The sequence below is a fragment of the Mixophyes fleayi genome, chromosome 6 (genome assembly GCF_038048845.1).
Source record: "Mixophyes fleayi isolate aMixFle1 chromosome 6, aMixFle1.hap1, whole genome shotgun sequence".
NCBI lineage: Eukaryota > Metazoa > Chordata > Amphibia > Anura > Limnodynastidae > Mixophyes > Mixophyes fleayi.
In genome coordinates this window covers 57,075,364-57,147,452 of record NC_134407.1, presented here as the reverse complement: position 1 = coordinate 57,147,452, position 72,089 = coordinate 57,075,364, and the positions used below count along the sequence as shown (strand labels likewise).

Genomic DNA, 72,089 nt, shown 5'->3' with positions numbered 1-72,089 from the left:
CTTAACTTGAGAAACTTCTTATTTCAGTCTCCTGGACAAAACCATGTTACAATGCAAGGGGTGCAAATTAGTATTCTGTTTTGCACATAAGTTAAATACTGATGTTTTTTCATGTAGCACACAAATACTTGATAACTTATTTGTACACTGAAATTTAAAGTTCATATTTGTGTGCTACATGAAAAAACAGTCAGTATTTAACTTATGTGCAAAACAAAATACTAATTTGCACCCCTTGCATTGTTACATGGTTTTGTCCAGGAGACTGAAATAAGAAGTTTCTCAAGTTAAGATCCTTAATGAATCAGGGCCATAGTCATTAATAAAAAAAACATTAACAAATACTGTACATAAAATGCATTTTTACAATTGCTCCTGATTGCAAACACATGTTCTAGCATGCATATATACGACCTTCATTACTACCACTTACAAAAGACCTGTAGCCGGTGCTACCTGATAAGACAGAAAATCGCATACATTAGAGATGCCAAAGCTTGCATTGGACGCTGCTGCGTGCGCTCGAGCTTGGCACGCCCTTACTGTACACTGACTATGTGCATACACCCAGTCTCCTCCCCGTTCTACCCATGAAATCGTAGGCTATAGTAAGGGCCCTTTGCGCTCCTAGATGTTTTGGACATTGCTGTATTCTCTGGCATATGTTCCGGGTCTGGGCATGCGCAGGGCAATTTTAAACGCAAACTACGGCACGTATCATTATTTATATTCCTTAATGAATCAGGCCCACCGTGAATACACTGACAACAAGACAAAGTTAGGATTCACCTTACACAACATCAACACTATGCCATGTATAATAAAATCTTTGCCTAATTACTTGTAGTAATAAAATATTGTCCTGTTGTGAACCCAGAGACAACGAACACTTTAATACAAAGGCTGTGCCCCGTGTTGGCATTTTCCACCTGTAGCTCTTTTTGCTACAAAGGGACCTGCAATATATTGTTTTGCTCTGTAACTTCCCTGAGCAGCTCATATGGCCAGACACATGGCTTATTTCATATGCACAGTCACTACGAACACAGCCGCATGTCATCCCAGCTCTAAGCATTTATTCTTCCAAAGCAAGCATCACTGCTTCTCTGAATCACTCCATTAAATTGCTAATATCTGATTGTTCTTTAAGATTTTGAAACTTGCTGGGAAACATTTGCAGATAATTTTTTTCGCCTGCAGTCACTGTGCCTAATGCCCATCCATTGAGTACCATATGTGTTTATCTGCGCTGCAATTTTCCACTTGATTACATCTTACCACACGCACACTTATCCACACAGAGAAGACAACTGCACAATATCTGTAATATCTACTGAGTTCAAGCTGTCCTCTCACAGCTGATCTCATAGAGGTGCCAGACTCATGCCACATGTCACAAAGCGCATCTCACGGCAATGGGCAGATACTTAGGTGCGCTGATCACTTGCACACAGTGCAGTCAACTATTGTGTTAGCTGAACCAATATCATTACTTTACTAGAAACTCTTGTTATCAATGAGGCCCGAGGCACCAATGCCTCATATATTATACCCCAAAAATTGGGAGTAAAGTTTTCTAGGGGCTACATATAGGAATCAATTCACTCAGATTTAGCATAAATTTAGAATTACTGATAACAAATGTGTTTAAATCAAGCTAAAACAAATCCATAGGACTGGGAGTCCTTCAACAATCAATGCACATGCAATATGATTATATAATTATATATATATATATATATATATATATATATATATATATATATATATATATTGATTATACTCATAATCACAGCTGCTCGAAAAGCAAATACACTAGAGGAATATTTGGGTCCTCTGATCTCTGTCTTGGAACCTGTGAGGCCTTCCCAAATTGAGCGGGTGGAGCCCGGGGGTATATTTACTAAACTGCGGGTTTGAAAATGTGAACATGTTGCCTATGGCAACCACTCAGATTCTAGCTATCATTTATTTAGTATATTCTACAAAATTACAGCTAGAATCTGACTGGTTGCTATAGGCAACATCTCCACTTTTTCAAACCCACAGTTTAGTAAATATACCCCCAGGGCTGTTACATTTTCCTAGTCTGTACATTTTAAAAATCACTAATTATTTTGACGAACTCACTAAAATGAATCCCATATTTTGTGCCTCTATCACTTTAATGTTATCATGTTTTTCTTCCCAGTATAGCATTGTTGCCAACATTTAAAAATAGCTTCTTAGGACACATTGCTGTTGGACATGAAACGTATCACGTACAATCCATTCCCCAGTCATGACATGTTTACTATTATATTAGCTGAACATTGCATACTATAATGTTTGTTTGAGATTTGGCATACATATTCCCCGCCAATAAATATTAACATTTATATAGCCCAGAAAATACGTGCACAGTATTTAATGTGAATTGCATTTAATGCACAGAGTTATTTGAATTGTACTGAAAATTGGTGACATACCCATTGGAAAAAGAAAATCCAGGGATAAATCTTTAAAATCTCATCCCGTCCTTGAATCCCTGCGCAATAGGAAGTCATATGGTGTGATTGGCATCTTTTTTTAAACATCATATTGTGATAAGGGGTTAATTTGAGGATAACAGTAAGATCATAGCACTATAACCCATTCATCATGGGTTACAAACCTGTGTCCTACACTTACTCTGGGTCCCATCTGAAAAAAGGTTAAGAGACTGTGCTGAAAAGTATCTATCTTTGTTAGTCTGTTGATAAAAAAGATGATTTAGGTAATGTAATTTCTTATAATGGTAATGTGCTTATAAGTAGTGTCATGCTTAAATGTATGGCTCTTTGTCTGGCAGCCAGGTGCTGGAGGCAAAACTGGATCTCACATTCACTTCTTAAACTTTGCAACGATGATCAGGGACACAAAATCAATATCCTTTTTAAAGGACGTCCAACTGGAACAATGTGCCTATGACCCCAGCCTCTCCAGGGTAATACACCACAGCAATGCAATAAAGCAGGTCAGCTAAAGACTGCACTCAGCTGGGAGGCAGTGGCTTGTTTACACATAGTAAAACACCCAGGAGTTTTCCCTGCATGTGACATACAAGTTCCAGTCTTTAAGCATCATACAGTGCTTGAGCTGTACAACCTTTCTACTGGGCGCATGCAGATGCTAATTAATTGGCTGTATCACTTTAGCACACCAATACATCGGCTGTGGGTTGTCCTTGTTCTACTGACATGCTGATTTATTTACATGTTACCAGTGCATGCGATTCAAGAAGAGATGTGTGTGTTTTATTTCCAGACTAGTATTTATGAATCTATCAAACGCAATTGTGACGTGGGGACTTGCGTGGTAAGATAAAAAACAATTTCTGGTCATATAAAATATTGCATATAAAAGAGCACAGGATCATCCAATTGCCCACATGCAACAGGCTTTTATTTTATTTTTTTAGGTACATATACAGAGACATAAGTTTGATGCTTGTTGGTGGGGTTTTCTTCGGTTGTGTTGTGAGTGGATAAATGTGTCTATTCATAGGGGGATTAACTTATTGACTTGCATCATGTTGGTCATTTGTCACAGATCCTTCCCCCCTCCATTTTTGACCCAGATATCATTAATAGAAAGAACATTCAGGAGCAGCTCAGGAGGATTACCCATCTTTGAATATTTTCAGCTTGCTGGAAGCCTAGTGACTACCCATTTGTATATCCACAAGGTTGGATCATACTTGCCTACATTTTTCGAATGCCCAGGAGCCTCCCAAATTTCAGGGAGTCCTCCCAGACTCCTGGAAGAGCATCCACTCCCAGGCATCCCGGACGGAGCGATTTGGGATCTACTGGAGAATGCAAAAGATAGCAAATGTGAGTTAAAGATATAATTTTAAGGCTACCTGCTGGGTGATGCTCTGCGGTTGTGGAGCTTGGCACTACCAGAGTTTGGGTAATGGGCTGCTGACATCCAAAGTCTCATTTACAGACCACAAGAATAAAGGCTGCACTTATGCCTACTTTTCCACCTAGTGCATTTGAAGTACTTCCTGTTCTTTGGAAACACTGCCATAAAATCAATTGGTGCATCTATTTGTAGGTTAGTTCACACTCTGGAAAATGTGCATGGTGAAAACAGTAAAAGCATGAAATCAAAGTCCAATCTACTTCCACTCTCATGGAGTTTGATTTTTATATTTTTCTAAAATTCTGCTTATTTATGGCTTAAATGAATCCCTTCCGAGGGAACGCCAGAACTATCTTTACTATATGAGTCACTTTTGTGTGTGACGCTTCTTATTACGTTGAAGTCCTGGAAATATTGTTTAACGCAAAAGTATAAATAGGTAAACATATAGGGCCTTATTCATTAAGGAAAGGAAAGCAAAAAAAAAGGAGTAACTTTGCACCTAGGCAAAAATTATGTTGCATTGGAGGAGGAGGTAAATTTAAATTGTGAGGACAGATTTATAGTTGAGGTGAGTCATGTCCTAGGTCAAATTTCAAATGCTGATGGGTTTCGTGTGCAGGGGATTCCAGCATTCCATTCAAGTCCACTTTTACAAGTAGATGTCTGGCCCTATAAGTCAATTAGAGTCCCAGGTGCTGTTTACCAGTTGGGGTAGAGCCAGGAGCTTCATTAACAATTCATAGTTAGCAGCCAACACTCTAACTGGTTAGAAGCACCAAGCTCACCTGTCCAATAATATCAACCAGTAAGAGCACATGATGCTTTCTACTGTTTCCCACTAGTAACTTACACGCAGCGCAGGCCTTTTATCTCCAATTGCCTGTGCTGATTGTTAGTTTACTATCCTTATAAGAAATATGAAGAACAGTGCACTGTTCATATACATTATGCATATTTATGCACTATATCTTTTTATTTTTTTAACATGTTTATTTTTAATTTGTAATGCAAGTTTTTTTAAGAGTTTGTATAAACTGTCGATGGCCACGTGACCATTGTGCGTTCCACCACAGCAGCATTCACAATAGCTTGAATGGCTGTTAAGATATCAATCATTGTCATTATAGTAAACATCGCAACGGTAATTTATGTAAGAGTAAAACATGCAGGAGCGCAAAAATGAAAAGCTGTACACAAATGTGTCTGTCTGCCTTGCACATACATAACGCCTACATTAATGAGAACTGATCTCAGAAAATCACTCTGTGTTCATTTTTGTTGATCTGTGTTTGGCTTTGCAGGTCCAACTTAAAATATTGCTAAGTTTAGCTACATTTATGCCTTAAATAAATCATGAGTGATTTATTATATGTGTCCCATTATATAATGTCAGTTCATGTATTAATGGTTTTAATGGTTCTTAATGTCTCCTTATTGTATCAACTGTTCTAGCCAGGGGCGGAACACTACATAACTGGGACCTATAGCAAAATTGGAAGGGGAGCCCGTTGATGCAATCATTCCTCTCACAGCCCTAGGCAGGAAATATCGCTATTGTACAGAGTTTGGCAGCCGTAGGCCCTGGCACTTCTCCGGGCCTCTTAGTTGCTGCGCCCCTGCAATGGCATTAGTTTCACCGCTGGTTCTAACTATCATGCGTGCAGCTTGGTAGAACATACAGCGGGCACATAGCAAGCCCTCGCGTGTACAAACCCTAGGAGGCAATTACTGTACTTATGAAACATAACTTTTTCACACTCTCTTCAGAAGCACAGACATATTTTTGCAAAATCTTATTACATTTAACAGTACGATGGCAAAATCACTTTGTTCAGTTGTGTTACATCACATATTAAATTATACAAAACATAAACATTTGATCATTTATGAAGGGCAAAAAAGTGGACCAGCCTTACATCTTTATTTGCTCATTTGATTATGTAGCACATCTCGAGGTACACACTCCTCCTGGGTCCTTGTACTGACCCCAGAAAATCAGCCCCTAGCTTTGCAGATACACCTTACAATGCGCATGGTGGAAAGAGTGATCTAACATAGTAACATTTTAGGAGTGCACCCTTTAGTCATTTAAACTCTTCAATTTTTGTCCTAGAACACTGCTCTGTTTAGCCTTATTTATGTCTTAAATTAATCATGAGAGTGAGTTTATTACATCTGTTACTTGTGTTTGACAGCTTTATTACAGAAGTGCAACTAGGAGGTTCGAAATGTGGGTACATTTAATGGGAAGATCACCGTCAGGGATGGTGGAAAAATCAAGTACTATTTTCAGGGAGAAAAGGCACAAAACAGGGAAATATCCCCTAAATATGCTGTCTCACCACTTTATCTCATTTAAATAAATTCTAATTAAATAATCTCATCCCATAAAATAAAATTTCATTCTTGCACGTTGGTGTAAAAGTAGGTGCACTCGTGTGCCTAATTCAACTTCGCCCGCAATATGGCAGAAGTGGGATGTTTTCAGATAACTTTTCTGTTACAAGTGTAATTGTGAAGATACCATTTTTATTCTGTTAAGGTTGGAAGTCTGATAAAATAGAAAATACTGTATTCAATATTTAAATGGTGGCTCTCAATATTCATATATACACGGACTGCCACTTTGCCCTTGTTTAAAGTGCTTTTGCCCCATCACCACTTACGCTGAGCTGATCCAAAGCAGACATGTAATGAATCTCTCACCAGTGCGGAACATGTCTGATCATAAACATACATTACAATAACACGTTGTGTACGACCACTAGAAAACTGAAATCAATTAATAAAACTGAAACCTTCCTGGCAGACACATCTGGGAGAGTAAAAGCTGTCATTTCTGATTAATTAGGTGACTTTACAAAAAAAAAATATTGAAAGAGCGAAAATGTTCCCTCATTTTTACACCTTGCAAAATTATTCATTACCAACAACTCTGAAAATGCTTCACACTCTTTGTTCCCAAAAGGACAACAGGAGATTTCTGTTTCACTATCCATCCAGTCTCCGGGATAAATTTATATTCCAAAATTGGGTGGGAAATCAGTGCTATATTTTTTCGATTACCTTCTATGTCTTCTTTCCTTTTTCTCATGCAAGTATCCATATGGTTTACAAACATCTGTCATTAATCACTTTTGATGGGGAATAATTTTGGTGATAAGGGATGAAAACAAAAGCACTTGCCTTTATTTTAATAAACAGTATAGGAATGATCGTCATTTTGTCAGCCTGCTATTCGAAGCTTGTGAAGCTGTAGTCTCATAAGAGATACTGTGACCCTGGACAAATCTATTGATGTTTCCATTCATTTGAGCTGAGCGTTTCTGACATAAGAAGACTGCTTGTGACAGGATGTTATAGCATCTGTTCAAATGTAAGAAAAGCCTATTTTATTGTTATTGGTATTATTTTGTATGACGTTTTAACCATTTCCGCTAACATCATGACGCAGAGTGAAGCTAAAATGACATCCTGCAAAAAAAATTTACAAGTAAGAGCTAAATTAAAAGGAACACTAATTTAAGCACTTATTTAATTCTATGATACACTTTACATAAATGTGCTGTAACCCACAGCATACAGTCAGCTTTCATTTCCAAAATGTCAATTGAATAAGTCTTATGTGTGTTCCCACTATGGCCCACCAAAAAAGCTTTAAGGGTGTATTTACTAAACTGCGGGTTTGAAAAGTGGAGATGTTGCCTATAGCAACCAATCAGATTCTAGCTGTCATTTTGTAGAATGTACTAAATAGATGATAACTAGAATCTGATTTGTTTCTATAGGCAATATCTCCACTTTTCAAACCCGCAGTTTAGTAAATATACCCCTTAGTGGGAAACGCATAGATTTTACAAATGCTTGGAGGAGTTCTAGGTCATTTGTTTATTATTTAATAGTGGTGGAAAATGCTGTCTCAAGCGTTCAGTACACAGTTGCCCCTAATTGACGGTTTACTGCAGATACCATTTTCTCAGTTGAAATGTATTATTATGCACAAGTAAAGCACTGTATTTTAATTGTAAGGGCTTGTTCAACTAGGATTTTAACTGCACTTTATAAGCAGTGTGTCAGCATGTCTTTGACTTGTAAAAGGCACCATAATCCAGGGATCATTGACCCCTTCACTCTTTCACACTAAAGTACACACCACTGCCACAATTGCTGCGGTAGCAGCTGCTACAGGCAGATACAGAAATGGTAAACCACTTGTAAAGTACAGTCAAAACCAGAGTGGGAATGAGCACTGTGATGGAAACTTTTAACCATGCTTGCCAACTTTGGCAGTATGATCTTCAGGAGGGGGCTCCGTCATGGGGGTGTGGCCACGAGGCCCACATCGTTAGGCCCCAGCCCTGTCAAACTGTATCAATATCGGCCTATCACAACATGGGGCGGGGCCATGATGACGTATTTCACCCCGCCCCCATCCACTCCACCACCAAAGAGGTGCACAATGCGGGAGGTTTCCCTGCTCTCCCGATAGTCTGGGAGGCATCTCCCAGACATTCCGGGGGGGGGGGGGGTAAATTTATCAAGCTGTAGGTTTGAAAAAGTGGAGATGTCGCCTATAGCAAGCAATCAGATTCTAGTTATCATTTATTTAGTACATTCTACAAAATGACAGCTAGAATCTGATTGGTTGCTATAGGCAACAGCTCCACTTTTTCAAACCTGTAGCTTGATTTATTTTTACCCCCGGGAGAGTAGACTACTATGTTTTTAACCATTGACCAAAGACAATCCCAAGTCCCCATACTTCAAGAGTTGTACAATCGCAAATGGTGTATTAAATGAGCAGTAAAGATGTGAATATAATTAATTAACAGAAAAGTCCAAATGCAGTCAGTTACATTTTAACAGCAAATGCGCATTTCAGTCTCAAAAAAAAATCATGAATTTTCAAATATGCACAGATGGACCATGTCACAGGATTTTCAACCCACAGGATGGTTCACGCCTACAGTTAATTTAAATATTGCCTGAGGCTTTATAGGAGGAAGTATAAGTCAGAGATGTCTGACCACGGCTTCACAGTTGATATACTCCAGAATGGTGAGTGTCAACTGTGCATGGCAATTAGGCATTTATTCAAGCTGTACTATTATTATTGCATGATAGGTAACTTCTGCTTTTAGTTTGTCACTTATTTGCTTTAGTTTAGTATAAATTTAGATTACATAATGTGCAGTGCCATAATTACAGCTATGCACTTATTAAATGCAAAAATATATATCCATATCTCTCAATTGTTCCGCTCCTGATGGGACAGTCCTGATTTGAAGGGACTATCCTGCTGTCCCGGATGTTGTCCCGATAGCACGGAACTGTCAGAATGTATTTTCCAGTCACTGCCGGGCCAGGTGCCGCACACACCAGCAGTAGGTGCGAGTGCCATATCCAGGGTTATTTTAGTAGATGGCAGGATGCTTGAGGATGGTCTAGCGCTACTAAAGTCATAGGCACACCCCTAGAGACTTGATATGTCCCCAACCTTTTATGGGGGCACACACACACACTTAGTTCCCATAGGATGTTTGGAGATTATGTATGTCATTTACATTCATATTTGACAACAAATAAAAAGGTTCTGCTATTATGCAATAACGCAAGCTTTGGGTCATATTTAGAGAATAAGAACTGAGAGCTGAAATAAGCTTGAAGGAAATTAAAATCTGAGGCTGGATCACTAATCTGTAGTTGGCACTCTGGGACCAAATGTTTAACTAGGATAGAATATGCTCATCTGATGTCACATGGGAGGGCCAGGCATAGTCTATAAGTGGGATGAGCGGAGAGTAAAGCATTCTCTGGAGTTCAGGACGTTGCCCACCCTCTCTGGTTGGCTGAACTCAGGTGCCTGTTATGGATGGTCAGGCTGTACTATGGTAATGGTGGCCAGTTCCTGGTATGTCTGGGTTGCTGGTGGAGATCCTGGATGGTGTGTTGCCTGAAAACGCAGTGCAGTCAATGGCCAGTGGTTGGGGCACACATTATGGTAGTGGGCATGTTAAACCAACCTCAGTTGGATTGAATCGGCTATAGTCTCGGTCCATGGGTTGGCTTGTGGTTGCGTTCCTTTTAGTCCAGTAGGGTTGCTGGTTCTTTAGTGCCCGGGACGGATGGTCCTGTTAAGGTAGATATGTGTGCCAGGGGTGTGTTTTGGTTGTCCCCCTGTTTGTGGATGTCCCATGGTTAATGCTGGGACATCCTGGTTGCCTGGCGGATGTCGTACTAACTGCTCTTTTTCTCCACCACCATGTTTGAAAAATAAACTCCTTTTAATTTTGCCACATTCATGTCTTGTGTCAATTATTCAAAGAGGTTAAATAAGTGTTAAGAGGTTAATGGAGGTAAGGATATCAGCCGTCAAGCCTTTTATGTTCTACTGAAGCCGACTATGATTTATTATGTCCTAAATGAGTAATTGTACACCTCACACCTATGCCCACTGCCTAACACCAGCTCATTCATGGTTAAGAGCATGACAAGATCATTAAAAGACTTCAATCTTAAAACATATTTTTTTTAATTTGCCATCTAAATAATGTGATGAACGTTTTGATTTTGTTTTGTGCTGTTTATTCATTTTAGCACTTTTTCTAGATGGTTAAATGTCAAAGGAGTCTACATAATTTCCATATTGCCCTTCTATCATTTATATTGTCCACTTTTATATTGTAATTCATTGTCTTGTACATTTACTAAATTGCTTTATCTTTATGGCCTCCTTCTGTGCTTCCAATTTTGATCAAGCAACCATGTATATTATACCATCAAGCAGAGATTCTGTGCTATTCATCCTTGTATTATTATTATATTTCTATCAGCGCAGGAGTGAGGTCATCAGCCAGCCCACAAGTGGAGGGAGAAAAGAGTTGTCTAATATCCGAGGGCTCAGCCTGGCTCGCAGACACCTGGGGAACCACAATTTGGTTTACACATGTGTGACCAAACAGCTTCAAGATCAGCAATTGGGTGACTGTGTTGAGCAAGCGGCTTGTGATTTGTGTGACCAGCTTATGAGAGCTGGAAAGAAGTAAGGAATGTTTTCCATGTCCTAACCTAATTCGGAGCAGAATGCTGGAAAATTTCTGCCACTCAAACTTCAAGAAAACTACGGTCCAAAGTCTTCAAACTGGCCACATCCTCACCTCCTCCTTAAACACAACGCCTGATGTCTCAACCCTCACCACACCACATATGTTTAAATGTACCATGCTTACCATCTCACACCAGTGGCGGATCCAGGGGGGGGGGCGATCGGGGCAATCGCCCCCCCCCCCCCCCCTACCAGGGGCTTGCTGCCGACAGCTGCTCACTGTGCAGGTCCGTTCAGCAGTGGCAGTGTGCTGCCCGGCTGCTCTGATTGTGTTTTAAACACAATCAGAGCAGCAGGACAGCACACTGCCACTGCTGAACGGACCTTCACATACTGTGCAGCTGTCGGCAGCCTTAGACATCAGAAAGGGGGCGGGGCCTAAATCCCTCCCCCCCTAAAATCGCCCGGGGTAGGACAAAGGTCTAGATCCGCCCCTGTCTCACACAGTGCCACTGTAGATGGATATGGGGCTATATATATTGAACATGGGGGCAGTATACTAAGTTTGGATTGGGGCATGTGGTTGCCATGGGGTAGTATATGTTAGGCATGGAGATACAGGGCAGCCATCAGGGGGGTACAGGGAGTGCAGCGGTATTGGGCCCAGCAGCAGAGTGGGGCCCCACCAGCCCAGAGCCCAAACAAATTTATTAGGTGAGGAGGCATCCGCAGTGAATTAAGGGAGGTATCGAGTGTCATTTCTATGCAACAGCTGCACCTTAGATGTGGGAGGTGGTGTGGGGAAAGACCTCTGTGTGTAATTAAGGATGTGACAGCAGGCCTCCTTGTAGGAAGCATGTCTGCCTCCACTCCCTAGATGTCTGCTGGCACCATTTGCCCCAGTCCCAGACCCCAGGTGCCTGATTCCCGGACAGAGTAAGATCATGTTATTAATAACATCACAGCGCTGTCAATAGAGAGGAGCCAAAAGGAGACAGCAAGAAGACACAGAGAGGTAAGTAAACTACTGCAGGGGTTAGATGGAACCGGGGATGGGGGTGACTATAGAGAATGGGGGGGCTGGCAAATGTAGGAGGGGGCCCTGCCTGCTACATTTGTACTGGGCCCCATAAATTCTGGTGGCAGCCCTGTGGAGATGCACAGTATAAGGTGAGTATGGAACGATATGTGATAGGAATTATGCTTGGCATGGATATATGAGGGATAGTGAGCTGTAGAATATGCTGCAGGTTTGTCTGCCATGCATCATATTTATTTATTTTTTCACTTAAAGCTTGTGGCTTAGAGTACGAGTAAATATGTGTCCAGCGTAAAACTCAGGGCCGTAACTAGGGCTGTGTGATAGGGGTGTTGCACCGTCCAGGGTGCAACACTGAAGGGGGCGCAGTTTATGAATATTTTAGGTTCATTTGGTTAAAACTGAGGGCTAGGAGGTGGCATTTTTGTTTCTCACCCCAAGGTGCTAAAATTTGAAGTTACAGCCAGGACCTGATTAAGGGTTCAAGCTGACCCTATGCTAATAAGAGTGTAGCACCCCCTCACCTTCCACACCAGGACAATATGCGGTAGGTGAGGGTGAAGATGTGAAGGTGGAGGGAGCTATCAGGCCAGCGCATGTTGCCATCCTTGTCTCTCCTATTTGCTTATACTCAAGTGCCCACTCAATGATGACTCATTCTCTTCAGCCTTTACCAGGGGAATACGTCATGATTAAAATCTTACTACACTTTTCTTTTATGTTTTCTTTTTACTTTGGAGAACAACTAATCACTTAAATTTTAAAATTAATTTCAGCTTATACCTCTCCCTGCTACAGTTTTGCAGCCCCTAAAGCCTAGCGCCCTAGGCTGCAGCCTAGTCAGCCTATTGGATAATCAGCCCCTGGTAAAACTAGTGGCACTGCACATGCACACAGCTTGCACTTTCATTTAACAGTTGCAGCCCCTTGGGACAGCATGCAATGCAGAAGCAAATAAAGCACGCCCCCTTTGAGGTGCATCTTATTTTGGGCAACATGTATTTTTGAAATTCTTTCCTTATCAAAAGTAAATTCTGTGCCTACACAAGACGGGTGCAGTTTTGAGGTGATGACAATAAGTGTCGGATATTTTTGCTCCAGAGGCATCTATACACTACTAGATTCAAGGTTGAACAGATCTTTAGAGATATGTTGTAAATCAAAATACAGACATCATTGCGTGATGCCATCATTGCACAGCAATCCTTTACTTCACACAGCATGACCCCTGGTTTCAAGTTAACATCAAACACATGGCACAGCAGCACGTCAAAGAAAATACGTGAATGGGAAACTTTGACATTCAATTCCAAGTTGCCCCTTAAATATTGAATTGTTTGCTGTAAATTTTTTTTTGGTTTGTAATGATGGCATCACAGGGAGGTTGAGGGTATTCTACACAATAGCGCCTCAGTAAGTTGCAGGTGCTGATGGATGTCCACAGAGTACAGAGTATGTATGCACATGAGATATACATGTGCATACTGTCCAGAGTACAGAGTATGTATGCACATGAGATATACATGTGCATACTGTCCACAGAGTATAGAATATGTATGTACATGAGATATACATGTGCATACTGTCCACAGAGTACAGAGTATGTATGCACATGAGATATGCATGTGCATACTGTCCACAGAGTACAGAGTATGTATGCACATGAGATATGCATGTGCATACTGTCCACAGAGTATGTATGCACATGAGATATGCATGTGCATACTGTCCACAGAGTACAGAGTATGTATGCACATGAGATATACATGTGCATACTGTCCACAGAGTACAGAGTATGTATGCACATGAGATATGCATGTGCATACTGTCCACAGAGTACAGAGTTTGTATGCACATGAGATATACATGTGCATACTGTCCACAGAGTACAGAGTATGTATGCACATGAGATATGCATGTGCATACTGTCCACAGAGTATGTATGCACATGAGATATACATGTGCATACTGTCCACAGAGTATGTATGCACATGAGATATACATGTGCATACTGTCCACAGAGTACAGAGTATGTATGCACATGAGATATGCATGTGCATACTGTCCACAGAGTACAGAGTATGTATGCACATGAGATATACATGTGCATACTGTCCACAGAGTACAGAGTATGTATGCACATGAGATATGCATGTGCATACTGTCCACAGAGTACAGAGTATGTATGCACATGAGAGATGCATGTGCATACTGTCCACAGAGTACAGAGTATGTATGCACATGAGATATGCATGTGCATGCTGTTGGTTATACCTTCTGATGTTACTAAAGGTGTCAGCGGTGTTAATGTGGATGTTAAGCTTTTGTTTCTTAAACAGGTTGCTGTTTATTAAAGATGATAACAACAGATGAATAAATGCAGCAACACACAGTTGCTTGTAGTGCAGCAGTAGTTCAGCCAATACAGATTATATGCAGTGTCATGGAGTATACACTTATACACTTGTATATACAGATGAGGGCTGTTGTAATGCACTCTCTATCTGCACATCAGTGCAGTAGTGTATTGTGGTACTCAGACTCTCTCACTTATATAGATATGCAGTGGGGAGCCTCCGGTAACTCTCTATACCACAACTTGTCTCTGCAATGTCTGGTATGGAAGTAAAGGTGCAAAAGCCGAAGTTCCGGTTATCGGGGTCTGGGCATACACAGCAGTGCAAATCGGACACAGGCTTCCTGCCCCCACGTCCAGTTTCCTCCTAGACCACCGAGGATTACAGCGGTAACCATAGCAACGGACAGGGAGACGGAGCAAAGCGCTCCTATATGCCAACACATACACCATACAGACATTAGCGTATGCGCACTGATGTTCTGTATGCATTGTTGAAGTTTAATAATTGGAAGAAAGTGGTAATCAATGTTTTTTTTACACTAATATTGGTTGTAATGCGATTAGTACGCAATCGAATAATTATTTTAGCAAATAACATTCAAATAAGTTTAATCTATTTATTTTAGTTCATATAAAATATAGTGTAGTGAAAAAAGCTAAGTAATGTTTCCAACAAATTAATTACACAGAGTTTGGTCTCATTCTGTTCGCAATGAGACGTTGCCAGTGTTACTTATGTAGCGTTCGAACCCTGCGAATACTAGTTATAAACAATGTTACTTTTCCATACACCAAATAACCAGTTCACAGAGATCATAAAAATTAGTTTATACAGGTCTGGAGGTGGGAATCTGAAGAAGGACACCTGGCAATCTCAAGGAACAATGAGCTGAGGAATCCACCAATGCCACTTCGAGTTCTTGGGAGGTCAAGACCCTTCAACCTATGAATGAAGACCTTAATACTGTAACTGTGTATGTCTGTGGTGTCACTGCTTTTTACAATTGTACTGTGTATAAATTGTTCACCTCTGGCTTTGGAAACGAGAGCGTTCTGATTGAAGCTTGTGTTAGTGCTAACAGGTGCATGTGTATGCATACCAAACTTTGTCTTGTTATACTATTGCAAATAAAACCTATGTGCTTTGGAACCACAGTAATCGCATTGGAGAATCTTTATTTTATACGATACAACGGACGTAACAGCATCCTTGTGTGTGTGTCCATTTGTGGCACGCACATATGGACACAAAAAATTATGGTTACTCCGACCCTGGCTCTTTTACAGCCCGGGCTTTTCCCCCTCTATAGCTCTTCCACCATTTTGTCCAGGAGGTAGCAAGCATTACCTATTTCCTCATAACCTACTCCCCCCTCACCCACTTACCTGCTATGGGGATATTAAGGCTGCATATGGGTTAAATGCTGCAAGAGGTTGCTATATGGCTGCAATGGAAGACAGTATGTGTTTAGTATGGGGATATTATAGAATTTCATGGGGACATTGTAGGAGTCTATGGTGTTATGCATATACGAGAATATATTGGAGTTTGTGCTGTGAGATAGTATATAGTCTATGGTGTTTGTGATGTGAGTATATAGTTTGTGATATATGAGTTAATATGGAAGTTTGTATTTTAGTCTATGGTGTTTGTGATGTGAGTATATAGTCTGTGATATATGAGTTAATATGGGAGTTTGTGAGATACATATAATATAGGAGTATGTGGTGCATATATGGTAATATATTATTATTATTGTTATTATTATTATTTTTATTATCTTTGACTTATAAGGCGCCACAAAGGGTCCGCAGCGCCGAGCATTACATATACAGAAAACAGAACCAAGACACAACATGACACAAAAATATATACAAACACAGTTGACAGGGTAAAGCAAATCAGATTATATCTGGGAGAGATAGTGAAAGGGACGATAGAAATCAGTGAGAAGGCCAAAACTTAAGAAAACAGGGAAAACAGGGCTAGGGAGGCAGGCCAATAGGTACAGAGGGTGAAGGAACAGTAGAAGGAGCACACAAGGAAAGAGGGCCCTGCTCATGAGAGCTTACATCCTAAAGGGAAGGGGGAGACACAAATAGGGTGGTACTAACTGGGGGAGAGAGCCAGGACAAGGAAGTTAGGAGGAGGACTGATAGACTTGAATAAAGAAATGAGTCCTAAGGGCACGCTTGAAGCCTTTGAGAGTAGATGCTAACCTGATGGAACGTGGAAGCTCGTTCCACAGCAGGGGAGCAGCCCGGGCAAAGTCCTGAAAACGAGAGTGAGAGGAGGTGATCAGTGAAGTAGTGAGGCGGCGGTCACAGGCAGAGCGGAGGGGGCGGGTAGGAGTGTAGGTAGAGATAAGATTGGAGATGTAGGGAGGGGAAGATTGACTAAGGGCTTTAAAGGTGAGGGTGAGGAGTTTAAATTTAATTCTGTAGGGCATGGAGAGCCAATGTAGTGACTGTTGGAAGGAGACTGCAGATACAGAGCGGCTGGAGAGAAAAATGAGGTGGGCAGCAGCATTGAGGATAGACTTAAGAGGGACAAGGCGAGAATCAGGTAGGCCTGAGAGAAGTAGGTTACAGTAGTCAAGGCGAGAGATAACAAGCGAGTGAACAAGGGTTTTCGTGGCTTCCGTGGTGAGAAAGGGACGTATCTTAGATATATTCCGAAGGTGGAGGTAGCAGGGAGTATATGATGCACCATCATCATCATCATCATCAACATTTATTTATATAGCGCCAACATATTCCATAGCGCTTTACAATTGGGACAATCACCATAACTTCCCACATAAACAAACTGGGTAAAACAGACAAAGAGGTGAGATATTTGGTAATATAAGAGTATGTGGTGCATATATAGTAATATAGAAGCATATGATGCATATGAGGTAATATAGGAGAATTAGGTAAATATATGTTAATACAAGAGTATGTTATAAGAGTGTTGTGAATAATGAGAGTAGCTGTTAGTACTGTGCATAATAATGAGTGTTGTAATGGGAAGTGTAATGAAATCTGGGATATGCACACACAGAGTCACCAAGAGGAATTTGGGGCTCCGGTACAGCAACTTTCTGCCCCACCCCCACATAGGAGGATAAGGGGTGTGGTCACATAGTGATGGGGGGCGTATCCGATGTTAACTAATTTAAAAAAAAAAAAATTAACTAGCTGATGTAATTACTTGTACCCGACCCCGCCTCCCTCTTGGTTCCCCTGCGCATACATACACACATGCATACATAAGGGAGGTACTTATACACATCTACTGTATATTACAGGCAAAGAATTCAGAGAACAGGAAACTTTATCATTTATTGTACCATCTATGATAAACTGTTTTATATTATGTGTAAGATAGTTATTGAAAATGAATATATTAAGGAGAATATATATGTTAAATAAAGCTCTGCATTTATGTGCAGTCTTTCCTGATAGAAGTATCATTATCCTTGAGATGTGTTATTTGTATGTAAGTGTATGTGGTTGTGTTGATGAGCAGTTAAAATAAAAATAATATTCATGATTAATACAAATAATAAGCCATAGTAACATTAGTGGATTCATGCCACTAGTACCCTATACCCTATACCCCTAGTACACTTATGCCACATAGATATGTACAAAACATTCATGTAACGCAGTCTTCAGCACATTTTCCTGCTGTCCCAGCCCATCACCTTGTACCAAGTTCAGGCCTGCGGAAGGAGATAACTGAGAAATGCATCATAACTTCCCACATTCCCCTTTTAAACATTGTGATAAAAATAGGCCACACTGAAAATCCGCTCAAACCACTGCCACAATGTGATCATTCTATCAGCATGTGTCTGTGGGACAAATCACTTCCTGAGTTCTAATGCAACCAATAAAAGCGCTAACGAATGTACCCAGCATGCAGTGGGCGGCAGTAGCGGTTTTCTCATTGCCACACATGGCACTCTGTACTGTGTACTGGTCATTAGATAGATCTACATTGTATGCTGGTTATCAGATATTACTACATAATAAAACATAAATAACAGAAATACACATTGGGCAGACAACCAAATAATTGTATTAATTTATTTGTCGTTTCTATCTTATTTTTTATTATTATAATTATTATTATTATTCTTTTATTAATATACAGATAGGTGAGATAAAAAGTAACATAGAATCAGGGCCGGATTAACCCTAGGGCTAACTGGGCTACAGCCCAGGGGCCTATGGCATCCAGGGGGCCCTTGAAAGTGCTCAGCAGCAGTATTGATCGGTCGGGGCGGGGCGCCCCCGGCGCGATCAGTGCTGCTGAGGACTTTCCCTGCGGTCCTTCTCCGGCGCGCTGTAGTCTCCTTACTGAGGAGATCTCGTGAGTCTCACTCTCATGAGATCTCCTCAGTAAAGAGCGGAGAAGGAGGTAAGTGCCGGGGGGGCAGGCAGCTCGGATCACGGGGGGGGGGGGGCCCTCATGGGGGAATGGAGGCCCCCTTAGCCCAGGGGCCTCCATTCCCTTAATCCGGCACTGCATAGAATTACTATTTAATTGCAGTGTTGTTCCAAAATAGCTGTTTTGAAGATTTTTTTTAAATGTACCAAAGTCCAAAATTGATCTTGCCATTTCAGTATCTAAATAGTACTTGAAAGTGTTTAGTAGCAAATTATTGAATATATTAATATCTGAGAAATATGTTTGTTATAATAGTCTATATTGTAATATGAGGATTGTTTCTCTTAGAACTTAATGTTTATTGTATTTTTTAACAAGCACATTTAATATGTATTATGTATGTATATATATATATATATATATATATATATATATATATATACATGCACATATTTTTATATATATATACATATTTATATATATATTTATATATATATATATATATATATATATATATATATATATATATATATATATATATAGTTACATTTTCAATATAGCCTAAATTACAATGAATAAATATATTGCAAGTGAACCAATATTTTAAAACAGTGTCCCCGAGTGTAATGCAGACCAATGCATTCTGATTCCAAAGGGGCAGTGTTCCTAAAATGGGTATGTTTTATCCATACAGTGCAATGCTTCTACAGAATAAGAATTTAGAAACGATAGGTTAAAGTTTGAGTGGAAGAACGGATTTAAAACAGCAAAGGAGTGAATGGTAAATAGGACAGGATGCCATTGAGCTGCTTGCACACTGGCTGCCGGTGCTACCAGCTCCCTCTTCATCGCGGTGTCACTTTGGTAGAAGGCAGGGTGATTGGTGAAAGAACACGAGGATGTCAAAAAGGTGCTGGTAGACATTTCTTGGTTGCCTCAAGAAAATAAAGGCCATATCTGAACCTGTCAAAATGATTAATAGCTTTGAGAGTAGAATGTGGGGGAGGGCGAATGTGATAGAGCAGAGAAAGGGAACTGAATATGTAAATAGAAAGAACAATAATCCCAGTCCCCAAAGCACAAGATACAAACATGTTGTAGAGAAGAGATGGGCCACTAGTGTCATTTTCGCCGTAGATATTTGCAAATCCATTTATTGAGAGGATATAAACATTGCTGAAAATAGTCATGGCTAGAGTGCGCAAATGTACAATGTATGCTGCTGTCAATGTACTAGCTGCACACATATATAAGTCGAATTGTGCCCAGTTTACATTTGTATGAAATGCTTTAAATATTCCAAGTTATGTACACACAGTGCAAGAAGGATTAGAGTGGGGTTTAAGATTTCACATGTTATCAATCGATCAACATAAGGGGAAACGTAAGGATTACACTAACTTCAAGCAACTGTATTTAAAACTATGTAGTTAAAAGTGGATCTTACACAATATCCAATATGTGAGCACAACTGACAATTTAAAGCGGTACCATGCAGCTGATTATTATAAATATACCGAGGGTATAAGACTGTCATATAACAGAATGTATGTATATATGTGTATATAAAATTAAATAATAATCTCAGAATTTCAGATTAGTAAACACTGTAACATCAACTTTGACACATGAACAAAATAAATGATTTTTTTGTTTATTAATACTATTTTTATTATGTTAGGTTATTTTATCATCACGCCACTTTCGACAATACCCCTCGATAACTTTATCTTGTATTCACTTTAGTTATAGTGTAACTGCATGTGAGAAGTATTTGATTAACCCAGTGGACTTGTGACCAAGGTGGACATCTCGTTGAAGGCTCATAAATAAGAGAGTCCATGCACAGCTGGTATACCTGGAAATAGGTATCACACATCAGAAATCCACCTGCTCCACACAATGGAAGGAATGTGGTGCTCCTAGACCCACCCTCAGCTCTGCTATGACCTCTCTTCAATTTCATGTTGTCCAGAGAGAGACATTAAAAATTGAAGATTCTATTAATGAGAAGCTAATTGTAGCTCTTGGACAAGGAAGGGATAGGGAGGAGGGAACCCCTCTCTCATTATTTCAAAACAACAACCTAAAAAAAAAAAACCACAGGAGAAAATGAAGATCTATAAATATTGTAAAAGACGTAGAGAAAACAATGGAGGAGTTAATGAGCCCCTGTTTTTGCAACATTAACCTCCTTCTTACTATGACTTGGTAGTATAGTGGAGAAAATAGAAACAGCAGCATTAAATCAAGACTGTCCCTTCAGTGTGGACTCTAGGCTGTTGTGCTGAACATTCTCAGAGCAAGGTCAATCTAAGAGCACTCTATTCTTCATTGTGCCTTCCAAAATAGAACAGGTAGATACAGATTATCACTTCATATAAGCTAACACAAGAAATTGTTCTGCGGCTTAAAGGTCACTGCGCAGCCAAGCATAGTGCAGAAGGAAGAACATTGTAATAGTTCAGGGGTCCAGTGAAACAACTCGCTGCTAATGAATTTAGGTCCTCAATATATTGAGGAAGCTCCAGTAAGATCAATAACAAAGCACACTGATACCTTTGCAATTAGGAGTTTCTCTTTTTAAATTGGTAACAAACGTGTATTGTTGGTTCCTAAAATTACAGAAAAGAACCTTATCTGAAAAACTCTTACACCAAAACATTCTGGATAATAGATCCTATATATGTGTTTAGATGCCTATAACAAACATTATATGGACAAAATTATGTGGGTGCCGATATGTGCTTGTTGAACATCTCATTCCAAATCCATGGGCATTAATATGGAGTTGGTCCCACTTTGCTGCTATAACAGCCTCCACTCTTCTGGGAGGGCTTTCCACCACAGTTTGGAACATGGTTGCCGGGAGTCACATCCATTCAGCCACAGGAACATTAGTGAGGTTGAGTGATAAGTCCTGGCTTGCAGTCTGCATTCCAACTCACATCATTTGTGTGTTGGAAGCACACAATTCTCTATAATGTCATTATATACTTTAGCTCCAACTAAGGGGCCCTGGCCAAACCATGAAGCCATGAAAAACAGCTCCAGACCATTATTCCTGCTTCACTAAACTTTACAGTTGGCAGTACGCATTGTGGCATGAAACTTTCTCCTGGCATCCCTTGAACCCAGACGCATCCGGTAGACTTGAATGGCAGTGTGCTTTACACCACTCCGGTTGATGTTTGGTAATGCGCATGGTGATCTGAGGCTTGTGTGTGGCTGCTTAACCATGGAAACCCAATCCATGAAGCTCCAGAGAAACAGTTCTTGTGCCAACATTGCTTCCAGTGGCACTAATGTACATGGTAGTGAGAGTAGTGAGTAAAGCACTCTGCAGTCTACACTCTGCAATCTTATTGGCCTACTACTTCACAACTGAGCTGCTCTCACTCCTAAATGTTTCCACTTCACAATAAAATCAATTAGAGCTGACCGGGGCAGTCCTAGCAGGGCAGACATGTATGAAGTGACTTGTTGGAGAAGTGGCATCCTATGCCAACGCCATGTTGAACGTCATTGAGCTCTTCAGTATGACCCATTCTATTGCTAGTGTTTGACTATGAAGATTACATAGATGTATGCGTGATTTTATGAACCTGTCAGCAATGGGTGTAACTGAAATGTCACATTAATTACAAGGGGCGTCCACATCATTTTGGCGATATTGTGAGCTCTAGAATGGACATACAAATTTCATTTTTGCCCACCATTGTCTATTTCTTTAGTTCTGGAATTCATTGTATTTGAACGATAATATTTAGTATTGTCATATTCCATGTGTACTGCAATCTTTGATGTAAAGGTCCCATAGGTTTCTTTGAAATAAAATAAAAATCAACTTGTAGATTTTCTTAGCCTAATTGTGCCTATTACAGTGGAAAGCACAAGCAACTAGGTTTTTATCCTTTACAGGCTATGAGCAAACTTATGGAGTTGTGTCTGCCACCATTTTGTCTCCTCTCTATCATATTTGCAGTCTTTCCACCCAGGTCACTGTCACTCATAATTATCCCTGATGTATAGTGAACCGAGTGACAATGTGGGTACTCACACAGTTCTGGTGCAGAATCTGTGTGGCGATGTGACAATGCCCACAGCAAGGTCTGAATCCAATAATGGTCCAATCAGGAAGCGTGTAGAGTAGTCTGGTTCCAGAGCTGGGTCAGTGCGGACTATGGTCTAGGAAGTAGTCAGTATTTAGGGCTTATATCAGGGCAGTCAGCAGTCAAAATAGTAGTCGGTATCCAAGGCAGCCAAAAAATTAGACAGGATTCACTACGTAGGCATTTCAAAGTGACAGTATATGGCTGAACCTATATTCGGCAAAGAAGAACTGAGCACCTTGTACTATAAAGAGTAAGGAGACAATCAGAAGTCTCCTAGTGAGCCAAGTTTCTCGGGTCTTAGTTGCAGATATGGATCTTAACAGCAGCCCAAATTCTCCTGTGCAGGGCTTCAGGGAATTAACGTTAGGTGCCAAGAAGCCACCTTGGGGATTGTTCACTTTACATGACATTCCCAAGATTTCCCATTTGGCTGCCTGCCAAAGGATGCTGTGTGTCCATCAATATATTTCAACAAATAATGGTTTCAATAATAGAATTCAATTCAGATACATTTATATCCGTATTAAAATATTTTTAAACATTCTAAATGATGTACCATAATGAAATAAATAACCATTATATTTCACTTAAATGCTTTTAGCACAATATATTCCAACTTTTATAATACTAGGTTCTTGTCTCAGAACTGTGCATGAAGGAAACAGGACTGTATATATGCAAGTGGCATGTAGGGGGAGGTCTAGTGCCCCTTTGTGGAGGAAAACAAGGTAGCAGATATCAAGTACTAAATAAGGTGTACACTGCTGATGTATTTATCTGTTTATAAACAGCAATATTTGTTATTTCTTCTAAGAGACATTTGAAAGAAAAAGTATTTGCTTTTGGTCCCATATTACTGTGCATCATTGGTGCATTCACCACAGCTCACATGACTGTTACAATAGTGATCACCGATCTCTGTAGTGAATGGAATGTCAATATACGCTGCAGAACATTTGGCGCACCGCGAACGCGGAACGCAGAACACTGCTTGTTGCACAAGTTCTGGACTGACATTGAGATTGTCATAGAGATCAGTTAAAAAAACTACAGTAAACGCAGCTCAAACTGACCAGATCATGGGTGCAAAGCAAATACGTGCATGTATAGGACCATTCAGCCCTTCCGTTTAAAACATATTTGAACAAAAAATAAAATAGTATATACAATAACTTTTATTTTAAATGCTTTTTTTTTACTTCCCTGCATAATTATATTAATTATTTATATAACAAACTTAATTTAAAAAAGATAATGAAGTGTATCCGAGTACTAATGTGATAACAATAAAGAAATAATACAAAGACAGAGCGGCATTTTGGATCTGATGCAGAGCTGCTCCAAAACAGGGGCACATGGAACAGTCAAAAATATGAGGCCCTAGTATTAGTATTACTATTACTAGCAATGATTTGAAAAGGGCCACATTGCTACTCAGGAAAACAGCATAAATAGAACAGGGATATACAAGGTAAACAAGATAAAAGCAGATAGAAACAAAGGGTAGGGATGGCCCTGCTGATGAGAGAGCTTACAATCTATTGGGAAAAAACACAGCTGAGACAAGAGAAGCGAGTGTGACCGAGGGTGGAAACTGGCACAACAGTAAGAGTATACCAGTGTGAGTAGACTAGGGTTGGCTCTACAGGTGGGTTTACAGAAAGCGTTTAAAGATTTGAATTGCTAGGAGATAGTCTGATCAGGTGGGAGAAGGCTTGTAGGTGAGAGGTGATCAGGAGCAGGCTGGGCAGGGGGGCATCTTCTTCCTCCCCGAGACTGGTCCCTTAGTGGGCTATCTTGAGCTGGCTCACTGGGCCACCTGCATTTTTTTTCCTTTAAAATGTTCCCAATAAGTTGCTGAGTCGAGTCTTCCCCACAGGGCTAAAATTTGCCAGCCCTCCCCTGGAGGTGATTATTAGCGACGACGTGAGGTGCAGGCCAGAGGCAGCTCTAAGTAGACCTGAAGATGAGATTTGAGATGTATGGATGTGTGGTGTTGTTGCGAGCTTTGTAGGCAATTTTAATTGAAATCTGGAAAATATAAGGAACCATTTGGGATGGATTGAAGCAGGGATAGATAGGTGAAGGGCAGGGGCTCTAAGAAGAGTGGGCCAGGTACAAAGTACTGGGCCCAGGCCTGACTGGGGGCCCTGGCTTGCCGGTGTAGTAGTAAGAGCCACCAACCTGGTGTGGTCATTCCCCCTTTGCCGGCTATACTCGAAATTTCTCTCTGCGGCCCTGGTGAAGGGAATGGCAACTAGGAGGAAGTTTAGACAGGAGATGGTGAGAGAATGAATAAAAGTTTTGGTTGCATTTTGGGTAAGTAAAAATGTGTTGTATTGCATTCACTCCACAAAACATTAACAGAGGATAATAAAGCGGATGTAGAATCTTGCAAAACATCTTAGTTCATGCATTATATTTGTAAAATAAAGACAAGGTGCGATTGTGTCCTGCTTTTGTCAGCCTCCACTAAGGCTTTGTTATTCGTGAGTGAATACAACAGTGCTTGGACAAAGGTGTCCTCACAGTTATATATCCAGGTACCAGTAGAACATTTGGCCATGTATTCTAATTAGCACAGCACATAGTCAGGTTTCTGGTTATATTATTACTGTGTGCCAAAGAATACCAATGCTAAAGGTATGTGCAAATTGACTTCTCAAAACCTTAGCATAGGAACCCCCGTGAAGTGGTAGAGGGCCATCAACATTTTGATCAAATTGTATTCTGAGAAATTGTTTTTTCAAATATCTACATACTTTAGCAATATTGCAGCCAGGGCCAGATTAAGGGTTTCGGCTGCCCTAGGCTATTTCAGCCGTAGCGCCCCCCCCCAGCCACCTCACCTGCCCACCTGCCCCCTTCGGCCACCTCACCTGCCCATCTGCCGCCCCTCCCCCCGAGACATTAGAACGGACTTACCTGCTGTGGAGTCCTCTCTTCAACGCTGGGTATGACAGGCAGTCTGGCAGCGATCGCTGCTAGCTGCCTGTCGGTGTGGCCGCGGGCGCTTCTTACTCTGGTGGTCACGTGAGATGTGGAAGTCCTGATCTCACGTGACCAGAGTAAGAAGCGCCCACGGCCACACTGACAGGCAGCTAGCCAGACTGCCTGTCATGTGATAGTGACAGTCGGGACCGCTCCTTTAGACCAGTGGCGGTCCCGATGACTCCGCTTGCCACATTTAGGAAAAAAAAAAAAAACATCTCAGTGACGTTGCGCCCCCCTGGCTCCAGCGCCCCAGGCTGCAGCCTGGTCAGCCTATTGGCTGATCAGGCCCTGATTGCAGCATTTCCATATTTCTTTATTTTAGCCTACATGTATGTTCTTGGTTATTTCAGGTGGGCTTTTGCCCCTTTGAATGTATCATTTGTAGCACATATTGCAATTTAATGTAATCGGGTCTGTACAGACACCCCACGGTATTAGGTATCAGACCACGTAGGAACCACCATCTTGGTGCTATAACAGGGAGAGATCGCTGGCAGCCTTACCATGCACTAGAGTATTAGTATTTTATGGTTCAGATGAAACAATCTCTTATGTTACTGACACAGACGTATAGACTCTTAGGGACATATTCAATTCTCGCCGTAATTAAATATGCCCCTTAGGGCTAGATTTACTAAACTGCGGGTGTGAAAAAGTGGAGATGTTGCCTATAGCAACCAATCATATTCTAGCTGTCATTTATTTAGTACATTCTACAAAAGGTCAGTTAGAATCTGATTGGTTGCTATAGGCAACATCTCCACTTTTTAAAACCTGCAGTTTAATAACTATACCCCTTACTGTTATACTGACTGTAAGCTCTCACAAGCAGGTTCATTTCTACCCTGTCACACATCCACAGCTCATTCACCAATCTCATATGTACTTCTTCTGTTTTTATGTATATTCGTATATTGTTTGATCTGTCATTCTGTCTGTCGCTGCGGTTTTGTCACACTTTACAAATAACTGATGAGGATGATGGTCTAGGGAAACTTTCATCACTTCCTTTTATGCAGTTTGTATGGCAAACACCTTTATCGTAGTTTAGGGAAATCTTACTAGGAATTTGTACTTTTGGAGTCTGTTGCTAAAAATGTGTTTTCGTTTTCTTTTTGGTTTATTTTGAATATTTTTGGTGTTCTCATTCTCTAATACTTCCATCCTCTTAACGAAGATTCAGATTAATGATCCCTCATTCCTAATTGTCAAATTTCTTTTACTTCATCCTGTGTCTAATCACCAGTGACAGAAACCATTACGCAAATGAGAGCAGACGACTTGCCACAACTGTTCTCTTTGGTAAAAACCTTGTAATTTAAAGCTCTGATTTGTAAAAAGAAAGCTGTTTCCCCAAGGCGTGTAGGCATCTGTTCCGCATACACTACAACACCATGCACTTCCTATCCTCTTCCTATCATCCCCGCCACTGCCATCGCCAATTATTCCTCTGCTTGCAACAAATATTTGACTTTGCAAAGCAGTAATTAGAACTTACTTGACATGTGTTTATCAGGGTAGGATCAGATGTTTTCCAACCCATCGGTGCCCTTAAGAGTATTAAGGTGAAAGGTTTATTAATCAGTTTGGTTTTGCTATTTATCTCCCACTTACAGATTGAGCCATATATTAAGCAGAGCTGCATAGACTATGTGTATTGTCACATCAGTCCCTCTGCCAGTGGAGCTTGCAATGTATTTTGCCTACCTTAGGCACACTAATACTCAGGATTTACTGACATAGAAACCATAGTGAGGCTCATTGTTCTTTACCTTTTCTTCAAGATATTAATAATGTACAGATTGTTAAGTGTCATGGTACTACTATGTAACCTCCAGCAGGAGACATATGAGTAGAGAGGCCTTAAAAACACATCTTGCATGCTTGTTCATAGCGCAATCCCCCACCCACCACCACCACGCACACATTCCTCTATTATGTACATGGAGGAAGAGAATTTTTTTCCCCTTAGAGTGGCAGCCATACCATTCGTGTCACCGAGTAGAGATGCCCCAACCATGGTTAAGATAGACTAGAGCTCCAGGGGCTCCTAATCCCACAAAGAGCTTGAGGGGTCAGCGACTGACACTGTAAGCATTTCCCATTCTTCTTTCACAGAAGGGAAAGGGCTTACATCGGTCACTAAGTACTGAAACTCCTTAAGTAATGCCAATAGTGGATAAAACACATTAAAGCGTTATTTTTAAATGAGGAAACATATTTTTTAAATGACACCATTCACATATTTTGTCTCTGAACTACCATTGCCCGACATGTCTCTTTTATTCAGCATCTATTTTAAACCAATTCTTCTAGGAGAATGGTAACCAATCTACTTTTCTGCTAGTGTAATGTTTGCCATGATTGCTGCAATAAATGCAGCAATGTATTTTGCCCAAAAGGAAACAAATAAACGATAATAACCAGGCCAAAATCAACCGGATTCTTATTAAATATGTTGGTAAATGTGGTTGGAAGATGGCGGATATCAGCACGTATGTGCAGGTATTTTCTGACCACACTAACAGGACCAAGTAACATAAGAAGAGATTGAGCACCAAACGCTCAGTTGATCCAATTTGGCCACCTACATGAGTGTATAGTTAGCATAAGATTCTCCTTGGATGCCTGTTATAAGGTTGATAGAAGATTCCCCTCTGGCTTATTTTTGCCTTCACTTCTGGAATACATTTAATCAAATAGTTTATTTTGAAAACCATAGATGGGCTATGCTTACTGAGTGCAAAGGGACAGATTGTGTACATGCAATAGGTGGTCTTTGGCTTTGCAGTAGATCTGATAAACCAGTTTCTATAGAAAACAGTGATACTGAAATCGTGAAAATCAATACTAAGGGGTATATTTACTAAGCTGCGGGTTTGAAAAAGTGGGGATGTTGCCTATAGCAACCAATCAGATTCTAGCTGTCATTTTGTAGAAGGTACTAAATAAATGAAAGCTAGAATCTGATTGGTTGCTATAGGCAACATCCCCACTTTTTCAAACCCGCAGCTTAGTAAATCTAGCCCTAAATCTTTATTGAATAAATACATCTGTAATTTATAGCCAACGTAATATCTTTTTGGGCAATACAAGACACGGGGAAAAAAAAAGAAACACAATGAAGGAGACCTGTGGATCTGCAAACACGATCCCTTTAGTGTAAATTGGATTTGCATAGCAATGCACATCTGTGCTCTTACATAGCAGCAATAGGACAACAGAAGCACTGAGGCAGAGAAACTGCTGAGTTCTGGGTTTCATACTGGGAAGCGAGCAGACATTGATGGTGACTCAACTGCTAGAACAAGAATGCAGGTTGTTAATAAAAATAAAAAAAATGTAAAAAATAAAAAAAATGTTTAGGTTGAAGTGGATCGAAGCAATATGACCATAAAGGCCAACTCGGGATCTAACGCTGATCAAGATTCTATTGTATTTACTTGTTCCTACAGTTATTTTATGAAGTTAACTCCTTCACTACACATGCACAGAAATGCACTTCAAACCTAGGTTGTGTTTTACCTTCACTGACAGTTGTATATGAATAATTACATTTATTCAGAAGCAGAATATGAGAGTATAATTTTATGTTACAAAGAATCAAACAATTTTGGAGCGTTCGAGTAGCCATATATTCTTCTGCATTAGGTACATCTCGTCCATGCAAATCATTGCTAAAATAACAGGCTCTATTACAACACAGTGCAAACAGCATTACCAGTTGCAGAACACAGCTAAACCAGCAAAGCAAACGGTATTCCCCGCCACGTTTGTTTTTTTTATCCTGCACCGGACAGCACATCTTCTTACATCTCACTAACACATTGTAGTATTTTTATTCCCTCCTCCCCTGGAACACATAATATTTCAAGTAAGTTATAAATTTACTTTTTGTACTATATGTGACAATGTATCCTGTACTGTTTACAAGAATAGTAAAAGTCACATTATGATTATGTGATAGTGCCTATATATTTGATCAGAGAAACCATTGAGGATTTAATACATTTAGAATACAAATTATTAGACTAGATGTGAAAGATATACTTAATGTCCTTATATTCTGTCTTCATATTCAATAACGGGACTTATTTATTCATTGGCTTAATATTTATTGGCAAAGCTTCAGCAGAGGCGAAACCCCCCCACCCCCACCACCTTCCGTTACTTATGGAATCAAAATGAGAACTGCTGTATGTATATGTAGGGATATATATAGAATAAAGTAAAAAGTGTAAAAACAGGAGAAATGAAACTCATGTATCTTAATGTGTCAGGATTAAGGACAAAAATGCATTCTGGTTCTGATCTTGAAGCTTGGAGCCAACATTTTATTTCATGTATAAGTCGCATTAATTCAATCAAAATGAACATCTTACCTAGATTATTACATCTTTTTCAAACCTAACCCATACGCATTCCTCCATATGTTTTCAAATTTTTACAACACTACACATTGCAATTTATATGGGGCAGAAAACGCCCAAGAGTCCGCCTTCTTGTCCTGCAGAGATCTGTACAGGGTGGTGGCTTAGAGATACCAAATTTTAGACATCATTACTTAGCGGCACAACTTGCCCGAGGTGTGTTATGGAACTCTCCTCGCTCCTCCAGAGTTTGGGTCTCGATCGAAGCAGAAAGCTTGGGTATCTCTTCCGCATCCTCTCTCCTGTGGCTCCCTCGCGCCAGTCGCCCACAGTCCATTTCTCATCACCCAATTGTAGCCCACTCAACTCTTTGGAATCGAACAAACATAATATTTAAACTTGCTCCTGCTTCCAGCCCGATCATTCCACTCTTTGATAACCTCAAATTTCCACCAGGGTGTATAATTCCATCCTTTGAACACTGGAAGCGGAAAGATATACGCTACCTTAACGGTATCACCAAAGATACTTCATTTCCCTCATTTGATGACTTAAAAACAAAACGTATTATTCCAAACGCAGACTTTTTCCATTACCTGCAATTAAGAAATGTTGATTCTACCAATAAATTAACATTAGGTCGTAGACAGTTGACCTTTTTCGAATCCCTTTCTTTCCAGCGGTCTTCTACCAACGGTCTCATTTCCTTACTATACTGGGAACTCAGTGTCTCCGATTCTGACGACTGAGGTTCTCATGAGAGGGCTTGGGAAAGAGAACTGGGAGGAAAATTAGACAACGAAGACTGGGAGGAAAGAAGAACAAACACAGCATCCAGTTCAATATGTGTTAAGTTGAAAGAAAATGCTTATAAACTTCTTTATCGTTGGTATTTGGTTCCAACCAAACTAGAAAAAAATCTTCCCAGATTCATCTAGCACATGTTGGAGAGGTTGTGGTTCAGGAGGGTCCTTCCTCCATATCTGGTGGCAGTGTCCCAGACTTACTCCTTTCTGGACGGAACTACAGGTCTTCGCTTCGCAGCTACTGCGACTTGACATCCCGTTTTCGCCCAGGTTTTTCCTTCTTCCTCTCGGGATCCCATTGGCCACCAAATATCAAATGAAAATGTTTTGCCACGTAGTCTCTGTTAGCCTATGTCAAATTACCACGGATTGGAATCAGCCCATAGCGCCAACATTGCAGACGATTATCGGTAAGATTTGGTACATTTATCAAATGGAATACATGTAATGCATAATCTGTAATTCCTCTAAATCATTTCATAAGGTTTGGTCACCATGATCACCTCATACTTCAAAATCCAAACTCCTTTCATCATGTGTTTCTACAGCATCACTCCATCTGGGTCCTTTCTTCCTTTCCCTGTTTCATCCTTCCCATCTCTTCTTTTTTCCAGATTATACTCCACTTCTTCCTTTCTCTTATTCTCAGGCGGTCCGCCACGCCGCCCTCCCTCCTTACTCTCCTCTGTCTAACTTCTCTCTCTGAAGTTGCCACTTTCCTTATTGAAAAATCAGGTCAACATCCTTACCCATATTTTTACTTTCTAATAAGACGCTAAAGGTTTTAATGCATGTACATTCAACTTTTTTTTATTATATTGCTATACAGAATGTAACTTTCTATTGACCCCCACAAAAATAAAAATGTTAAAAAAAAAAATACATTCTGGTACACCTATCTTAGAAAACACCCCATTTGATTGATAATGGGGGCTATACTTAGATATGGTGCACATGTGGCACTACAAAGTACCACCATCATATAATACAATAACATTGCCCCCTTAATATAATGAAAAGTAAAAGTTGCATCCATAAGTTAACAAATTAATTTAGCCTCAATAGTAATTCCCACATAATTTATAAGTTGATGATACCGCTTATGTTCTGAATAGCTCATAAGCATGTTTACGCTATCTAGCCAATCCAAAGCAGGCATTAAAAAAAGCTGTCTTTTTTCTGACGGTTTAGTAGGTGGACTGGTCGTTTTCAATTTGCCACACGCCGCTAGGCATTTAACATCTCAGATGCAAATCGCCCTACAGTAAAAGCTGTAGCTTGGATTACTATACCACCATCTCTGCATGGTGGTTTAAAGCCGCCATCTAACATGACTTTTAGTAAATTTATCCCCACATATGGAGTTTGCGTTAACAGTTGGACAGAAAGTGAGAAGTGCTGCTATAATACCATGTGTGGCCTGTAGAGGGCAGTTTGATATTATGGTTAATCAAGGGTGGAATGTAAAAAGACCTGTCAATTCACAGGACCACCAAGTGACTCCATGTTTGCCACCATATCACAGAGGGAGCGCCGCCCATCACACCATATACTATACTGCCAGGAAATTAAAAAGATAAATAAAAAGGCAGCTTATAGTAATGCCAGATTGAAGTTAATGTAAACTTAACAGTGTAACCTATTGTAGCACTAAGGCTGCTTCACCAGAGACCAACAGCAGCATTGTGAAGTAATGGGGAGCACCGCATGGCTAAGAAGCTATATGGGATGGTAGGGCTGCACATTATGGACATCTGGGTGTAAAGTGCACAGTATCTCTTTTTGCTAAACAGCACATAGGATACATAGAATGGTGCAAACTAAGGTTGTAATACTCATTTTTTACAGCAGTATATTCCTAGGCAGACTCCATACAAAGCATGTATATTCAGATTTGAACAGATTAGCATCAGTGCAAGCTTATTTTACCAGGTAGATTCCAGGCTATTGTTTACTTTTTATAGAGTTGCATAATACAGCAAAAGTCAGTCTTTAGGTACCATATGGTGGTATGTATTAATAAAACTGCACTTAAAAGGGGTAGTCTCTATTACATAATGATAACTATTTGTATTCCTCTACTCCTGATGCAAGGATAAACAAATTGACATTTAACTTCCTTGTTTTGAGGAAGCAAAAGGTTTTCAAAATTATTACAGTATTTGTCTTGGCCAAGTTTCACTAGATATAACTAAAACAAAAATATTAGCCCTCACCATGGTTATTGAATATTTAAGTGATATGTTATTACAATTCAGCTTGTATCACACAAACAATTTCACCATAAGCAGGTGGACAGCAAAAGGGATTTTCAGAGCTTCAGTCTGGTTACTTCTGCCCTCTAGTGGCAGCAAGAAGGTACACACTAACTAATATAAATATAGTGGCTCTTTCACACTATTGGCTTTTTAATAAGTTCTTCACATGGAAATAACATGTTGCATTCCAAAGTTTATATGCAACATGTCCATGTATTTTAAAGCAAATTTATGGCAAATAGTGACAATGGCCTCCCTCATCAAGGTGTATCCAATGAAGCAAGACCCTAACCATGTTTAAGAGTATCTTAGTGCATTACTTAGCATAAAGTTATAGCTGGTGCCTTTGAGCCTGCCTTGTCACATGATCTCTAAGACATTCTGGGTCATGATGACCAGCATTTACCATGCCACCTGATAGGTTCAATCACTCTGGAAGTCTAGTAGGAGTATCTGCTATGTACAGGAAGTTGCTCTCAGTACAACTTTGTCATTTTCCTACTTGGGATGTCAAATACATGTAAGGTCAGACCTGCCAATGCTGAGTGGGTAATTCAAATAAACATTAAATGACTGTTGAGCTTTTTTTTTTTAATAATTATTTTTTCAATGGTTGCGTATTCCACATCACATTAAATGTGGGTGTGTTTATACAATTAGACAAACCTGGAAGAAATTAATTTTTAATAGATGAATGGTTTGCCTGAAAGCGTGGAGCCAAACTGTTTCTGGAGGGCTGTTTACAGCCTCTAATAAAGCAAATTCACTTTAGTAATCAGAGAATTCCTTCCACTGTAGGCCCTAAATGATATCTGGTCTCAGACTTTCAACAGGTCTTACATTCTCATTACCAAGCTAAGCACCACCTGGATTAAGAATAATTGCATTCAGGGAGAATTGTGTACTAGTACCAATGTTTCTCCTCAAGCAGAAACTGCAACAAATAAATGAGTTTAAAGTGTATTACCCATGGTGCATTACACCACACTTGTTTAAAGAAAAAAAAAAGTAAATCTTTACAAAATCACAACTCCCCCCCCAACAAATATAACACACACTAAATGGATTCCAATTTCTTTTTAGCTCCATGTGTATCCATTATGCAGTGTTTCCACACCCTAGTCCTCAAGTACCCCTAACAGTGCAGGTTTTCCAGGTGACCAGTGATCTAATTATACCTGTGGATCTTTCAAAATGTGTCAGTCAGTAATGATTACACCTGTGCTCCAGCAGAGAGAGATGGAAAACCTGCACTGTTAGGGGTAGTTGAGGACTAGGGTTGGGAAACACTGCATTATGCATTGAGCCGCTCAGATAATTGTGCCTCTTTATACACATCCCCTTCTCATACGACTATTTGGAGGTTTTACATGTATACAGCTAATAAAGCTACTATCGAGACAGCTGTCTTATTCAATCACGATCTAGTAGCGCTACTTATTGGCTGCATATGAGCTCCATGTATTATTTACATCACAGTGCACTGTGATTTATTCATTGTGGGGTATGAGATGATATATATATATATATAATCATTTTAGTAGTATAGAATTTTACTCTATGATATTTTAACATAATAACTTTTACTTTCATTATTAACATTATTCGTGACCCAGACCACTTTTTTCGATTGAGACAGTCAGGTCTGTAGCGCTGCATTTTTTGGTTTGTACATTTCTGTGTTTTCCAGGTGGGTGCAGCCACCTGTATATCTGCAGCTGCTCGACCTTCTGTACATGCTTAATATTATTATATTTAACCATATCGGCGCCATTTAGGGGTTGATTTGTTTTTTTGGTTGCCTCTTTATGCATGTGTAAGTCTGTCTAAATGAGGCAAATGCACCAATTTATTAGTTTATTTATATAGCGCCACCATCTTATGGAGCGCGGTACAGAGAATATTTCATCATTCACTTCCAATCAGTTCCTGCTCCATTGGAGCTTACAGTCTAAATTCCTAACACACATACAACACACATTTGGCAGCAGCCAATTAACCTGCCAGTATGTATCCGGACTGTGAGAAGAAACCGGAGCAAACCATGAAAAACACTGGGAGAACATTCAAACTCTGTGAAGATCGATCTGTTATTGGAATCAGCGCAGCGAATCATCATTGAAAAGGACTGTGCCACCTATATGTAAGTATTATCTATTGGGAGCCTCACAGTCTGAGATTATATACTGTATATAATACTACTACCACCGAGGTTCACATTTCCTTAATTCTCTGCTTGTTAACGAAGCGATAAGCCTCCCAAATTGTTTCCACTAACATTTGTGTTGCTCCCGTGTACGACTGATGTGTATGTAGGGGTAATAATGGCTGCTGTATGTTTTTTGCATCCATATTTAAGTGCATGTTAAAGAGCAAATGTTGATTGCAAACTTTTTATTAGAGGAGGTAGAAATGCATTCCAAAACACATGTGAATATAAAAGGCAACAAAATGTTTCCCTCCAGTTACAAACAGCCAGGGTAATTGTTACTTGTTTAATAAATCAAAAATACAAAAGCTGCTAACTGAGGTCTGGAAATCTAACTACAAAATGTATGTTAAATAAATGTGCACATTAAACCAATGTAATTGGGATCCCAAAGTCAATGAGAGGAGGCAAATTACACACAAGCTGCAGTAATCAGGGCCGAATTCTAGAGCAATTGTATACGGTTCCAAATAATCACTTTCATTGATAGAAAGGTGGCTCTCTTGTTACCAAAGCTTTATTTAGACTATAGAATAGCTTATAAATAATGTGTACAAGGCAAATGTTCATATTAATCCAAGTATCAAAAAACGTAGTACCTGATTGGGGCTACTGCAATGAATCCCTTTCAGCAGCGGGAGTTTATTATAAACTTGTTTTAGTTATGTATCTACTCCCTTCATTTGTATTTCTAATACCAGTTATAGCGTACGTGAACAGGGCGCCATCTAATGTGTTCTGTAGGTCACTTTTGCAGCTACTGAATATATGCTGGACGTATAAATGTAGACTGATCCAGCTGGTACACTACTAGTTTACAAATGGAAAAAGACGGCCCATGCTATCTAGCTTTAAAGGAAGAAATTAAGTGGTTACAAACCATTATTTCTGAATTTAACATGATCAACTAGACTCATCCTTATTTCAGGTTTTAAAAAACATCACTTTGTGTGGGAATGAAAGGTGCACGTTAATTCAAACCTGTATATAATTATGAAATAGCAATTCATTGAGCACCTCATTGGAAATATAATCGTTCAATCACTAAATAGAATTTATGTATTCATCAGTGTTTGGTTGCTTCTTCAAACAATACTCCTAAAAGACCAATCAGTTGTACAGTGGAAAACACTGATGCATAGGAGGTCTAGCACACTGGGGACTTGGTAACATAGGGAGACACTTATTGATTACAAAATAGAGTAAATGTTTAAAAAAAAAAAAAAAGTTTGGCCAAGAGTCCAATCTACCATCTAGTTCCATGTCCCCCAAGGATTGACCAGCCCCTTTCATAAAAAGCACTCATGTCGGCTGCCATTTTGTGGACTGGACAGATATTCATCAGAATATATCCTGTCAATTCACTACAAGCCGTTGACATCACTGAGGCACTTCAGGACTAATATTCATGAAGCGGGACTAAAATTCATGAGCCATGGGTTCCTAGTCATTTGATAAGTTACACTCTCACGAATGGCTTCCCCAGCTGTGTAAACAGATGCACAGTAACACACACAGCCATCACATGGATGGATGGTACTTTACCCACAAAACTCCTTCCATACTCTACTAGGAAACCACAGATACGATAACTGGGCCTCTTGTGCTTGTCCTACAACCCTGCCTTGTGCGACTACAGGCACGGGTACAAGAAAGCTGATTGAAGACTCATTTTGCTTTATTTCTTTGTCTGAAAATGGCTGTTATAGGCACCAAGAAGGTCCACCATTTGGTTTCTTCCGCTTGTATTCTGTGCATCAAGATATAAAGACACCAATGAGAGGTATAAACAATGATTTCATTAGCACTCGGCAGGTGTCTACAGAAAAAAAAATTACTGATAAATGTTACATTAATCCAACTTTTGGAAACATATTTTCCAAGGTAGACATGAAAGAAAAGAAATCCTCCGGACAAGCAAAGCAGTCACAGCCAGACATTGTGTGTGTGCTTGCCAATAGTGAAAATATTGCGTTACTGAAACGTAATAGCCTGAGTAGTCATTTTTTTTTATATATATATATTTTTTTTTAAATAACCGTATTTTTCCCCAGATGTCTTTATGGCGTTAAGTTCTATTCTGAAAACAGAAACAAATCCATGTTCGTAGACAACTGTAAAAACAAAGAACTGTAAAAGTCATCAATAAAAGGAAATCCATGGAGAATGCCTTGGCCAACGCAAGAGTTTATTTTGCAAGGTCTTTAGATACTGTACTTGGTGCAGTGAATGGTTTCAGTAAACACTTTTTGCAAGTAGACAAGGTGGACGATGAACAAAACAGCCCTCAAATCCAGTCTGTACAGGAGTGCAAAGGAGACGATTAGGCATTGCATGGTTCTCTTGATTATTTTCCTCTTCAGCAACTGAAAAAAATATAACAACTCTGATTCCAGTAGTGAGTGGTATAAACCAAATGTATTGGATAACCGTCCGCCAGATAAGTGCTTCCAATCTTCTGTATGTCTTGTCAGTCATCTCTTCAGTGAATTAAGCGGTAGCGGCCTCACATACATTGTCACTGCTCATTACACCAGCATTAGTTATAGCGCCCCTTTATCATCGTGTTTAACAAAGGACCAACCTGAGAACAAGAGGAAAAAATGGTGCATAATGCAAGCAAGAAAAACATCAAATTCTAAAGAGAAGCAATAGAGGAGATTGTTCACCTACACGGGGGATGCTCACTGCAGTATAAGCCAAGAAACATGTATAAAATATATGTATATGCTATTACTTTCTCTATTGTATTACCTTCTAGCATTGGATATATGCTGCAGTGAGCACCAAGCTATTTTCATGGTATCACAAAATGATTCTTGAAACATATTGCAATGAACATTCATTAGTAAACTCGTTTAGTTGACCAAGTTTTATTGAACATTCCAAAAATTGCATGTGTGGTTTTGGCATCAAATGTGCTTCATGATAAGTTTTTACCATCAAATGTAAAAGGTAAGGAGGTTCAGTTTTTCCATTTAAATAAAAATAAAAAAATAAAGTATGTGACAGCAAACGCAACTGTGAAATATAGGAATATCTGAAAGTACATATGACCAAGGCAGAAGGACAGAAGTGATTTCTGCTATTCTTCAGTTTCACATGGAGGGTCCCATAGACTGTAAAGCTTGCGAGCTGGCCCTTCTCACCTCTTTGTATTACCCAGTTTGTTTATTAGTTTACTATGTTTGTCCCCAATTGTAAAGCGCTATGGAATATGTTGGCGCTATATAAATAAATGATGATGATGAGGGTTGTTTAATGCCTTATAACTCCTAAGGATTCAAAACTTGAAAGATTTACTATTTTAATTACCATTTTTAAAAAATATTTTCCTTGGATTCTCTCATTTAAGAAAAAGAAACTTGTAACAAAGATCTGCTCTGTGTTAATGGCTTGGGTGTCTTTGTGGCAACACATGGGGACCAGGCTGAATACAGGGGTGGTCCATATACTCGTTAGGACCCCAGCTGTGCGGATTGGCCAGCTGGGGGTTACCGAAACCGCTGGATAGATCACTTTTTTCCGTTTGACACCATCTCCAGTAACACCCGTTTTCACAGGAGATAGGGATTTTCTCTGCTTGATAAATAGACCCCTTGATCTGAAGCAAATACTTTCTCAGAAAGATGGGATCATCCAATAAATATGTAAATAAAGCAGGTCTGTTCATGGTTTCATTTCTTTCAGGCTTACTAAGGCTGAGTACACACTATACAGAGTTTTCAGCTGATTATCAGGCCAAACGATAAATGACCATTTGGCCCGATATCACTGCAACAATGAACAATTATCGATCCAAAGCTCATCTTATCGTTTCATTTGATTTAATTACCGGACTAAAAATGTCGCTCAGCGCTGGAACAATGTCGTTCCAATTCTGCAGTGTATATGCACTTGGGACCGGCAGTGTCTACAGATCTCTATAAAGTGTGCAGAGTCAGGATCTTTTCAGCCGATTGTTATGACAAATGAAGATCACAGATCTGAAGGAAAATAGTGTTAAACCTGTATAGTGTGTACACATGAATCAACATGCTGATCAGGACTTTTTTTACTTCCCGTCATTGGTAAAATCATTAAAGATGTCACATTAGGAGAAATGAAGGATCACGGATTCACTATGGGTTTGTTTACACAGATCGTGCATGGAGGAAGATAAACCATGGCCACAAACTTAGGGAAAAGGTGGGATAAGCAAGACCTTATTTATCCTTCAACATTAATGTGGATGATGTGAATGATGTGAATGAAGGACACACACTCATCTGAAGAAGCCCTATATCATAGCACGTCACATACCTCTTGTGGGCTTCCAAGGGCTTCTCCAAGCATCTTCTCAATATTTCTCATTATGGCCACCTTTTGGTGTGCCTTGAGAGGGTATTCTATTCTTTTTGGAGTTGGGGCACCCTATTTAAAATGAAAGTCACAATATTAAAGTTACAATCATCCTCAAACCCAAAAAAAAAGGAAACCAAATACATACTTTGTATTCAATTACAAAGACACATTAATACCAAACAGGAAAATCAACATGCAAATTAACAGTGTGATAAAGTGTTCATGCAAACACACACTTCCTTTATTCTGTCCCCAGATAAGGGAATTCACCTAACTGTAAATGTGACTGTTAAAACGCCTTATGCAAAGCACACATTCAGCACAGCAGGTCCACTGCAAAAGATGCATCAATTTCTATCTTACACAAAACAAGACCGTACACAAAACATACCTTGTACCAGAAATTAACTGTAATTGTTGTTCCTCCATCCAATAGTGACTCAATGTGGTGCCACCTGTAATGGATTAGTAAATTTATATCAAATCTAAGACTGTAAATTCTTAGCTACTGGATTGTATGATGATGATTGTACCTCAATTAGGTTGACAATTAGATTGACAAAGGGTTTTGAGAGGAGATAAAGGGATTCTGGGGAGGGGGGAGAGAAAACAAACTGGTGGAACAGTACTAAATGGTAAGCTCTGCAAGCAAACTAACTGCCAGTGTAATAAAAACTATATGCAGACTAACTAGAGTATTTTATAAATGCATTCCTGGTTTTCTGTAATGTAAATATTGAAGGAAAAAACACCTACCCCCACACACACAAAATCACATACAGGATTTTTTATTTAATTTTTTTTAATAAAAAAAAAGGTTACAAAGGGTTGTTACTGTCGTTGGTGAAGTTTAGCTGGACTAGACACTCTTTACATCCAGCAAGACAAAGCAAAGAATCAGAACTAAACACACAAAACCAAGATATTGTTTTATGGTTTAGTTTGTTATTTACTTAAATACAGAAATATATGTATGCAAAGACCGAAGACAGGAGTCAAATGAAAATATAGAAAAAAAAAATGGTAAGATGTAGTCTGAAAGTACAGCCACTAATAAAATGAATATAAGGTGGTATATATAGTGTTCCCCCACTGGGCATAGACATGACAAACACAGGGATTGGTGACTGAGTAAATTAATGAGCACTGCCTAGCTCAACACAGATTTCAGGGACGACATACTGTAGGCGGCTTTCCTGATCGAACGATGAGGACAAGATAGTTCAAAGTAAATGTTTTTTTGTTTTGTTTTTTTGTTGTTTAACATTATAGTCTGTCCATTTCCTTTATAAAAATGACACCTAAGCCACACTAAAAGGCTATAGTGTTATACTTCCAATTATGTAGCAGCCATATATATTTCTGGGTAGGCTGTAGATATGTTTATTACAGTGCTATGCTGTATGTGGCAAAGGCCCAAGTAACAGTAATATTGCAGTGTTAAGGAAACCCCCCCTTACCAGTACATTGGAATATACAGAACGTCACCAGGTCCCACCACAGTCTCATAACCAACCACGTTCCTGAAATTAGGAAACCGCTCTAGATCAGGGTTATCAAAGTCCACCTATAATGTGGGGAAAGGAAATAAAACATAAGCCTGTATAAGTAATACAACCTAACAAGGAGCCACCATATAAAATTATTATTTATAGCTTTTAAAAGATTAAAAAAAAAAATAATAATAATTTTTTAAGAGATGATTCTCATTAGATAATGCACTCCTCCCCCTCCACACTGTGGCAGGCAGCCGGAGCTTACACTGGGCACCTGGCATCACCTTCATTTGTTGTTCACAAGACCACCCGGAAGACCAGATGCACAGGACAACTCAAACTGTTGGCCAATAACTTAATGGAGAAGGTACATAAACAGCCAGTTTGCAAATATACTGCAAAACCACGCACACAGTCCAGGCTTATATTTGATCACACACACACACACACACACCATATTGATAATGTGCACAGTGAACACAGTTTAACTTTGTCAATATGCATAAAAGTTAGACGCAGGTCTGACAGTACCTGCCCAATTAATGGACTTTGGCCTATTTCCCTGTTCGGCTACCTTTTCAACAATGTATTTATATAATCAGCATTTCTTGTCAGCCTGGGACAGGAACAAAATTTACTCTTCAGACAAAAACTGTATCCAACGCAGAGCACAGCTGTGTCGAAGTTCAGGCCCAAAAAATTCTACAACGCTGTCCGATATAAATACATGGCTAAAAAGCACAGACAGAAAAATAGAATGTATGCAATAAGAGCTGCATGTATAAACCAATACACTTAGGGGGAGGAATTCAATTCCCCCCCAAAATACAACTGGGAGCAAAAAGCCGGAATTGAAATTACCATATTAACTGTAATTACGTGCACTATTACCGTAATATCGGTAATAGTGCGCAGGACGCGTTACTTTCAGCAGTAACGTGACCAACTGAATTCCCCTCTTAAAGTTATCTAAAAAGGTGGAAATTCCCGCTGATGTCCCTTTACATTAATGGAACCACATAAAAATAAACGCAACATATTCTACTTCAGGTGATTAATAGGTAATTAAACAAAGTAAAAAAAATAAAAAAAAACAATCAACAATATTTATGTCAGCACCATTACTATTAACACTGCCATATAGGAAAATAATTTGTCATGAATACCATACTGATATAGATAACAGAACCTGCAGCCAGAGTGGATTGGTAGGTCAGCAAGACAGCCAAAATCGGATTCTCACCTGACTCTGTCTGTCACAGGGATGATGAACAGGATAAGGATAGAGGCATTCAAACTGTTCGGGTGGAAAGAGGATACAGCGTTTGTATCCCTTAATCTGGGCAAAGAAGTTTTGCTGCTCGTCATAGTGTGCTGGAGTCACGTTACCTGTACACAAACACCAACATGAGCTTTGACACGTACACAAGTGATCAACACATCCCATTAATGTTACAGGCTCAAGCAAAATGTTCAGTTCACAGGCTTAAGTAAATATTTACTGAAAACAGTAAAACAGATCATAAACCCATGTTTTAGAACTTTAGTCAGCGTTAAGAATTTCTGATAATATTTTACACTAGTGTTAAAAGGTCATTCACACATTCACTAGTTCTGTGGGACAGGTGTGTATGGGAAAAGTAAACTATTCCTCTCATTCATTTTTATTCATTCATGCTTTCTAGTACAGGGTGCATACCTTGGTTTAATCAAACAAAATAAGCATTAAACCACAATATGACACCCTGCATCATGTAGGAATGTTACACTGTATAGAAGTCAACAGAACACAGGTTTCTTTGGAATTCTATTCAAGGACACGTCTGGTTCTTTACCTTCCATGCCGATCAACAACAGATTGGAAGTCAGCTGGCCCCAACCATGCTTTGCTTGCTGTTTATTAATCCAATTCCAGTTAAAACCCAAGAAATCCACCACAATTTTTCGACCAACTGTATCATTCAGAGTTTGTTGTAGATATAACCTACATGATTGAACAAATAACTCTTATTTATGCTACTTCGACAATATAAAAAAGATGCAACATATTTAATCATTTAAATGTTACCTTACACTAGAAACTGTTGAAGGTTCAGGTAATTACTCTTTAAGATCATTTAGAACAATTTGGCCATACAATCTCATGTTTATTTAATGTGTAGAACTCTCAATCTAATACAATTGCACAGAAATCAGATTGGATGAATTACATTTTTATCTTAATGCAATCCTATGGTTATATGTGCTGTAACTGTATAGTATGTTACTGCATTATACAGGTTTCCAAGCAAACAGCAAAATATTCTGATTATTTATATGCAATATAAGTAATTTTTTTTATCTCAAAATCTCAGAGTATATGTGAGGGGAAATTGTAAGGAGATTGATACAATCTACAGTAACAAAATTGTGATAGCTTACAATCTTTTACAAACCAATGTGGATAGTTTAATATATATTATAAGATTCTAAGATTCCCAATTAACCTTCTATGCTACTATTACTTTTTTTTCTAATGGAAATACAAATTAAAAATGGGTTTTGTATTGCAAATAGCATCATATTCTTGTGTAACATTTGCTAGTACTTCATGACAGAAGCATTACAGATTGGGGTGCACAGAACATTCATAAACATTGACAATAGGAGATACCACAGAGGCCTTAGCTTTTGTACTCCTTGTTCTGAATGATCTTTCTTGGACAACTTCTCCAGGGAAGAACCACAAGGGAGTTTAATGCACTGAAAATTATACACAATCAGCCCGACAATGGATTGATGTAACATGTTTATAACCCTGCAGCATCAAGAGCATAAACAACTTTCTTCAGGTTCTCAGAAATCCGTTGCAGTCAATGATTAATATCCACAAACCCATTTTATGTAAAACAAAAAACTAATAAAGTTTGGGCTTCTAAAACGTGAGCTCACAGCGTATTGTTCTCACTGACTGAAATGACCCTCATAATAATTGACATTTACACACCTTTGTCTCATCTAGAATACTGTGTTCAGTTCTGGAGGCCATATCTCCAGAAAGATATAAATACATTATAGACTGTACAAAGAAGGGCAACTAAAATCAGGGCCGTCTTTCCCATTGGGCACGCTGGGCAGGTGCCCGGGGGCCCTGCAGCCCAGGGGGGCCCTCCGGAGGCAGAAAAAAAAAAAAAAAACCTGCAAAAAAAGAAGAATACACTTACCGTGCTGTCAGCTGGCGATCCGGCTCCCTCCCTGGTCTCCTCCTCCGTCGCGCTGGCAGTGCATGTCGGGCGTGACGTCATCACGCCCGACCGACCGACATCCATTGCGGAGCGCGACGGAGGAGGAGAACAGGGAGGGAGCCGGATCGCCAGCTGACAGCACGGTAAGTGTATTCTTCTTTTTTTGCAGGGTTTTTTTTTTTTCCTGCCTCCGGAGGGACCCCCTGGGCTGGAGGGCCCATATATATATATATATATATATATATATATATATATATATATATATATATATATATATATATATATATATATATATATATATATAATCATTTTTACATTTTTTTGTATATATAGGGGCCCCGGTGCACTGCTGTGCCCGGGGGGCCCAAGAGGTTCTTAAGAGGGCCCTGACTAAAATGGTGCATGGCCTACAGCACAACACTTACCCGGAAAGACTAAAAGATCTTTATATGTATAGTTTGGAGCAGACAAGGGAAAGGGGGACATGATAGAAACTTTCAAATATATCAAGGGTATTAACAAGGTACAGGAGGGAAACATTCTTCAAAGAGAGAAATATTAAAACACGAGGACATGCACTGATACTGGAGGGAAGTAGGTTGAGAGGAAATATGAGAAAAAATGACATCACAGTAAGGGTAGTGGATAAGTGGAATATCCTCCCATCAGAGGTGGTAGATGCTAATACAATAGAGCAATTTATACATGCTTGGGATAGACATAATGATATCCTTAAAATGAATAGGGTTCGAGGTTACCATAGGTTAAAAAATAGGCAGACTAGATGGGCCAAGCGGTTCTTACCTGCCGTCAAATTCTGTTTCTAAAGATATTAAAAGTACATGTTTGTGTTTTACCTGTTTAAATTAATTCTCCATCTGTTAATAGGAAGACCAAAATAAAATCCTGAAGTGCTCACAAAAATTGTACCAGCAAATACAGTTTTCCATCTGTATTTTTGTATTTGCTGAAATGTCCAAAAATGAATTGAACATAAAATGCAGAGAATATATAAACCCTACTGAGGGAAACAACTAGTGCATACTATGCTTTTATCACTCACAGTGTCAATTTAAAAGGCTTTTAGGGGGTAGCAAAAGTCGAGTCTACGTCCCAATAGTTTTAACTTTATGATGGGCAGTTATGGACCCAGCTTTAATGAAGAAACCTGGATCACAAATGGGCAATAATTGGGTGTCTTTCCACTTAGACGCATCATAAACACGAAGGCAGGACGGCCTGTAATAAATCACACTGCACTGTGCACACAAGACACACGTGATTGTTGTCACTGACTATTAACACAATATAATAGCATATTAACACATGCTGTTGTAATGTAATAAAATAAAATATTTCTCCTCTTCCTTTTGGCAATTAAAGTACTGTATACAAAATAGAAATAAAACTAAAAGTTGTTCCTGTGATAAACATTTATAATTCCTTGGTGAAAACAATGAACTTTAATAAAAAATATTTTTTACAATTTGACAAAATATGCATAGATTAATATTTACAATACACAGAAGGAGTTGCCCACTGGTAGACACTCCTCCGTATTGCCCCCAATCTGTGTAGTAAAGTGGGAGCCCCCCTCCCCACCTTACCTAAAGCCAGGAAACCATATTGCACCTCAGCTAACAAGGTTGCTGGTCAATCTGTTCAGTTCTCATCAAGAGAGCACCATAGAACTGATAAAGACTGGGCAGATTGTAATACTGAGCCACTCTGTAGCAAATATGAGAAAAGAGCAAATATAGAAAAAAAACAATTTCAAAACATATTCCATGCCCAGGATCCATGCCATTCAGCATATAGTAACAGGGGGCAGGATCATTTTACATTTCAGCTCTCCGCCACAGTCTAGAGCAGTGCCTGAAAGCTGAATGTCAGATGCTCAATCAGTGCTTGTGATAAAAGATGTGTCGGAGCAGCTGCGGCAGATAAATGGCCTGATGTAGAGGCCCCGAGGTGGAGTATATCCTTCAACACATTCGAAGCAGAATGGCAGACATCTAATTTAACAGATATTACTTGTTAATTAGATGGGCACCATTTGACTTGGCACACCTGTAATTTCAGTTATAACTGTGTTCCCACCATCTTTTTTTCCCACCCATGCAGTCAGCTCTCTCTGCCACACATGCTGATCCCACAGCCTACGCTTGTCAGCACAGCCCGCACATTCTGGGTCTCTTGGCACACAGTCATGGGGGTAGATTTACTAAACTGCAGGTTTCAAAAAGTGGAGATGTTGCCTATAGCAAACAGGTTCTAGTTTTATAATTTATTTATAGTACATTCTGTAAAAAGCTAGTATCTGATTGGTTGCTATAGGCAACATCTCCACTTTTTCAACCCTGCAGTTTAGTAAACATACTCTCCCTGGTGTCAAACAGGGGCAAGGGTCTCAGGGGAAGGGATTTTGTTCAGCAGTCAAAGCTCTGTGGGCTCAATATAACTGAATTCTCTCTGGAGTATTAGGTAGGTGGAGACAAGTACTTATTGGTGTACAACAGGTCATAGAAAGCGCTCTTACCTTTCATCATCCCTTCTCTGCTCGATGTCTCCGAGCTTCTCTACAAACTCCGGAAATTTCATCTCTTGTCTAATGGACTTTGGCTTGAAGTTTTTAAAGTTAACTATTTTCTTCTCATCATAATAGAGAAACTTGTGGCTGTTGGCACTGTACACAGAGAAGTCCCCAGTGCCGATATTTTCCTTCAGGTAATCCAAGTCCCACTTTAGAGCTGGGTGCACCAGATTTGTACCCATCAGAATAACTGGCTCCTGATTCAATAAGCAAAACAAATGAAAGTTAGGCTGAGCATCAATAAGGCATCATCCAGTATGTTCCAATGCTGTACAATAAGGGGTTAAGAAACGGTCTATGGATACAACTGAGGAACTCAAACAAGAGACAAACATGCATTGCAGCAAGAGATATTGTGGGTATTGCCCATATGAGGTAAGGGTTACAAACACAATGAAAGTCAGAACCATTCAGACAGATGCAGTAGAAGATTTATTAAGGGGGTGATATGAAAAATCGAATGTAATCACAGTTACCAACATAATGTGTAACATACCGATAACTTTTGAGTGGATCACCGAGTATTACATGATTTTCATGTCAAACACGGATATCTCAATATCTGCTGTAATATTGCAGTATAAACGATAAAAAACAATGTCATACAGCAATAGTGTGCAGACTTTAGTAATGTCTGTCATGGGTGTCATCACTAAAAATGTTTGTGAAAGGTAAGCAGCCTATTGTGGCAAACAGAATGGTTCCTCAATAGTATCAGTAGACCGTTTCTTAACTTCTTTAATAACATTTATACAAAAGGAAAAGACCTGCCAAATCATAGCATGAGACTTAAAAACATTCCATGCTGGAATTTATTTGTAGCAGTAAAGGCAAACCCTACCTAGTAATAAGCAGAACCTCACCATAGTACAGCTAATATAGATATTTATATAGCGCCACTGATTCCGCAGCGCTGTACAGAGAACTCATTCACATCAGTCACTGCCCCATTGGAGCTTACAGTCTAAATTCTCTAACACACAGACACACAGACACACAGACACACAGACACACAGACACACAGACACACAGACACACAGACACGGGTCAATTTTGATAGCAGCCAATAACCTACTAGTATGTTTTTGGAGTGTGGGAGGAAACCGGAGCACCAGGAGGAAACCCACGCAAACACAGGGATAACATACAAACTCCACACAGATAAGACCATGGTCGTGAATTGAACTCATGACCCCAGCGCTGTGAGGCAGAAGTGCTAACCACTTAGCCACCATGCTGCTCATTTAATACAAATTCCCCGGTACACAAATTCTTGTTTTCAATTCTATATTTGGGGTGGGGAGGGGGGGGAAAGATTTATCATTGTTTTTTCCATGACTGTTACAAAAAGAAAAACACAAACAAACTATAAGAGATTGTATATCTATCTATCTTTATATATGATATATCTATTTCCTCCCACAACTAGCAGAATGGTGGAGTCAAACCCTAAGAACAGTAATCACCGTTCCCATGATTGGAGCCCAGGGTTAAGAGTTTTCCAGGGCTTGGTGTCTAAAGAAACTTTCAATAATTAAAGAAATCTACTTAGTTTCTTTTACATGATCATACGTGTAAGACCACACGAGTACACAATTACCCAGCCACCGTAATGGCGGATGCCCCACTGTTCTGCTAATTGGAAAGAGGAGAAGGTGAAACAATATTTTGGTCATAGTTTTCCTGAACTTATTGTACATCTAGTAAATTAAATAAATAGTAATACACCAAGTTACAGTCATGTTTCAGTGTAATGTTAAATTGAATTTAAACAATTCTTGTTAAAGGGGGAGCTACAGCAAAGGAAAATGTATATGAAAAAGAAACAATCAGCAAGATGGATGCTAAGGATATAAATAATAATGACAAAATCTGCCCTCATTAGATATTCATGGAGCCTCATACAAAACAAACTTAAAATAATGTTGGTATTTAGCATTTCCCTTTTTTCTTCATGCCGCTATTAATGATTTATGAAAATTGACTACCATGGCAACCACAGTCACATGTTACTTGTTGTAGTAAGCAAAGGCTTTGAAAATGCCCCATCGAGCTCGAACTGCACAGCGACATCTTCCTTTCGCCCCTCTGGGAGCATGTGACTGACTGTTTCAGTGTCTGGCAGACCTTTTTGTTTGCCAAATGGAGATCCTAATTTGTAGGAGGATAGCTAAGAAATAGGATCAGATGCATGCTTAAAAAGCTACTTAAGTTGCTATTTAAAGACAGACAATTCTATGTGGGATTGCAGCTTTAACTAGGAATGAAGAATGCACTTTGTCAACTAAATCTACACTGAAATCTTCCTGCATGCCAGACACGTGATCTCTGCTCTGTGTACATTACAACTAGAAGTAGTCATTGCAGTTTTGATTTGTTACACATTTACCACTGGCATACCTACTAAATCTGTGGACTGAATTGAGGTTGTAATTTATGTCAGGGACGTGAATTCCACTGTACTGTTTTGGTTTGCGGCCACAAAGTGCATAAAAAGAATATATAAAGGACAGTGTGTTATTTCAAAGCCATCAAGCAGTGTAAATATTATGCTACCACATTATTTAGAATGCATTATATTTAATGTACCCGCTCATTTCAGCGGTCCAAAAGCACACATTTTGCCAGAAGTGTGCTGCCAAGTGACTTTTTACTACTGAAAGTGACTATTTATAAAATAGAATTAAACTTAATTTGGAAGCTGCCCCAAACCACTAAATGGGAACGAAGAAAAATTTGCCTGAAAGAACTCTGAACATTAACTGTAGCAAAAGCTTTTAATAAAACAGCCCTGAGATAAGATAACTGAAAAATCATTAACTCAGGCAAAGTAAAATAGTGTATCTACAGGAAGAAGCTGCAACATTCCAACAGCTGCCACCACTTAGGTGAAGAATACCAGGTATTGCACAGATCTACTACTACTCCCTGCTGCCATAATAAAGCCTTTGAATACATTTCTTTATTCCTTACAGTTACAAGGAAACACGGGATAAGATGACCAGTTCCACCCCTTCCAAGATTTGGTTGTTTTTTTTGTTTGTATTTTTTAAGAAATACAGAAATCAGGAATATTACAGGACCACTTAACAAGCCAAAGTTTGTTTTCTAAAGCATGTAAATATCTTACTTGCTAATACATTGACTAGGGGCGCAGAGAGGGGAGAAGCAGGTGCAAAGTACCGGGCCCAGACCTGTCTATGTAATGGGAGGAGCCACTAACCCTGGTGTGGCTATGCCCCTTTCTGCAGGTATGACCCAAGAAGTGGGCGTTACCAGGGCTTAAAATGCCTCTTGATGGCCATGCATTTGACATTTTTTTTTAGATACTTTAAGAAAAAACAGTTGTCCTGAATGGTTCTAAAACTTATCACAAAAACCAAACCTTTCGTCTTTCACAACACTGTGTGTTATTGTTTATCTATCCAAGTCACAAGCATAAAGGCTGCTTATCTAAATTAGTAATCAGTCTTCCTACAATATATACACAGAAAGATTGAGAAACACTGAAACCTCAATTTCCAATCTGATAAAATATTTCTGAGCACAATAAGGTGCAAATATGGCAATTCACTGGTATAAAAATGAGAATCTAATAAGATAATCTAGCTTTTTTTGATATTCATAGTCAACAGAAATTTGACAGCAATAGTAGAAGCTGCATGTTAAAAGAGACAAAAATATTAGTGATAGGTAAATATATAGTTCACCAAATATTTTATTGTGTGTAGAATTTGTATAACCTGCAAATGTAGTTGCTGTCCATGAAAAAATGTGACAGAGCTCTCCACAAATCATGAGTATAATCGAAAGTATGAATATTTTTTTTTACAGGTAATCCATTCTAATAAATTGTAAAACAAAAATACTAAAAAGCTCACAAATTGTACACCAAAAACTACAAAAATGCATAGGTTTTATATATGTAATTTTGTTTGAGAGACTATTGAAGAGGATTTGAAATGTATATTCAAAAATGTAAATAAAGTAAATATCAACATAGTGAAGCCAAAAAGCAATGCAGGTATTATTATTATTATTATCGTTTATTTGTAAGGCACAAACACAAAACACACAATATGCAGCCTATCAATCTGCTAGGACCCAGTGATATGTAGATCAAGGTGTAAATGTTTCAAGCTGCGGGTTTGAAAAGTTGCCTATAGCAGCCAGTTATTGATTTAGTGCATTCTACAAAATGATAACTAGAATCTGATTGGTTGCTACAGGCAACATCTCCACTTTTCAAACTCGCTGGAAACTCTCAGCTTGATACATTTACCCCCAGAAGGAGGAAAAATCATAGAGCAAAACTGTCACTTTTTGCTTTTTTGCACAGGAAAAATAGACAGAATACATAGCACTTTCCTGTCTTGACGCTCCTGCAATTGTTGGGACACTTGGCAATGTCGACTTGCCGACTATGCACTTGAACAATGTAGTTGCGTTACTCAATTGAACACACATGAGGAGTTTGTACATGGAGGACGGCGCATGCCATACACAGAATAAGCAATACTATCCTCCTCCCTGAAGATGGTTAGGAACCTCAGGAAAGGTAGGTATTTGGTATATAAACTCTACTAACTCAACTAATATAGTGTATATAGAAAACCGGTATAGATCAAGTTTGGGTTATATTTGCAAAACACACCATCACCTATTTGGCAAATTTAATTCCCAAAAAACAAAATTCCACAAAAGTGCAATTTTCCTTACATACCATCAGTTGTTTTAACAGAAATCCTACAAAACGCATCTCAAATGCTTTTTCTCGGTACAGTGCTCTGTCTTTATAACGCAATCTTAAAACACAGTCCAAACTGTGTTCACATTAGGGTGACATACATTTCTATATACCTAGTGGGAAGTAAGTATGGCATAAAAAGTGGTATTGAGAGGGAAATGAATAAAGCACCTAAGTATTGTTTAATATGACAGTCATATAGAATGTACTGGTTTCTGAACAATACACCGTCTCCTGCCAGGATGGAAAATATTCAGGCTTACTCTCGTCAGAGCACAGAAGAGTGCTGGCGACCAGCTGCCAGACCATCTCCTTGAGTGTGGAAAAACTAGAAATAATAGTTTCTAGTATTATTCATGCATTTTACAAATATTAACAATGCCTGTAAAATGCATTTTAAAAATGCCAGTGTCTACGTGGCCTTATGCTACCACTCTATGGGGTCTATTTATCAACGATTTTTCTTGTGTTAAACACCCGAAAACAACAGTTTTCGGGTGTTTACCGTGAAATTACTATGTATCATTGAAGCATTGCAGCAGATATCTCAGATATCTGCTGCTTTGCATTTCCTATCGGTTTTCTGAACACTCCCCATAACAGTGTATGGGAAGTGCTCAGAACCGCTATGTATTAAAAGCTAACTAGAGAAAATTTTCTCTTTTTCTACATGTTAATGTACGCCATCTGAAGCTGGCGTACATTAACATATCTGAAAACTTTCGCGCTGTCCAGCTCTGATCTGAAGAGCAGAGCTGGACAGCGCATGTGTGGAGGGATCATGTGATCCCTCCCTGTCACTCATCCTACAGTTTGCCGTCTAGGATGCTAGTGCGCATGCACCAACTTTTCAGTCGGTGCATGCGCACTAGCAAAAAAGGAAAAAAATAAATAAAATAAGAAGATCACCGCAGCCTTTAAACTTGAGAAAAGACTGCGATGATCAGGTGAGTCACTTCTCAGGGACAGCAGGTTATCGGCACTGCTGTCCCTGAGAAGTTTTTTAATACATAGCCGTTACTTTTCAATCCTTATCAAGGAGATAAGGATTGAAAAGTAACAAGTGAAAAAAACGAAGGGTCATAAATAGACCCCAATATGATCTACAAACAGTAAGAGTGAATTTCTGAACACAACTTGCAGTGTCGGATGTAGGTGCATGCTGTATACCGCATTACCTTTTAAGTTTTGGTTATATGACACAAAAGCTTTAGTAAAAACTCCAATGTGACCCAACTTTCCAAGAACAGTAACATTTGTTTCAAACATATTTAATGAATTATGCTTTTTTTCTTGCACGCACACTCAATATGTCACTGAGACTAAACTGTATAGCCGATTGACTGTATCAGTTATCCAAAATTACCTGTTCTGAATATATAGTAGCTTACCCCTAGCACTGCTCAAACATGATTATCAGGTCAGCTCCCCTCCGCCGCACCAGCGCCTAACCTGCGCTCCTCCGACGGACCAGTGCCCAACCTGCTCTCCTCCGCCTGACCAGCGCCCAACCTGCTCTCCTCCGCCTGACCAGCGCCCAACCTGCTCTCCTCCGACTGACCAGAGCCCAACCTGCCCGCCTCCGACGGACCAGAGCCCAACCTGCCCGCCTCCGACGGACCAGAGCCCAACCTGCCCTCCTCCGACGGACCAGAGCCCAACCTGCCCTCCTCCGACGGACCAGTGCCCAACCTGCCCTCCTCCGACTGACCAGTGCCCAACCTGCCCTCCTCCGACTGACCAGTGCCCAACCTGCCCTCCTCCGACTGACCAGTGCCCAACCTGCCCTCCTCCGACTGACCAGTGCCCAACCTGCCCTCCTCCAACTGACCAGTGCCCAACCTGCCCTCCTCCGACTGACCAGTGCCCAACCTGCCCTCCTCCGACTGACCAGTGCCCAACCTGCCCTCCTCCGACTGACCAGTGCCCAACCTGCCCTCCTCCGACTGACCAGTGCCCAACCTGCCCTCCTCCGACTGACCAGTGCCCAACCTGCCCTCCTCCGACTGACCAGTGCCCAACCTGCTCTCCTCCGACTGACCAGTGCCCAACCTGCTCTCCTCCGACTGACCAGTGCCCAACCTGCTCTCCTCCGACTGACCAGTGCCCAACCTGCTCTCCTCCGACTGACCAGTGACCAACCTGCTCTCCTCCGCCTGACCAGAGACCAACCTGCTCTCCTCCGCCTGACCAGAGACCAACCTGCTCTCCTCCGCCTGACCAGAGACCAACCTGCTCTCCTCCGCCTGCCCAGAGCCCAACCTGCCCTCCTCCGCCTGCCCAGAGACCAACCTGCTCTCCTCCGCCTGTCCAGAGTCCAACCTGCCCTCCTCCGCCTGCCCAGAGACCAACCTGCTCTCCTCCGCCTGACCAGAGCCCAACCTGCTCTCCTCCGCCTGACCAGAGCCCAACCTGCTCTCCTCCGCCTGACCGGTGCCCAACCTGCTCTCCTCCACCTGTCCAGAGACCAACCTGCTCTCCTCCACCTGTCCAGAGCCCAACACCTGCTCTCCTCCGCCTGACCAGTGTCCACCTAGTGACCCTTGTACTGATGAATAACTCTAATTCCCCTACAACGAGTACATGAGCCGAGTGACCCTGGCAGGAGCTTCCCCATCACATGCAGCCTCACCTCATTATCGATGAGCTCCTCCGCCCTGGGATCAGAGTGCTGTAACCGTGGGATCTGACGGGTCTGAAACTGGTAAGAACGTAACTGAGACTCGCTCCAGCCGGGGCTCTGGAGCTCGGCCTCTTCTGCACCGTCTCTCTCGGCTTCAGCCACCGCTTCGGCCGCCAATGCCCCGGCCTCCGCCATCCCCGGGCGGCGGAACTCTTCCTCTCAACAACAAACACCGATCAACTGCTTGGCCCGAAAAGGAGCAGCGAGACGAGCGCTGCCTGGCAGGAGCGGGTATCGGTCACAGCAGAGACACCTAGCGGCGACCGTGGGCGTTACGTTTATAACTACTTGTCAAAAACTTAGTCCCACTCCCACACCCAGAGAATAGTTACTGCGACTTCTGTAATCCCGACAGGTTTATAATAATGTGTAAATGTGACGTTTCCTCGGGGTATAATACTGGTAAGGCATGTGCTTGGTCTGGTAGCTGACCCATATTGTATTTTCAACATTTTTGTTTTTTTGCAGCTTTTTATAGTCATCCACCCAGTCCCTGGACTTTACTGAAACAATTCAACTCGCGGAAAAGCGCATCAAAGGTTACAAACTGATCCCAATTTCTAGGGATAGTTAATTAGTTACCAGGGTACAACCTCTTGTTCAGAATGCAATCCTCAGTTTATGTACATGCGTGAGCTTTAATTAAACAAACTGGGGTTTTAAAGGGCAACAAAATGTATCGGAAATTCGGAATGAAAGGTTAATTATGTTTCTATCAAAAGTATAGTATACGCTAATGGTTTCCAGTGTTATAGTTTATACTCGTTTTCTGATACTATAACAAGCACTATCCGTACATTAATATAAATGTTTACACTGGGATACATGTCATACAGTGTGAGGAATAATTCCACTTTATAAACAATGATTAATTTAAATTAGAGTGTGTACTACAGAGTAACTTCAACATGATGCTTCAGGGTGTAGTGTTGTACTGTCTCTATCTGCATTGCTTAGTGTCAGATGTGTCTAAGTGCACGTCCACATAGGAATGTCATTACACTGTTAGCAACTGTGTAAGAGCTAGAGCTCTATTGTCACATCCTCATAGTTCTAATTCCCACTTACAGCATCATGTTTTCTAGATTTGTCCCTAAGAAATGGATGTGTCAATATTGTAACATTATTTTTATTTGTTTTTATTGAATACATAAAAGTTAAAGCACCGATACCAGAGATAGGGCAGTCTAACAGATGGGGCACAATAAACATTGATATACTAAGTACATCTTGCTTAAGGCTTAAACAGGAAACTTTTAACAAGCAGATCAAACAATGAAACGAACAGTTAATTAATTGAACTGTTTTTAGTGTTTTTCAGTTTCAGATATGTAGATATGCAGTTAAGTGGGTGTTTAATTATTTTTCAAACACACAACAATATACATATTTAGTATATTTTTTTTAATTATATATGGTTTATAACTTGTTATTCAGTACAGGTGTTTTTATGTTTGTTTGTAATATAGTAAAGATATATGAAAATGTTGGACCTGCCCAACAGCAAAGAGTCACTGGTAGTTAGTTGCATTCAAATTTTGGGAACTGTGCATCTACTCTTAAATAAAGAATACATACATCTATTGTGGAAAGCCACTGACTTTCTCAAGATATTTGAGGAACATCAAATTATAAGGCAATTGTTATATATAAAGGTTTTAAAATATTTATGTGCTTTAAAAAATGAATGGCTTCTTGGTATTTCACATATTATATTTTACTTCAGTTATAAACCTAAGTATTATGGTAAGTTATGTTTTTTTTTTACCACATGACAGTGTTAAGTAATGTATATGTGTGAATTAAGGAGGACCAGCCAGCAGGGTTTGTATGTATTTTATTTAAAATAATATACATGTTGCACAATAAAGTGCAAAAAATATTTTATTAGCTGGCCCACACCATTTCCTGTGGTGTTCCAATGCAGGAAAGAGTGACCAGTAACTCATTTGACTCAGAGCTTCTAAGTACAACAATAAAATGCTCTGTTCTCTTCACTACCTGACCCCTCCTCTAAATATATTATAATTCTCTCATTCTATCTGATAAGTTATAATATTGTTAAAATATTGATGTAGGTGACAGTCAGCCCAGTACAGATAACCAAATAGATCAACGATCCAATCTTTATTTTTGGAAATGATTTGTTGAGTGGAGTATGTGTGTATTGTAATCATATGATTAAAGTTCAGCAATCCTAGAACTCTTCTATGTTCTGCACGTACTGAGAATATCTGTCTTGTTTGTCAGATCATAATTACAATGTATATGAATCACTTGTTCATTGATGACCAATCTGATTAAAGACGATCAAACTGTTAGCAATGCTATTGTGTGCCTCCACTTTAATTGCTGTTATTGTACAGAAATGCAATTGTTTATTAAACAACAAAATAAATGATGAGCTTGTGGCCATCTTAAGTGAATGCTCACAGTGCATGAATCATTTGTGTACCTGGGGATGAAGACAAGTAGATAGGACAGAGCTTGTGGTACACAGCATCTCCTCTCAGAAGCTACAGGTAAGTAAGCTGTATGTCGGAGGTGAAGAGATACTGGCAGATCTACCGTGGGTACATTGTGTACCCATATGTCAAGTGAGGTCCACTTGACTTGACCCTCTACAACCAGAGTGACAGCCAGTTATGATAATGATACTTCTGTAGAGTTGTCTCTCCAAGTTCCTTGTTGCGAGTGTCAGTAGTCCCAAAATCACTTTAGCCACATGGGCATGGCTTTGCCAGCCAAGTCTCCACAGTCCTTTTCAGAACTTTAAACACTGAGCTTTTTCACCTAATACATGGTGATCTATATCCAAAAAATTTATTTCCGTTCATTCTCAAAATGTAAAATTACGTTCTTGGTTACTATTTTTTATTTCATTGGAGGGATTCCAAGCATTACACCTGCACAAAAGCCATCTGTATTCATATACATTTTTTCCTCAGCAAGTGGTTCAGGTCAAATAAAAATCAAATAAATTCTACCAGAGAACCCACTGAGGAAGCCACAAAGCAATGGCAAAATGCAATTGTATCTACACACCTAACAGACTCCCCCTGACACTCATTGACACTGTTTAATTTATTTTTAATCATTTTTCATCTATTAATTAATCATTCAAATTCACTATTTATAACGATTTTATTAAACTTTTTAATCACTATTATTTATTCTTAACTATTTTATAATTGTTATCTTTATTCATTTTCATTCATATTTTGTTTTCCTTATTTTATATTGTACATCTTATTGTTTATTTTTATTTTATTATACATTATATTTTATCATTTGATATCTATCTGTCTATCTATCTATCTCATACCTATCTATCTATCTATCTATCTATCTATCTATCTATCTATCTATCTATCTATCTATCTATCTCTTATTAGTTTGTGTCAACTACATTCCTGGCACTATCCCCACTGTTATTTAGGTATTCACACATCAGCCACACAATTTTTCTCCTTGCTACTATTCTCTACAGACTTTTTCATCTGGATCCTATGTACGCTGTTCACTCTCTGCATTTATATAGTCTACTCACTGTCATTTTTATATATATATATATAAAAGAGAGATGGAGGAGGAGGCGCACAATAGTGTAGTACATTGATATAAAATGGGATCACACAGAAATCCACAATAGGACCAAAACACCAGTGAAGAAGAAACCAGAAACCAGATACTGTAGTGCATCACCCTAATGCTATGATGAGGGTGTACTATTGATTTTACATCTATGGTCCCTTGTGTGCTCTACTTCCTGAGGCTGGTAGCTGTGTATCCAGTCATGTGACCTGTTTTTGATCAGCTGCGGGACATCTGCATAGACAAGCTGAAAAGTTCTGATTTCTGGTACGCATACATCTGCACAAGTGTGTCCTGGGTGCTTTTATATACCACATGGAAGTTCTGCAAGTTCAGTCACTGTGATTGTATTTGAGATAAGCTGCAATATATACATCTGGTACGCAGGGCTGGATTAACCCGAGGTCTAACTGGGCTATAGCCCAGGGGCCTCGGGCATCCAGGGGGCCCTTCAAACTCCTCAGCAGCATTATTGATCGGTCGGGGGCGGGGGCGCCCCCGGCCCGATCGATGCTGCTGAGTACTGTCAGTGCAGTCCTCCGTCCCGGCGCGCTGTAGTCTGCTTACTGAGGATATCTCGCGAGAGTTCATGAACTCTCGCGAGATCTCCTCAGTAAGGAGCTTACAGCGCGCCGGGACGGAGGACTGCACTGACAGGTAAGTGCTTGGGGGGGTCCTCGCAGGGGGTGGGGGGCGGCGGACGGCTCACATTGGGGGCCTCGCGGGGAATGGAGGGCCCCTTAGCCCAGGGGCCTCCATTCCCTTAATCCGGCCCTGCTGGTACGCATACACCCTCATCATTGCAATAGGGTGATGCACTACAGTATCTGGTTTCTGGTTTCTTCTTCACTGGTGTTTTGGTCCTATTGCGGATTTCTGTGTGATCCCATTTTATATCAATATAATACACTATTGTGCGCCTCCTCCTCCATCTCTCTTTATAGGTTACTTCCATGCTACACCGCTTGGTATAAGGAGGACTGGCAGCCACCCGCACATGGGAAGTGTATTTTGAGAAGATTTTAGACTCTGTACTGGACTATTGGTGATTTGCTACGAGCGCCATATTTTGTATCTTACAATTTGCAATATATATATATATATATATATATATATATATATATATATATATATATATATATATATATATATATATATATATGTATAAAACATCCCACATATTACACATCCGTCCCCCTATACCCCCTGCGCCCTTATCTCCCCTCTTTACACTGTCTCCCCCCCCCATACCCAACTCCACAAGTTTATTATATCCTTCTTATCATATTTTCATTCTCATTATCTCTATAATAGAAGAAGTTTGTTTCTTTGTTTAGTAAAATATCTTCCACAGTTCTCAAAGTAAAGCTGCTAAATTTTACATAGTTATTTAGTAGCGAAAAAGTCACCTATTAGATGACAGAGTGACAATGCGACAGAGACACAAATGTTGAAAACGTTTTTTGGTTTTAAACAATTGTTTGACAAGGTCTGGGACCTGTGGATCTCTTTCTTTCAGGTTTGCTCGCCATTCATATAACCTCTCGCTGCCATCCATCTATCCCTCCTATTTCCCCCTTTTTATTCATGTGTTTTTTCTTCTCACCTTCTGCTTTTCTCTTTTTTTATATATATATGGAAATTGCCTCTTTTCCTTCTTCTCCTTCTTCTCTTGACTCGTCCCCCTCTTCTTCTCTCTCTCCCCTCTTTCCTACACAATAAAATCTCTTGGTCTCTCTTTCTTTTAAGCTATACTTATATGTTGTCATCAGTAGTCTATTAATGCTACGCTAGCTGTAGCCACTATGTATTTATCTCTTTAGTCTGTTCAGACGTATTCTATTTGTCAGTTGTATTGCTCTCTTGAGTTGTCCTTGCAAAAATAAAACTTTATAAACAATTGTTTGACTGCTGGAAGGAAACCGTGCCACAACAAAACATAACAACAACACGACTAAGCAACAAATCTTATTTTCTAAATAGCATTTTTGGTCTATTTACCAAATAATTTGCTAATATAGAAAAACTGCAATTAAGACCCACACGGCGCTGGGTGACCCTGCTAGTAATGTATATTTTTCCCTGTTTTTATTTTATTTTTTTCTTTTGTATGTTTATCTCTATTTATTTTGTTAACCATTTTTATATATTTATATTTTCATCTTATCACTTTTTCATCCCATGTTTTTGTCTTTTGATCACACTTCGCTAGAGTGTAAATATTTACTTTCATCAGCCCACCCCACATTCTATTCTTGTGCCTTACAACAACTCCACTCCTCCTCCTTAACAGCAGTCATACAGGCTATCTCACACTGCACTCCACAGCAGCAAACAGCTTGATGTATTAACAGAGCAAGGTTTTATACTACTAAACTAAATATGTTATTTATTATTTTGCTTTACATGGAAAATTTACATTTTCGGAAATTAATAGAATTCATTGTTCTATATAAACTTGTTCCATTTAGGCTTCCATAGTTTCTTTTTTGCAAGTATATATGCTAACTTCATAAACTGAAACAAAATGCAGAAAAAGTTATATGTTGTAGAGGATGGTGAACTGTGTTTTATTGCCCATTCCTCAAATTCCACATTCCTCAGATAATGAAAAGTACGCTAACAGCTGCCATATTTTTATAAAAAGCCATCCTATGCTAAGTGACTGACTTTATTTAATACATTGACTAACCTGTTCGCAACAATGCATCTTACATCAGACTTTTGTAACCTCCTCTATCAGTTTACATACTACACTTAAAAATAAAGGGGCTGGTGCACAGTACTATGAAAGTTTGAATACCGTATCTGGAGTGAAATCGTCCTGTGCATGCCCAGAAAGTGGATGCACACATATGTGCCCATGCTTGATTCTACCACTTAGTTACCACCTGCACCTGGAGAGGTAGGATGGGGGTATTCTAACGTAGGGCGAGTGGGTGCAGACCACGAAAATATATGTAGATATCCCTGAGAAAGCCATATTATTTGAGGGTGGTCTTGAGCAGATGCAAATAGCAGGTAATAATGATGATGGTCTCCGGCACTAGTGAACTGTTTGTGAATGGCTGTTTGTGTTTGCACTGAATCGGTGCTTTCTTCGTGGCTTGGACATATATTATACTTTCGTGTGCATTTAAGCAAAACTTTTTTTTTTCATAGACAAGACAGGGAGTTGCTTCAGCTGTATTAGAGAGCTTTTTTTTAAGTTTTATTAATGCCTAATAGTGAATGTGTTTGTTGCACATAAATCAAATGGATTTAAACATGGGTGTAAGTGCAACATAAGTGTCTATGTCGTGTGTGTGGAGTCCACAGGGCGCATATGCTACTGGTGCTGACCTACATGGATCATAAGATACATACAGCTCAGCAGATGGGTGTAAATACATTTTTTCATCGGTGACCATTTTTTTTACCGTAAAGTACTCCCAATTTGCGACCAACTCTGCAGCTGGCCCAAAATGTTTACAGTTTTGGGGTTTAATATCACTTTCAAAATGTGCAGATCATGCAAGTCATAAGCCTTGATGTCAGTGATATAAAGCTAATGTTAGAGGCTGTTAACACAAGCTGTAACACTACAGGCAGTGTCTCTCTGAGCCGTACCAGACCCAGGAGTTTCTCTTTCTCAATGGAAACATGATGATGTCACTGTTTCCATCACAGAAAGACAAGCGGAGCAATCACTGCACACGCACTGTACACTGGCATATCAATAACTTCATATGGTTCTCAGCTGGTACATGGAACCAGAGCCCAGTTCATGAGCAAGCATAAATGTATTTCCTAAGAGAGGGTTAGTTTAATTTTGCATGCTTAACTATTACTGAGAGGGGCATGACATTAGTGAATCATGATGTATATGGGTTACTATGGCTTTATCATAAATATGGCAGCAATCAGTTTGCATCTTCTAAATATATTAATCAGATTAACCAGAGCTGTTCTGACAGTCACGGTAAAGTGAAGATAACATACCAGTAGCAGGTTTGGAATAATGTCTTCATAAAGTTATATATTCCAGCATATGTTTCAACGAGTGAAGAGTCCTATCACTGGTGAAAAAAGGTGTATTTCCCTGTGATAGGGCTCGTTACCACATCTCCCAATCCATGAAAAGGGTTAATGCCGGTGATAGACAGCGATAACCCTGATGGGGATAAGATTCTCCAGGTTTTGCCTATTTAACAATCATCAAGGCTATACGTCACAATACCTGTTCTGGTATCGCCACCTCAGGATGACTAATGAAGATAAAAATCATTTAAAAACAAAATTCTTTCTTTTAAAGAATATTTTATTGAATTTTAGTACCATACAATAAGTAAAAAAAATATATTGAATGGAAAAGGGGAGAACAATGAAACCAAACATCAGTTTAAATTTAACATATCTGATAATAGACTAATATTATAGAAGATAACAGAAATAAAAAAAAAAAAGTTATCAAATATTGGAAGGATAAAATGTTTTGGGGGAATGGAAGGGAGGGACACATGGGGATGTTACTACAGGGAAGAACAGAATAGGGAGGAGGGAGAGAAGACAAATAAGAGATCGAGTTACCAGGCTGCATATGCAGTGTTGGACTGGGGCGTGAAGGGCCCACCGGGGGAATGCAATGACAGGGGCCAATGAAATAGTGTGTGCACCGACACAAAACCAGAAAAGGTGTGGTCAGCCACCAGAGGAGTGGAAGGAAAGTAAAATAACTGCCCCAGTCACCTTAACTAACTGTTTAATTTCTCCTTCTGGCACAGTGTCAGGAGGCAAGGATCATCACTCAGGTGACTGGGGCAGTGATTCTTATTTCCTTACAAAGCATGGGACACATCATGGCGAGTTGGAGGTAGGCGGTGGCAAACGCAAGATTTCTACAGAAGGTTTCCATTCTATGCTACCAGAGCCGACATGAGCTACTATTATTGGCTATCATTTTAGCCAGTTCGAGGCTGCTTTCCAATTCCTTCCTATCCACTTCAAATACACCGGCAATGCTGCATGCACTACTGTTAGGTGCACGCAGCTCATCGTTCACAAGCAAAGTAGTGTGAAGCAGGTCATACCTCCAAACTGTCCTTGCGGTGGGGACAAAGTCCTTACTGACCAGGACAATCATCCAAAATCGGGACTGCCCCATCAGAATCAGGACATATGGCAGACTGTCCTGCTCTCTCCTACCTGTTCTTGCAGCTTTCACTTCCTGGTGCTGGTGTCTTAAGCTCAGTTGCTGCTTGTCTGGATCCTGGAATGTTGGGGCCCTTTTTGGAAAAAGGGATAGGTACATGAAATATGGAAAGCCGAGCAATGAGTGAACCCACCCCCAACTATCCCCTACGTTAAATGAAAAGAAGCCAAGTTTAATAAATAGGCCTCAGCCCCAACATTAAATTAATAGCATTCACATTTAATAAATAAAGCTATTTCTCCGCAACCTGCCTGACATTAAATAATAAGTATTCACATCTAATAAATAAAGCCACCCCCAAGTAGCCTTGAATTAAAATAATTTGGTACACATTTAATAAATAGCACTCTTTTTCCTTAAAATCAGGACAACATTCAATTATTAGCCCCCAAACTATCGCAGCATTAAATTAGTAGGTACTATCATTACCCCCATTTAAATTAAATAGCTCCCACCAATAAATGAATATCCCATACTGTCTAAGGACTGGCCCTCACACTATATTAATAGGCAAAGCAACCCCTGCCATAGCACATAAAGAGTCCTCCTTCCCACCAGACTTACCTTCTTCACAACCCACCCCCACGTTGGTTCTCTCAACCTATACACAGTCTGGGCGTATAATACAGTTCATCTACTGAGATTTATAGCAAGGATTCAGAACAAGGCAAATGATCCTGATCACTCCATATGTACATGACATACACACAACAACTACATCTAACACACTGAAGAAGAAATATGGTACCGAGCTCGGCTGATATTAAAAATAGGAATATCACCCAGCGTCACAATCTTTCAGGGAGATTTATTTTTCACAATAATAGTCTTTTATTAAAGGTTTTTCAGAAAGCAAAAGAAAGAGACGGGGACACGAATCCCGAAAGGAGTGGGTGGGGTACAGAATTTTCAGTGAGATTTAAAAAAATGAGCCTGTTTCTTTCTTTAAGTTACTATGTTAGTGGCTCAAATACTACAGAGCGAATGACTAAAAGTCAAACCCTCAAATGTACTTTGATTTGCACTATTATAAGCACAAAATAAGCTATTTCACAATGTTATGAATTAAAAACAACACTATATTATATACAGTATATATAGCACTTTTAGACATGCACTAATTCACATGTGTCTATCCTAATACAAACATTGTATAGAAGTAGTGTCCTTGAAAATTGATAAATCACTCAAAAAATGGACACACATTTGACAGCGCACTGCAGAATGTAGGCCCCGGCGATTGTCAATCCCTAAATATTTGCAATTACAGCCTTTTTGAGGGCAGCTAAAATATTATTTTTTCTGCTGTACTTCACAAAATGTAGCTTTATATAGGCAACATCATAATGTATCCAAAGAGAGTTAATGCAGTTCAGTAAGTCAGCTGTAATATCTAACCTGCTTCTATTGAACTATAACTTTGAACAGTACTATGCCTACAGAGCCCATCAGCACAGCCTCTGATTGCCTGTATACAGCATTTATCATTAATTTGTGTCAGCTTAATTCATCAGTATTAGTAGAACACAATAGGGTATGTTGCACTACAAAACAATCCTAGTTTTTTTTCCATCTAGTAAAGCACATATGTAAAGACACCCACCTGTCTTTCTGCCCCTATACTACCAACAGTGACTTACAATCCAAGTCCCTTCCCCCAGGACTCTCTAACCTGTGAGTAAGTTCACTTACCTGTCAGCGTCTTCTCTTCTCTCTTCCCCTGCTCCTGTCAGCTGACACACATGTGACCTACTGATTCACACTGCCGCGCCGTTGCGGTTATTATTCATTGTGCAGGAGCAGAGCATAGTCTGCGTCCTGCCCTCCTAGGGTAGGTGAGGGACTCTCAGGCAGTGGGGCCCACCAGTGATTTTACCGGTACCCCGGTGGGCCAGTCCGACGCTGTGCATATGTGCTAGTTATTTCGGGATGGGGGGTTCTACACTAGTCAAAATATTCAGTCCAAGCATTCCATACCGACAAGAATTGGTTAGGACGGTTGTGAAGTCTGCTTATGAATCGATGTGTCCTAGTTTGTATATCTGCCAAACATTGTTGATAAGAGCAGGAACTGTGTGTATGTGGGAGGCGGGTGAGAGGGGGGTCAGGTTTTCCTTCTTCCAGTTTGGACGAGAACATTTTTTACAATTCAATGTGGAGATTTTATTAGCCACAAAGAGCCTACGAAACATCCATGAGACACTTTGCGGTGGATATTTGACAGAAATCTCCGCTCATTTTTCCTTACACCCCATAGAGGTGCGAGGGAAAAGAGCAGAGATTTCTATCATAATTGCTGGCAAAGTGTGCGCCACATCGCTGGCAATTGAATCACCCCCAATATTTAAAAATATTCTTTTTAAATTCTAAGTTAAATCAATTTTTACACTTTTTGCTTTAATTGTGTGAACTGAAGCCCAAATCTGGGTTTTCATTTCCACTGCGCAATATCAGCTGACACATGCGCATATCTGCCAAGACTGGCCCAGCTAAGCGCTAAATGAACTGCCTCAGCTGCCATAGCAATGCATTTTTTCCTAAAGTAAAGTGCTTGTTGACTTGTGCTACAATGGGGCGGCTTTCAACAATAAATAGCCCCCATTATTTCTTACTATATTTTCACCATGGGGTATGAAGTTTTGACAGCCGCTGCCTACCCTTGTTTCACTCACTGTCACATGTGGCACATGGTGTTCCTGTTAAAATATACTAAGCAGTTTTAATTCAAGGAATAATATATCATATTTGGAAAGGTGTTTACTTTTGTACCTTCCTAAGAACACTGCAGTATGTTCTAAAATATGATTCTATTACTTGAGTTTTTCTCCGTATTGATTTGGTCTTATACATTAGTACATTTGAACAGGTGTAAGGATAATTGATGTAAATTACCATTTTTCAAACAAATAGCGGCGTGTAATGGAAAATAGGATCAATACTACATAAGGATATTGTAATAGCTCGCTCTGTTATGTAAATTGCCTTTTCTATGTTACCATCAATATTGAGGTTAATACTTAGACTCAATATAGACTTTATAATTCTTGGAAGTTTGGCAGTGATTATAAAATAGAAATAGAAGGAAAATATGTTATTCCCTATTATTGTTATTATTTATATCTACCCAATACATTATCCTAAACTAGATCAATATTAGCATTAACAGTTTCTATGGCAATCCTGATTATATAAAATGTCTTTTGTGCTTAGCGTAACTTCATATCAGTTACTCTCCAAAGCAGTAACACATAATGTATTCATAATGATCTTCATAACTTTTTTTAGATCAAAAGCTATTAAAGATTATGTTTCATTAAATTCCATTCCATGCTCATTGTTCTTTTAATAGACGAATTGGTTCTCTGTATATTAGCTTAATGAAAATAGTTATGACCAACATAAATTTACCAGCATTTTCTTTCCCAACAGTTTTTATCTCTTTAGAGTTTTGACTTTATTTCCTTTTTTTTGACCTCACAATAGAATAAATGTGTGTGTGTAAATTTTTATATTTACATTTATATTATATTATACTGTATGCCACATGAGAAGCATACAAATTGCACTATTTAAAGGGCCAGTAAAATACAAGTTGATTTATTAGGCTGGGTACACACTACAAGTTTTTTACCGATTATCGTGCCAATCTGTTATGGCCACCAGTGCGTCATAAATTTGTAGAACTAGCAGAAGAGGAGTTCACCTATAGCAGCCACCTTTCCCATAGAGACTGGTTATGCTCACAGGTACTCGGATGCCCCCAGGTCTTACACTCAGTGTAGTACAAGTTTATGGTTACACAGCGGCACTCAGGAGTGGGAGGTAACACACAGAGTAGGGACAGGCCGGAGGACTGCGGACTGGAACAGAGATGATCATTTGGGCCGGTGCCCCTGACCGCTTACTATGGATCAGGGTGCTGTAGATGGATCCCCCCTGGCCTATCACACTGGCCAGAGCTGCTGGATAGCGGGCAGAGCGGTGGTACTAGGAGCTGGGTCCAAACTTCATAACAGCCGGAGGACGGATTAGATTTAGGGTCTAATCTGTAGGCCACAGGATTACAGCAATATTGAACAAGTTGTCAAGCAGGGTCTTGAAGAAGAGAGTGATGTCTATTTCGCTCAAGTGTCCTGACAAGGACAGGTCCACTGATAAATGGTATCAGTAGTCAGGTCAGATGGAACATCAGAATGATACTTTTCAGGAGACTACAGTGCTTTTTTACAGATTTGAACACAGCCTCACAGGCTATTTTTAGAATCAGGATGCAATTTGTTTACCCAAACATGGATTTACGTGCAATGCAAAGCTAACAATATTTAAGCTTATCTGTGATATCCTAAAACCTTGCTGTGATTTCCTGCTTCTTATTTTGGACACAGTGGACATCTGACAGCAAGTCTATTTACCCCTTCCTTTCCCTTAAGGAGTACTCACACCAAAAGGTCTAATTAACATGAGATTAACATGGGTGCTTTTTCCAACAGTTGCAGAATACACATTTCCTCCAAAGAAAATAATTCCCCAAGAAAAGTTGCAAACCCCAAACAAGGCATCTCCTTACACCAAGATATACAAAATACTTTCTAAACAAAGGCTTATTGTATCAGATATATACTTTAGAAATAATGCATTTCCTCTAGCAAGGTTGAAACCCAAACACATTTCTTCTCCTGGTCTCAGAAATAAAGATATCTCTTTTACCAACATACCCACAATATCAAAAATAAGTGCATTTGCAACTATATAAATAAGGGCCCTGTGCTATTTCCTTTAAATAAATTTATAGCATGTTATTTATAAACGTGATCCAATCACACCTACTGACGCATTTCGACACACCTCTGTGACTGTATCAGTGTGATTGGAATAAGTGAATGAGTGACTAGAGGACCAGGTAAAGAGCACAGATCTAAAGGTAAATCTGTCTAGTGTGTACGCATGAATCATCCGACCGGTCGGACCTTCAGTTGCAGGTACAATCGTTGTAAGAAACATGCCGGTCTGAAAATTCTACAGTGTATACCTAGCCTTAATGTTAACTCTTCAGCTAGCAGGTATTTATATAGAATGAAATCTTGTCCTTGGTTTAGGGACAGTGAAGCCTAAACTAGTCTCCAGGATCTTTCATACCCAGGACTGCAGGTAGCAAGAAATCATCCACTGGTACTCAAGCTAGGACATTTCAGAATTAACACAGAAAGGGGTATTTAACTAAAAGGGCATTTAAGATGTGGAATTCCATCCAGAGGCACACGGTAATAGCAGATTCACTACATAAATTTTAAAATGGATTGGATGCGGTTCTTGCAAGAAAAATGTATCAGTAGTTATAAGAAATATACACATTTGTGGTGTTTGATTCAGGGGGTTAATCCTATTGTTGTGTGTAGGATGAATAAGGGTTTTAACCCTTTAAGTGCGAAGAGATATTATTGTATACAAGCTTAGAACTTCAGTGATCCGGACAACCATCTCACTTGTAAGTAGAGACAGGGTGTGTTGATCTCTACTTGGACACATGTGGAAACCTTTGAGTCACAATGGCTCCCCAGTGAAGCAATGGTGACCAGCATTCCTGTGTTTATAAATTCTGTCATAGACTTGGATGTGTATGTGTACATACCTATGGTATTGCATGTTAGCACATACTATACCAAAACAATAGATAAAAAAGTAAGTTTTACTGCATTTCAAATGTGATCGTGCTTCACATGCTGTGGCAAGCACTTAACTAGACATTTGTGGGCCACATAGCATCATTTTGCTAGGTACCCCATGTACTGCCCAAGGGTGAAAAATCACATACAAACATGGAGCTTTGGCAGGGAAGCTGGGTCCCTCCCAGCACCGGGTCTCATCGCGGTTGCATCCCTTGTTACTATAGTAGTTACTCCCTTGTGTTGTGGAAACCAGCGCTTACACTTCGGGTCGGGTTGGTGGTCAATGGAGGACACACCATTGAGGCAATGCATCCACTTGTAGTGAATGCAAGTAATAAAAGCAGACACTGTCTAGAAAATGTTGCAAACATTACCAGCCACAAATACAAGTGGGTGTCCATCAACCTTTCTTCCTTACATTTTCTCACTTGGGTTAGAAATATTAATGAAAGCACAGAGGGTAGGGAACCATATGTCCATAAATTAAGTGTAGTACCAAAGGAAAGCCTGGTCTGTCTTGAAACACAGCAATATAAAACTTGGGTGCAAAAATAACTGGGGCCCTTTAAACCCTGTTAGTGAAAGGGTTAACATTGAGAGTTTCAGTTTGCAGCTTTCTTGCAGGGTTTTGTTTTTCCTTCCTGCATGTCAACATGGCTACTTTTGGACAAAATTGAACTTGATGTGTCTTTTTCAACTTCACAAAATAGCCTATTTGTCATTTAAATGGCAAGCGAAAGGAGAGGGGTACTTTCACACTGCAAACCCACATCCTTAATTTTAAAGACATGTATAACAACATCTATATTGGCAGGAGTCCCAGAATGGTGATCTGCTGAAGGACGGGCCATGGTGTACTTTTCCCCACAAAACACTATGCCATTCTCAACAGAGGCCAGGCACCCCTATCCAATTAATGGTCTAATCCATGGACAGTCCACCTGTACAACAAAAGAAAAAACCAGCTGGTAACGAAGAGTTTGGTGACCTCTAGCACCGTGTACAAAAAAGAAAAGAACACCAGTGCCATGCCTAACGTAAATGTGATATAGTAAAGTTTACAAAAATATAAAAAAATAAATTAAATAAAAAAATATATGTTATTAATTAAAAATATAAAGTCAGGCTTCTAATCAAGAAACATATATTTATTGCTATCAATAACAAAGTAAAACAGTACAATTCTGTCAAATAAAATAAAGTAAAATACCCCACAGTGTACACTGTAAGTCACACATACACTTGTGCTCTAAAAAGCATGTAGTATATTTCCAATCGAGATAATGTTGGTGGGTAAAGTCACATTCTTGGTGAAACACACTGTATATAGAAGTGTATAGACAATGAACTGTGCCTAATTGGATACAGTGCTGTCCCTAATATGAGCTGATATAACATGCAACTTTCACAAGACAAAAGGTATATCCTTTTCCGGACTCCTTAGTGCTTTTTTAGATCTCGTAGATTTAATAGTAGGGAGTATGATATAACTGCTTAATAGATTCTCCACTCACAACAGCATAGATGTATCCACAATCATGTGTAGCGGCATCTCTTGTGGTTAAGTATAACGTTGGCAGATAGATTTCACTTTATTCACAATATAGACGTCAGTGATGTAGCTCTTTCATCTGTACAAACCACTCAATCCTTGTGGCAGCTTAATTTGCAGCAAATTATAGGCTGCCAAGAGAGCGATCTTGGAGTCTGCCGTCAGTAATGATGAGCTGATGTGAGGTTTGCTTCCAAAAGGTCCACAGCACAGTGGAATAATTAGGCAGCTGACGTGCTGCAAAACTCCATCAGTTGAACTTTCTCCTCAGCTCTTCGATTTTAAATCCACCTACCTCATCACTGAAACAATACTGGTGTGTATACTTGCTTTATAAAAACCAGTCAGTCTGTAACAGTCATTCCATGCAGTATCCTATTTTTTTTTATTATTATTGAGGTAGAAAAATGCAATACGGTGTAACAAATACAGTCAAGGTCATGCAAACAAGCGTTACATAGAAAAGGTCATCCAATCATAGACAACCAACGAATAGTAGAACCGTCTGGTGCAGACAGCTGTCATATCCTGATGACTAAAGTACACAGCAAATATCACAGACAGAGACATGGGTCAATCCACTCCTGAGTGTATGATGTTTACCAGGGTGGGGACACTGCAATGGGTAATAATTAATTTTAAGAAATAAGATCTCATCTGCATACCTGATCTGTTATCTGCATTCCTTTCCTGTCAGATAACAATGCCTGCGGCTCTTTTGTGTAGCTGTGCAGCATCATCGTCGCATATCTGATCTCTTGTTGGCATTCTCCATATAATCAGTCATTTCATTCATTCAGCCGGTTGCTATGTAAATAGCAACCAGCAACTCTTCAGGTTTCAGTTTATTCAGTTTACAGCATCAGCTTTGCAGTCACTGCTGCACTCATGCAGCCAAATCTTCCAGCACCCTCTGATTGGTTTAGCTGTCTTTATAAACTGCTTCTTGTTGCCAGTCCAATGCTGATCATAGTTCCTGCTTGACTTAGTTTGCCTTATATTGTGACCTGTTCTGCTGTTAAAGTTCTGACCCAAATTGTTCTAAGGATTCTCGATCTTCTCCTGCATTCTGACCTCGGCTTGTAAAACGGATTTGCTCTCATACCTCGACCTGCCCTGAACTCTGGATTGTTTAAAGGAACTGCTGTCTTCTCCTGCATTCTGACCTCAACTTGTTAAACAAATTTGCAGATTTCTCCAGCTCCTGATATAGGCCTGTCTGTTTTCTGAATTTACCCTTGCCTGTATGGCCTGTATGGCCCAGAGTTTTGTTATTACCATCCGAGTTGCTCACTACCGCTATTGTGTGCTGTCCACTCCACCAAATAAGTGCCAGATCATTCCACATTAACCCCTGCCTGTCAGGCTCTGAATTCTGTCAATAACATCCTGGTTGCTCACTACCTCCTATCGTGTTCTGTCCACTCCACCCGAGCTTAAGTCCTGGGAGCAACCGAGTACTGTGAAATATAACTAGTTCCTCGGAAAAGGGGCTGCAAAATGTGAACATCTCATTAAGCGAGTTTAGCAGT

At 39.7% G+C, this 72,089-nt stretch overlaps 1 protein-coding gene across 1 annotated transcript; it reads right to left on the bottom strand.

The window, feature by feature from the left end:
* Window positions 1-35,102: 35,102 nt before the first annotated feature.
* On the bottom strand, window positions 35,103-54,787 carry HIF1AN (hypoxia inducible factor 1 subunit alpha inhibitor). The gene is made up of 8 exons (XM_075216608.1): window positions 54,504-54,787; window positions 47,071-47,321; window positions 43,143-43,291; window positions 42,551-42,696; window positions 41,272-41,378; window positions 40,203-40,266; window positions 39,770-39,880; window positions 35,103-38,051 (listed from the first exon to the last, which is right to left on the bottom strand). Exons 1-8 carry the CDS (start codon window positions 54,687-54,689, stop codon window positions 38,007-38,009), a joined length of 1,059 nt encoding a protein of 352 aa, XP_075072709.1. The 5' UTR covers window positions 54,690-54,787; the 3' UTR covers window positions 35,103-38,006.
* Between the last annotated feature and the right edge of the window lie 17,302 nt (window positions 54,788-72,089).

Bases quoted from the DNA above. Each gene is read 5' to 3' on its own strand.
- HIF1AN (XM_075216608.1), bottom strand. From the start codon at position 54,689: ATGGCGGAGGCCGGGGCATTGGCGGCCGAAGCGGTGGCTGAAGCCGAG. The intron at 47,322-54,503 runs GTGAGGCTGCAT...TTATTGAATCAG, and splicing joins AGGAGCTCATCGATAATGAG to GAGCCAGTTATTCTGATGGG. The intron at 42,697-43,142 runs GTAAAGAACCAG...GTTTGTGTACAG, and splicing joins GTTGTTGATCGGCATGGAAG to GTAACGTGACTCCAGCACAC.